The sequence below is a fragment of the Tyto alba genome, unplaced genomic scaffold (genome assembly GCF_018691265.1).
Source record: "Tyto alba isolate M040663 unplaced genomic scaffold, T.alba_DEE_v4.0 Super-Scaffold_27, whole genome shotgun sequence".
Lineage (NCBI taxonomy): Eukaryota > Metazoa > Chordata > Aves > Strigiformes > Tytonidae > Tyto > Tyto alba.
In genome coordinates this window covers 19853150-19924519 of record NW_024881301.1, presented here as the reverse complement: position 1 = coordinate 19924519, position 71370 = coordinate 19853150, and the positions used below count along the sequence as shown (strand labels likewise).

At 40.3% G+C, this 71370-nt stretch overlaps 3 protein-coding genes across 8 annotated transcripts in view; 2 read left to right on the top strand and 1 right to left on the bottom strand.

Annotated features, from left to right (window-relative positions):
* The window catches only part of DIPK1C (divergent protein kinase domain 1C), a 19003-nt gene extending 7843 nt beyond the window's left edge, over positions 1–11160 (top strand). The window contains exons 3-5 of one of the 3 annotated variants that reach the window (XR_006165797.1): positions 2460–2624; positions 3363–3954; positions 7861–11160. Coding sequence is in view for 1 of the 3 variants with exons in the window: in XM_042798141.1 (XP_042654075.1) it covers positions 2460–2624; positions 3363–3578 (381 nt within the window). In the remaining 2 variants the exon portion in view is untranslated. Of the gene's footprint in view, positions 1–2459; positions 2625–3362 lie in introns of all 3 variants that reach the window. The other 2 variants (XR_006165796.1, XM_042798141.1) reach the window with 2 other exon arrangements.
* A 20266-nt stretch (positions 11161–31426) lies between these two features.
* Positions 31427–53582, bottom strand: CUNH18orf63 (chromosome unknown C18orf63 homolog). 2 transcript variants are annotated; one of them, XM_042798139.1, is made up of 15 exons: positions 53289–53582; positions 50290–50459; positions 49548–49626; positions 48056–48112; positions 46565–46676; positions 45336–45377; positions 44283–44359; positions 42775–42884; positions 42007–42103; positions 41817–41902; positions 41091–41268; positions 38887–39960; positions 37782–37898; positions 35309–35392; positions 31427–32666 (listed from the first exon to the last, which is right to left on the bottom strand). In XM_042798139.1, exons 2-14 carry the CDS (start codon positions 50421–50423, stop codon positions 35336–35338), a joined length of 2220 nt encoding a protein of 739 aa, XP_042654073.1. In that variant the 5' UTR covers positions 50424–50459; positions 53289–53582; the 3' UTR covers positions 31427–32666; positions 35309–35335. The 2 variants fall into 2 exon arrangements, with proteins under 2 accessions (XP_042654073.1, XP_042654074.1); XM_042798140.1 differs by having other exon boundaries at positions 39676–39960.
* Positions 53583–53959: 377 nt separating this feature from the next.
* LOC104357891 (cytochrome b5) lies at positions 53960–68143 on the top strand. Of its 3 annotated transcripts, none has more exons than XM_042798138.1 (6): positions 60185–60222; positions 61322–61376; positions 61906–62034; positions 63720–63749; positions 66159–66193; positions 67050–68143. In XM_042798138.1, the coding sequence occupies exons 1-6, from the start codon at positions 60200–60202 to the stop codon at positions 67126–67128; spliced, it is 351 nt and encodes a 116-aa protein (XP_042654072.1). In that variant the 5' UTR covers positions 60185–60199; the 3' UTR covers positions 67129–68143. The 3 variants fall into 3 exon arrangements, with proteins under 3 accessions (XP_032866542.2, XP_042654072.1, XP_042654071.1); XM_042798137.1 differs by lacking the exon at positions 60185–60222 and adding an exon at positions 60529–60593; XM_033010651.2 differs by lacking the exons at positions 60185–60222; positions 61322–61376 and adding an exon at positions 53960–54153.
* The last annotated feature ends 3227 nt before the right edge of the window (positions 68144–71370 follow it).

Below are 71370 nucleotides of genomic sequence, written 5' to 3'. Positions count from 1 at the left end.
TGCCACTCACACGTGACTCTCCCAGTTGTACATTACCTACTGCTCATTAGTATCTCCTGTTGGAATCCCACCCCACTGGGCTGGGAGACGGGAGATAACACAGTCAGAAATCTGTGGAGCAGGGCGGGGGGCGGGACAGAGCGAGCTGATGGGTGAAGAAGGAAGGAGAGGCAGAAACTCTAGCTGGTTTTACCAGCCAGTTCCAGAACAGGGACACAGCAAGGCAGCCTCTTTTTTTGCCCCTCATGTTTGTTTTAAGCAAGTTTTTCACTTGCTTCTTTCTTGTGCTCTGTATAGGATGATAATAAACACCCATAACAGTGCCACTGTTCTTCATCCCAGTAATGAGACTTCTAATGCCCAAAGAAATGTGCCTGGAGTGCAATAGTTTTACTTTGAGGGTTAATTTCAAATGGTGGGGATAAGCCTCCAGCCCTTACTCCAACCTTCACATGCTGTTCCTGCAGCACAGAGAGGGGAGATCACTGCCTGGTAGATCATCCAGGGGAATTTTAAGCTGCCATGAAGCTGCATAAGGGGCAGAGTTGGAAGCAGGTCTGGGTGAATATACAGTGCCCTAGGGGAGCTTCCTATTTTACCAGCACATCTGAGAGAAATAGGAAGATTACAGCACCTTAAACATGACTTTAAATCAGGTCACGAGCCAAGCTGGGTCCTTTCTGCATTTCCTTAGATACCCTCATCATCAATTACAATCATAACAAACCCCACCAAAATGTAGCTGTTTATAGGTAGAGTGTCACCTAGATCTATCTTCAGAGCGTCTGGCCGGATGCCCTCACATTTTTGCAACAGATTAACTTGAGTGAAACCGCTGAGCCCTTTGGCAGCCGCACGTTTGGGAAGCAGGGCTGTTTTTCCTAGCAGATCAATTGATCAGGTTGTCAAAGGTGCTCAGGGCTGGCAGAGACCCCACCTGGGAGCCGATGCAACGACCCTAGGACTGGGGAAACCCTGCACTGCTTTTACCGTCTCTTCTCCAAAGAAGTGAACAGCAAAACTGCAGAAATCTTAAAGAAGTAAAGAAGAAAAAAAAAAACATTGCATGTCCAAACATGTGAAGTTCCTTCGGCTACGTCATCATTATCAAGCTCTCCAAAAAGCTTAAAAATACTTGAGTTTTTAAGCTATGCCTCATCTCTTTATGATTTTTTCTTGGGGGAAAAAGGAGTAGAATAAAATGAAGATTAGACCGTATTCTTTCTTTTGCCTGTGGAAGGTTTATTTGGCCTTCTACCAGACCAGACATCTTTAGTTCCTGGGGTTGATCCAGCTGCTGCTCCAGCCACACAGTTCAGCCTCCCCTGTTATTTCGGAGGCCGAATCTTAAAAATGAGACTATCGTTTGAGCCCAAGTAACTCCGCTTTGCCCAGATCCCAGACGTTTCCCCCCATGAAAACCTGTGTCAGCTGCTGTGAGGGTGAGTCTCTGCCCCTGACTGCCAGGTGTTAAGTGCTGATTGCTGCATCCACGGTGTGGAAGTCAGGCTGCGTTTGCCGTGGTCACCCACAGCTTGTCTCACGTCAAGCAGCTGCCATCCCATTCCTGGCTTCCTTTCCTTTCGCTCTTTATTGCTGTGGTTTTTTTAAGTGAGGTATTCATGGGTGGAGTGACACTGTCAGAAGCTGAGACTTCCCTTCAGTCCCAGAATGGCCTCAAACTTAGCACGGGCAGCAGCTCTGCAGATCCCTTTGTGCTGCATATTCACTATTTTGCAAGCTTTGTGTCAGGGCAAGAAAATTGATTGATCCCCTCAGTCCTTGCTTTTTCTGCTGAGACCTACCGCTGGCTGGACTCTGTTATAGCCCATATTTCTGGACAAGCAGAACGAGAACCATGCACAATAAATGAGTCAAACCATAGCAAACAGGAGCAGGCAAAGCCAGTCCCAACTTTCAACAGCCTCGGGGATCTCTTCCTACAGCTGAACAGATGCAAACCCACTGATTGCAATGGCAGCTTTGCAGGCGCTGCACCAGGTGCAGGTACTTCTCCACGATGCTAAAGTCAGGGGTTTAGTCTGAATGGTGAATTTGAAATGGTACCGTCTGGCCTGTGGATAATTTTGCACAGTCATATAATTAAAAGGTGGAGGTGCCATCTGTGTAGGCTGCAACAACAAGTAGATCAGTCTTCAAGTTGGATAATCCCAGTTTAAGGTAAATTCGTCCAGCTGACACCAGGGATGCATATTGTCCACAATTAATTTTCCCTTTCCTGGTGCTGTAAGCACTGTCTGTTTTTGTTTAAAAAGTGGTATTTGTAAGACTCCTGCAGCTCAGTTAAGCGAAATAAAGCCCTTTCATTGTGATCCCAGTTCCCCACTGGCAGATGCTCTCAGGAGAGCATTTCCAACAGCAAGCAGCAAAGAACGCTTGCCCAGCCCTGTCCCGCAGGCTGTGCTGTGCCAGTTCTGATGGGTTGTTTTGATCCACAGGTGGTGGCCATTGATGTGGATATGGCCTTTTTTGAACCCAAAATGAGGGACATCCTTGAACAGAACTGCACAGGAGACGAAGACTGTAATTTTTTTGATTGCTTTTCAAAATGCAATCTGAAAATCAGAAAATGTGGAGCGGAGCGAGCCAATAACAACTTGCAAGTGAGTAGACACAGCTGCTTTATACATCCATTTCTTTTAAAATCACATTGACTAGAATATGTGTGGTATGTGCTAGAAGACTGTGAGATGAAGACAGTCAGGTTTTAAAATGTGGCCATATAAGTGCCAGTCTTGCTCAGAAATCCCATCTTGGGGCATGCAAGCAGATCTTTATATTCACTAGTGTATATTTGCCGTGTTTTTGTGTAGCTGTTAGCCCAATGCCTCGGGTAGGAGAGTGAAGGAAGTAGGGGCAGGGGATGAGCATTTCTGTCCCTGCTAATGGCGAAGTCGGGGCTGTCCACGTGTAAGCCGTGGCAGGGCTGTGGCTGTGATTCTCCACTCTGCAGACACAGTATACGGCTGTGGTGGAAGGCAGAGTCCCTGGGGCTCTTGGCCCTGGGGTGAGGGGTCTTACAGCTCACCCAGCTCGTGCTAGTGGGGGGCACTAGTGCAGCAGAGAGGCTGGGGGAGCGTAGGTCGGCAGCCTTTTGCCTGCCTCTCCCACCCCCTCACCCTCACCACTTGTTAAGCAGAAGTGCAAGAGCAGTTTGAGAAGAAGGGGGTTTCCTCAGCCAGAGCGTAGCCTTTGTGGATGCTCCTTTTCTACACCTTCCTCTTTGAATGGCTGGAGGCACTTTGGATTCAGATGACATTTTGCTACAGCCCTAGAGAAGCAGCAGGGCATTTAACTCCAGCTCCCGAAAGACAACAATCTGCTCTTTTTCCTTTCCCCAGGTAATTTGTGACAAAATATTCCGTCGCTGGTTCTCCCCAAATCTCAGAGGACCGTTGGTTTCCCTCCCCCTGCAGCTGCAGCTGCAGAAGGCTGTGCAGGAGTGTGCCCAGCCAGGGCACGGGGATGCTACTGGGCACCAGAGGACTCTGAAATCTCTGTCCGAGTTGTACCGCCTGCTTCGGGTCACTCAGCGAGAGCTGCAAAGGGCAGGGTAGTCACAAAAGGCAGAACTGCAAAGGCCACATCTCAGCCACTGCTAGGGGACGGGACGCTGTCTGTGAGGCAGTCTGTGTCTTCTTTCTCTGTCTCCAACCCCTCCTACCCATTGTGTTACATTTACAGCAGAGAGATTGTTTTTCTACTGTGCAAATGAAATTAATGGCTGCAGGTGCAGCACATCCTGTTAATAGCCTTTCAAGTGCAAAATTGTTTTACATTACCTGGACTTCTGCTCTTGCTTATTTTCCTAAGCTAGCGCTAGTCCTCTCCATCAGCATTCAGCACGTCGTTTGCTTACCAAGACCTGCTCAGATAGCACCTGTCTGAGTGCAGTGCTCAGAGTGAGGATGCATTTACAGAAGAAAAATGCAAGTAAGTGCAGCGAAACTAATATCAGTAAATAAAATAGTGGGTAGGTGGGTGGGGATAAGTACATGCACGGTGTTCCTTTGAATTTCTCTGTAGAATGAGCTTTTTCTAAGGTAGGGACAGAGTGCTCTGTGTGAAAAAGCAATCTCAAATAGGGAAGAGTATTGTCACATGAGTGAGGAGCGTTTTTTGCATAGAGCCGTATTTTCTGATGTCCCCAGATGCATTTTCTCTGGTATGTTGCATTACCGGTGCCATAGCTAACTTTCTGGGGAGAAATTATATGAAGGTACTTAGGACTTTTCTAGAGCAAAATAATTATACCCTTGTTGAGTTCCCATGTGGGCACGTATATTCTGCTGTATGAATAACGCCACTGAATTTTCCCATGTGAACAAGCCCTCCAGCACTTGTACATCAGAGCACTTGATAAGAAGCACTCCTTTGCCAGAGAGCAGAATTACCCCTGAATACCAACAAACAATCTGTCCTTTGCACTGAACAAAACAGTATCCAGACCCAAAGTTTTCTTACACAGTGTTTTTTTAATGAATAAAAGGAAATTTTTCATAAGAATTCATTATCTTACAGTCATTTACATAAAGATCCCTAGATTAACTTAAAATCATTAACTTTGCCTTTCAAATGTGTGTAGCTGTGGCTGGAGAATCTAACACACAGGTTCGGAAGACGCTGAATGTGTTTAGGCCCAATACTGAACAATATACCTGTGGGCTGGTTTTGTCATGAAGACATTAAAAACCCCACAAACAGAAAAGCAAACAGCCTATGACAGACCTCAGCGCAGAAGGAGTCTTCAATATTAAGACTGACAATACTGGTTTGTAGATGTGAGACATATAACAACAGCTAATCTTCTTTGTCTTTGTATCCATCAGCCTTATGACAGCCCTGAAGCCTGTGAGCTCTAATTATACATAAACTTTAAATTTCTGGAGTAGTTCTTTGAAATGAGGTTAAAGTGCCCAGGACCAGAAAACTGTGAGCTGCTTGGGAAACCTTAACACTTACCCAAAGCTAGCTCAAATTTTCAGACTTATGCTAGGTTTTTTATATTTCTTGACATAAACTACCATTATTTTAAAAATCTTACAAGCTCTCACGAAGCTCTTGAGGACAAGATCGGCTGCCTTGCTTGGGGCTGTGCTGAAGACAAGCTGCTGCTAAGCTGGAGCTACAGTTTAGGAGCTACTGACTGGTGAAGTTGTGCTCAGCCCCTGCTTCTTCTCTAACAAGGGAGACGGACAATGTTTCGATACTTTATGATCATCCTTCACAAAAGCAGAAAAGCAAAGCAGAATAAGAAGAAACCCAAATTCCAGAACATGCCCAGTTACAAAGTTGTGAAACTGGTAGAGGAGAAAATAATTAAGGGTGGAATCAGATTATGGTATAGGTTTGGAGACAGATAAAGTATCAGGTAGAGAGAAGATGGGGAAAAAGAGCCTAAAAAGAAAGAGGAAAAATGAAGTAAAAAATATGGCTCGCTTTGTGAAAACATGATTTATGATGTAAGATTGAATAAATTGGCATTTAATCTGAGGAAGAAGAAACTGAAGAGAAGCACTGTAGCACTCCTCAGAAACAGAAAGAGACTGATAAAAAGGAGTGAACTGCCCCGTCCAGCTTTCCTTGATGGATGTGCCACGCAGTGAGCTCAAATTGTTAGCAAGGAAAATTCAGGCTAGACACTTGTTACAGGCTTTGTAATAGTAAGGAACAGTGGAGTTATGACACAGATCATTTGGGAAAACGTCAGTCTTTGTAAGTTGTGATTTTTAACTACAGGCAAGAGTGAGTGCCTGTCAGGAATGATGTACATACAGTTACGTTAATGATCCTGCCTTGAGGTAGCCTTTTATCTCCAAGTTCTGTGATTCTGTTATTAACAGCTTGCGTTTGTGTTCTTGTGACTCCCTCATAACAAAATCCACCCTTCTGAGACACAGGGATAGGCAGTTCTCCTTTACCTTAATAGATGCAAATCCGTGGGGTCCCCTGGGAAGGGAAGGCACCGAGATCTCCAACTGTGCAAATGGTGCTACAGAGGCTGGTGGTGTGATTGGGGTTTGTGTGTTCCCCACATGACCTCCCTGCTGAAGGTCCTGATCCTTGCTAGGTCAGGAGAGACTCAGTATATACCCCAAATGCTGCTGAGGAACCTGAAGATCTTGTACGCTACTGCCCTCCTGTTTCCCTGGTTCCATTAATTCTTTCCTCCCTCCCAAGCCCGGAGGGTACCATCAGGGAAAAGCAAGCATCATGCAGACACTCGGCGCTTTGCCGCAGTGTTACACTCCACCACGGCAGGGCTTCCCTTCCCATTTTCAGGTTTGCATTTCAGACAGGCTAAATTTCCGTTGGATTTGATGTTTCAGTTTTAAAACTGGTGGAAAAAACATAGCGAAATGAAACCCGGTAGCAGCAAAGGCTGGTGGAATGTCACTCTGCTCAGAAGGTCCTTCTCCTTGTCAGGATTTAGGAAGGGAAGCTGCCTTTAACAGATTTCTCCAACCCCCTCAGGGCCTGGCTGCAGCCACCTCCACCTGGCAGGGGCCTGCTTCCCCCACACCACACGCTTTCCCAGGTCATTAGGTTTCACTTCTTCTTTTCACAGCACAGAGAATAATCCTCAGAAACCTCTCAGGAGTGACACAAATGCGTTATTTGTACTTGGCTGGGCTGTGAGACTGCGTTTCACTGATTCAGCCGGCTCCGGCTGGCCTTGGTGCACCTTCACTGGTGGGCGGCAGGACAAGGAAAATCTGACAGGCTGTGTGAACACAGGGCTCGATCCTTCACTGCCCCCCGGGCGCCTTGTAAAGTCACTCAGACCTGGGAAACGGGAGAGAAAAATACCACCAGTGAAGCAAGTAAATATTTCAATTTGTTCAGCACAGGTACCAATGACCAAAACAGGATTAAAATAGTAGTTGTGCCTTGATCTCCCTGGGACAGAAAGAAAAGAAAATGAAGATACTGGTTTAGCCTTAAGGAGGCAGGTGCAAACTGCAGTCATTTGAGCCTGTGCTATTTTACACCCGCAATTTTGATGGAAATACCTATACAGGTGCTTGACAAGGAGAGCCAGGCTCACGTGGCCTGGTGCTCCCTCCCTACAAAGCCCTTTTCATACCGCCTTGGCAGCGCTGCCCACCAAAAATAGCCCTGGCATAAAGAGATACCCAGCTGGCAGGGGCTTCGGGGGGCACAGCCAGGTCAGGCGGGTGTTGAATGAGAGTCCTGTGTGCTGTTGGACCCGGGCTGTTGGCACTGTTTGTTGCCATACAACAGCCAGCAGTGATAGTGGGGAAACTGCAGTGAAGCGTTCCTGGGCTCCGGTTGGAAAATTAAAAGTCATCCAAAATGATATCATGCACTACAAGAGGTTTGGGGTTGTTTCTTTGTTTGTTTGGTTTGGTTTTTTGTTTTGTTTGTTTGTTTTTTAACACCAAACCTCTCAATTTAAAATGCTTTTAAGTCAATTTTGAAAATGTCTAACATACTCAGTTTTGACAGTTGCTATCTGGAAAAATTTGCAAGTTATTTTCTCACTTTTAGTTTGTTCATACTGAAAAGGTTTGCAAAGCCAAAAAACAAAGACTGAAATGCATCATAATTTAAAAACCAGTGGTTTTGTCTGGTCTACACAGTGAAGCTTGTTAGTACCTTCAGCATTTTCTGATGTTTGCTTTTCATCCAGATTCAAATGAGAAATTTTATGAAAACTCAAAATCTTTTGCAGACGCTTTTTCACTGAGCCCCAGTCATCAGATGCAGAAAAGAGGAGATCCACATACAGTCTTTGAAGTCACCTTTGCTTCCTACTTAATTTTTGCTTTGTGCTGTTAACTTGGGCTGCAATGGTTTCTGCTTGGTTTCTCTCAGGTATCTCCAAAGCAACTTCCTCCTGGCACCTGTGTTTAATGTCAAGTTCACCACAGCTTTGTGAAATCAGAGACTGCATAAGATTCTTCATGCTCTCCATCCCCTCTGTATAAAAGATGACTCCTCTTATATAGGTTCACTAATAGCAGTTGGCTGCACTGGGAATGGCCACTTAATCCAGGAAGGCTGTTCCCTTGATCAATTAATCTCAGTCCCATCTCTTTGCTCGGTCAGTCTATACCTGAATCCTTTTTGCCCTATAAAACTGGCACTACCCCTTGATTCATTTCTACTACTTGCTGCATTAGTGCCTTACTCAGCAACTTTCTCCCTGTATTTATGGCTCTCTGTGAAACAGGAATGGCATTAAGTCATTGTTTATTCCTTCTTTGCATCTCGGTTAGCAGCATGTGCTTCAACTCTGCAATAATCTAAATACACTGTCTATTCCCACATTTTACAAGAGGTGAGTCCAGTTGGAGGTCTACTTCATAATCTTTAGGAAAGACAAATTCAACCTTTTGCTCAAGATTTTCACAAAACAACTACTTAAATGCAGATTTTTCTCCAATTGTCATTGTATGCTCTGCAAAAACATCCACAAGCAACAGTCCCACACTAGGGTGGTGTGAAACAGAGCAAAACTCCTTGCCCCAAGGGATTTACATGGTCTCCTTTGTGTTTTGAGGCTGACTTCATGGTGACTATCCCAGAACAGCAGGTCATTGTATAGCCACGGTTTTTCACATAGAAACTAGTACTCCCTAGTGAGAATCCACAGTCCCCACCTCCACTGAGAGCATTCAGATATATTGCTGGAGGAAGCACTAGAGATAACAACAGATATTTGGGACTGGAGGAAAAGAGAGGGAAGGGTGTGTTTTCTTATTAGAAATATTGACTCAGTAAAACACTTCCTACAGGTGAAAGATGGGATCATGAACTTGAAAGAGTTAGAGACTCCTCACTGACTTATTTTTTCTTCATTAAAAAAGTGTAAACCCAAGCTGCCCTTTTTAATTTCATATGTAGTTTTCAGAAAAAAAAAAAATAAAGGAGCCACATACCATGTTGCCTGTCTTTCAGCAGATCATATTGTTCTATGTAATAGGCAGGAAGGTGATAAATTGCAGCTTTTAATGAGTATCAGGCTGTAACATCAGAGCCTTGTGGTTGTAATATCAGTTCACACATCTAGACAACCAACTGTAAAAAACTCCATAACCAGGACCAGTGGAAACATACAATCAGATCAGCATCTAGGCAGATGCTCTCGGAAGCCTTGTACACATGAATGATGAAATCCCTCTGTCGGGGTTGACTTGCAGTGAGTCCAAGCAACAAGCAGAGTCACTCTGCAGGAGCCTCAGTTGCTGCCACTTTCTTGGATCCTCAGTGAAATCAGGAGAAAGGCTACTAGGCTTTCAGTAGCAGAAAAAGGCAGTTACACGTAGGGAGGGAAAGAATGAGTTGCTTGGAAGAATGAAAATCCAGGACGACTGAACTCAGAACTGAAGCTATTAAGAGACCCCTTACTGAAAAATCAGAGAACATCAGTAAATTGATTGGAAAAAAAACCACAAATACTTCTTTTATAGCTATTGCAAATACAAAAAAAAAAAAAAAAGAATAGCAGCACTGGGGATATAGTGCAGGCATCTCCAAAGCCATTTGTTGTATGCATCTAAGGATCTGTCAGGTAGACTGCAGAGCTGTGTAATGATGTCTGCAGCCTAAAGGCTAGACAGAATAAAATAATTTAGCAAAATCTTTTAGAACTAATATTTACATAAATGCAGAAAACTGCTCTAATTAGTAACAGCCTATGTCAGTCAAAAAAGGAGAAAAGAGTGCTTTTCTCCATAGAAGTGCTATTATGTCTATAAGTAATGGCAAAGTGTTGAACCATAATCCCTTGGATTTTTAAAGGTTTGATTCTGCAGGCTTGGGCCCCTAAACAGCAGAGTGATTGCTGAGCTCCTTTAAACTCTATGATTATTGGTGCCTTCTGCAATATACTTTGAGCTCCTTTTTTCTGTAAACTGGAGGGGCTTTTTCCTACACTACATATGTGCCTAAGTGGTGACGGCAGCCAGAAGGATGTGCATATGATCCAGTGCATAATCACTTCCACAAGCATCTGCTGCTAGTGCTTTCAAGATACATGTAATCCAAGCTGGAGACTGTTGTGAATACTTCTTATTTTCCCTTGCTGGTTCCTTAGTGGTTTGCTTGTAGCTAGTTAGAAACAGAATCCCCCCCTCCTGCTTAAATTGGTTATAATCTCTCCAAGATTCACGCTACAGCAGGAAAAGACCAAACTGCATTGAGTTCAGGATGGGTTCATTCTCTTAAAGGCACGATATGCAAAGCTGCAGGAAAGAACAGAGGTTAATTTTTATTTCTAAAGAAGAGGTTCTCTAGCTAAATGTAAGTAGCTGAAAAAATAGATGTTTCAACCAATATCCTGTGTACATTTATGAATTAACGTTCGTCTGTATTTGCATAATCTAAAGCCCGCTGCTCCTTTCCCATTCAAAAGAAAATTTAAAAAATCAGAACTTATTTTCTACTCCAAATTTCACAGGTATGCCAATTACTTCTTTCCCATTTCTATGTCAGACATTTCAGATTGTATCTTTGTCCTTAGGAGATTGATTTTTTCCATTATGCCAAGAAAGGGGTTATCTGGAAAAGTACAGTTTCCAAAAATTAATTGTTTCTCTTGTTCAAGGGTTATTAAGTACCATTCTAATCTTGCAGAGAGTTATCAGTGGCTAAATATTTATTACATGAAACCGGGGCTTGATTAATGGACTCAGTGTCTAACAATAACTAAATAAATTTCCATGTAATTACTCCAGTGTTCAGAATTTCGCTTTTAATGGAACAATACCAGTATTATCCTATCTGATTCTAGATTACATATCTACAAGTAAGTGCTTTGCCAAACTTATGTTCAGATCTGCTTTCGCATGGGCTAAGACTACAACTGACTCTTGGCAAAACTGTGTGCTGGGACCAGAGCACAGAGGAACAAAAATAAGTCTTACAAACTTATATCCATGGTCTTTCTTTTAGACATCATATTTGACTGTTTGTGGAGTAAAAGCAGTGTGTGTGCACACAGATACTCAGGCATCTGTTTGTTGGACTGTAAATTCATGTAACAACTGCTCAGCGAATAGCTCACAAATGTCTGGCATATTTGTTTTTCCTAGTATATTTGCTATAAATTGGGAGAATGCAAGAGTAATTAGCAACATGAATGAGCGTCACACAGTGTAGAGAAATAATGAATAATTAATGGAACGCTTAATCAAATTCTGCATTTTTACCCATTGATTACACCAAGTTTTCTTAAGCGATTAAAGAGTTAAATTTGTTGGATCACATTCTAGTCTTCAACTCTTAGAAAAGAGCAGATGAAGAGTATTATATTAGCCAAAGCAATATCGCTGAAGAGGCATTAGTTAATGCAAGTGTACTGCGTGAATTTCCATTGCCATTTCAGTAGGTACCTCTCAAAAGAGAAGAAATGAAGCCCAGAGCCAGACAGGACGGTGATAAGCACCACTGAAATGCCTGCAAATGGATTCTACATTAAATAGCAGGGACAGATCTTCAGTCCCACCTCATTATTTTTGCGTTGGTTTTCCCTTCCATATGCACTTACGTGAATTCACATGTGATATTAGCACGTTTTAGGGCTCAGGTCAGATTTACACCAGCATAACTTGCTGGCGTTTTGGTGTGTGCTCTTGATTCACGTCAGCAGGAGAGCAGGAGCTCCTTGCGTTTTAAATGGACACAGGTAGGAGTAATATGAGCAATAAGCTCATCTAATAATGTGAGAATACAGAAGTTTAAGCGCAGCCCGCAGCTTTTTTCCTTTCCCCAGCAGAAATCTCTGCGGAAAGGGTGATGCGCGGCGGCGCTGCCTCGGAAGGAATCCAGGGCTGCCCACAGGGACGGGGGCACTGCCCACCGCTGCGGCTCCACGCGGGCTGGGGCCTGGCCCTGGGGCTGCACCTTGCCACCTCCTCTCGGCTCGAGGGCCCGCCAGGGAGCTCGGGGGCACCGGTTCTGCTTCTCTCCTGCACCACGAGCAGATAGATCAGGCTGAGCTGCTGGTTGAAGGCCGTAGCTCAGCCCCTCTCCTCTGACAGCACCGACTATTAGGCAATGAGTTACGGGCGTTCACTCTCCCAGTCCCCGAGTGCAAGCTTGCTGGGAAATAAAAGCTGCTTCTCTCATGGATCCGCACAGGATGCTGGCAGGCGAGCCTCTAGCAGCGCTCCCAGCGCTGAGGTGTCTCCCCCAGGAAAATCTCTCTTATAACCAGGGTCCTTCCCAGACCCGGCACAATGGTGGGGCGCTGCGTGGGGAGCTCACCCCACCGCTCACCCTCCTGCCCCTCTGGCATGGGCTGCCAGCCCCTTTCCCATGCCGAGACCGGTGCCGCCGGGGCACGCCACATTCATGTCAAGAAGCGCGGTGAAAGAAAACAAAACAAACGCGGCACCATGGAAGTTCCTTGTCTATTGTTTTCACCCTGTTCCCACAGCTCCAGGATCTTGACAGCTTCACACAAACTTTGCTGAGAAAGACATACCCTCATAATGTAGCCTGCTGCAAAAAGATTGTCAGAGTGAATTTAATACTATCTGCTTTTCCATGTGGGAAACAGATAAGAATTGTCTGAATAATCCCTACAAAATAAGGCAGTTTTTCTGGAAGGGATAAAGGAAGAGAAAGAATTTGTTGGGCTCTATCCTTTCCTATAATAGACAGCAAAGCACAGCAAGGCTGTGTCTAGTTTGTAGTCCTGGAGTTCACAAAGCTGTCAGCCAGATCAGACGCCGTCTCTGGAAGCAGCAGGGATTTCAGTGCAGGCACACAGACCTGCTACGGCATTTGAATAAAAGTCTGGTACCTGGAGCGTGCAACTACACAGCTATAAATGTTTAAACTGGCTGCTCCGAGTGCGTGTTCTCAAGCTGCAATGGTGCTGGAGTGCAGAGCAGAGCTGGAGCAATGCCAAATCAATAGGTATGGGCTTTTAAAGAGTGCTTGTATGTACCTCTGTGGACAATTCTGGTGCTGTGAAGCGCTATGAAAAGCAGAAGATAATGGTGTCTCTTCATGAGAAATAGAAAGCCATACCAAAAAAATACAGCCTTTCTCTTGCATAGGAATAGGGAAGATTATTATGAAAAGAGGCTGAGGGAACTGGGTTTGTTTAGCCTTAAGTGACTGCTGTGTACAGCTAGCTGGAGCGTGTAAAGCAGGTGGAGCCAAACTCTTCTCAGAAGGGCACGGTGGCAGGACAAGAGGCAACAGGCACAAGCTGGAACATAGGAAATTCTAACTCAGTATTATGAAAAAGTTTTATACTGTGAAGAGGGTCAAGCACTGGAACAGGGTCCCAGAGAGATTTCAGAGTCTCCATCCTTGGAGATATTCAAGCTTGACAGGAGAAGACTCTGAGAAATCTGTTCTAACTGGGCCTCCTTTGAGCAGGAGGTTGGACTAGGTGACCAGCATGCAGCCTTTCAAAAATGTCAACCAGAGTTTAAAAATAAGAGAAACATAATGGTCCTTCTTAACCATTATTAATCAAAATACCCAAATGTTTCTTGTAACTGTCTCTATTCTTTATGTGAAGGAGCCAGAAGCACATATTTGGTCTCTATCAAACAAGTGCCCTATCCAGTTGTTTGTGGGCATCTTCTACTCTAAACTGAAGCACAGATTTCACACTCTGGCCTAGCCAAAGCCAACGCAGGCTCTGAGGAAGCCGAGGAATGAGAAGAACAAGAGTTTCATGAATGCCAAGGAACTGCAGAGTTGCACTGCCAACGGGAAGAATCCTCTGCAAAATTCTTGAATCCTAAAACTTAATCTCCATCTGAACTTCTAGGACAATATGATCATGGTTTAAACATTTTGTTGTCTCTATTAGGCTAAGTGAATAGGGGCCTCATTGTGCCAGGTGCTGGACGGGACCAGAGTAATGACCAATGCCTGAGTTTGCATGCACGTTTGGACCGCTCTGGCCTGCTCTGTAAGAGACTCTCAGGGGCAAAAGCGGATATCAGTATAATCTATGTCCACTGCAAGTCCTCAACATGAGAAAAAATCCGAATCAAGCCCAATAATTTGGTGCCCCTGGGTGTGGCTTCCTCCCAGGCAGAACCTCAGTGCTGAGAAAACCCCACTGCTCCTCCTTTATCTTAGGCACAAAGGATTAAGGACAAAAAGAGACCAGCCAAGCACTGGAAGTACAAAGATTTTTAAAAGTAGCTGTCATGGAGCTAGCAGAGAATTATAAAATCAATTCTGCAGAAATACAAAAATAAATACCTTTTAGTTGTTCAGATGAATAAGACAGAGCAAGAGTCTAAGTAATATATCACTGTTGTTAGGAGCTTGAATATTATTGTTTTTTCTCCCCAAAGAAGTAGTATATGTGGCAGATAAAAAAGGGTTGCTGTTTTCTGTTTAGTTTTGGTGTTTTTTTTAAAGCATTATGCCAAGTTGCTGTTTTCAAACACATGTCGATGCTGGGAAGAAATGGGCATGTATCCATCTTGCCTTCAGGCCAAACCATTTAACCAGAACTGGGAATACTGACAAACTTTCTCAACCTCTCTCTCTCTCCAGTGCAATTGGATAAAGCAACCCTTTGCAGATCTCTCTGTGAAAATTACCAGTAAAAATATCATGCTGCGTGCTTCTGTTTATCAAGTGGAAAATTATTTTTAATGTACTCCTGAAACAAGGTAACAGGTAAGAGGCAAACATTCTCATGGTCATTATAAAGGGGTATGTGTCAGTCTGTAAATCAATAGCTGGCTCGATGCCATTCTCTTCTGAATGGAAACCGACTCTTTCTGCAGAGTTCTGATCACACCAGCTGAGCATCAATGCTAAGCAGTGTGTAGCTATTAGGGAAAAACTGAGCACAACAACACAAATCATGGAGCCCCTGACGAACATCTCTGCGCATGGCTGCTTCTTCTAATCACCAGTAGAATTTAATGAGACACCTGCACTTCATAGACACTCTTGTTCCAACATAAATTGCCTTGAGAGCACAAAGTCTTCTTCTAATAAACTAAACCATAAACCACAAGGAGTTCATTGTCACGAATAACATACTCCTTATTAATTTATAATTGTATGAAAACACATTCTCCCATACATGACCTACAACAGATTTGAAGATTAAGTCAAAGGCTGTTAATATCTCCTAATTAGCCCAGTTCTAAAACATTTTAGTTTTCATTAATAAAACAGTGTTGGACACCTTGAAATTAACCCCTTGCAATGCTGCAAAAATCGTAATTCTTCATAAACCTGACCTGTATCAGGTGAAGGAGAGGACTGAGTGAATCCCATGGGTCCCTAGGTAGGAACAAGCTCAGGCAGGTGGGGATTCCTCCAGCTGACTGCAGCCATGGATGCTCCTGTCTCACCTTCCACTTCTATTGCAGTGAGGGGGCAGCTTGGACTGCCAAAAAACACAGAGGTGGTTCATTAGTGTGCCAGAAAGGATAAAGGTAATGTATACCTTGTCATACCTTATCACATTTGCAGAGAGGAGGCAATAAAACCCTTTATTTTCCAATCAGCAATGTGTCCTTTGCTTCATGGCAGAAGAAACAGAGAATGGTATCTCCTGAAAAAAAAAAAAAAAAAAAAAACAAAAAAACAACAAAACTTGTTCCTCTGAATCAGCGAGCTTAAAGAGGGAGAAAAGGCTTGTTGCTGAGAATTAGGGATATTGACATTCAGCAGGTAAACAGATAGAAATCACTGGCATAAATTGTTACATCTGTGTTGTGCCCCGGAGCTTGGACCAGAACGTAGTGTGGCCACAGCAAAGAAGCTTATCAAACTCTCTTCAGTAGGTGCACAGGCTGCCCAGGCATTTGGCTACGAGTGCTTTGTTACCACTGACAACAACATTTTGACTTTTTAACATCTGGATACCAGAGGATCTTTGGTCTAATTCTGTTGCAACCTTCAAATATCTGAGAGTTTCCTTAGAAGGGTCCTCAGAAATTGTTAGCACATTATAAATTGTGATCAGTGCTAACACAAGCCTGCTGCTTTTAGGAGGAAAAGGGTTTGCGGCATTAGTTAGTGGAAGAGCATTTAATAGCAGCACTGAAAAAAGTAATGGAGCTTTCATTCTGCTCCTCTTTTGTTATCAAATATAATCCCTTTGTCAGTGGCTGCCTCTCTGACGGTTCATATCCTCTTCCCTCCATGGACAATAGCTGCATTTCACACTATGCCAGCTGGTGTAAATACACCTCCAGTGAAGTTAATGGAGACAGAGGTTTTTACACAGTCTAAGGATCTAGTGCTGAACAGTCTCATCGTTTATCAAACAGGACATGTCAGAGAGCCACTTTGAGTTTGATAAAATAGTTGTCTAACAGACCTGCTACCAGGAAAGCCACAACTGCTCTCACAAAAACAGTTCTGGTGGAGCTAGTATCTTTTACAATATATGCCTTGTGGAAAACAAAAAAAAAAAAGGCAGCACATTTTCATTCCTCTCACATTATTCAGAGATTTTCTTGTCATCAGAACAAGAAAACGTCAGAATAACTGTATTTAAAAAATTATTTTTTAATAAAGTAAATGTAACCTTTTGAGCTAATGGTAATGAAAAAGAATAATGTTAATGGAATTTTCATTAAAGAAAACTTCTTTTCAAAATAGTACACGTAATTGGGAGAGGTAAATTAGCAGTCAGATCCTCACTGGCTGCAATCTGGCATCGTTCTAGTGACAGACTAACATCTTGTCTAGTGTTGCAAGTGAAATTACAGTCAAGTTGTGCTCTGACATACGCATTTGTTATGCACTACCTCATATTTGTTACTTGTTACCTCAGAGTAGGGAAGTAAATTTATTTTTAATAACGACAAATAAGCAGGTGACATCTAACAGCAGACTTCTTGAGAGTTTGGCCTTCCTTAAAAACAAAAACAAAATAGCCTACAAAAAATACACATTTCAGGCTTTAATCATGCCTCAGTGGTTCAAAACCTCAACCCTATGGCCTAGGGGAGTTTTAACATACTTAGTTCCTACTAAGCACAGGGTCATTTCTGCATTACCTACACCCCCGGGGCCAACCCCGTGGATCCCCTCTACCACCGCAGTTGAGTCTATAGCTGTAACAAAGGGTTAGCTGTGTTATAGGCTGGGCTATCCTGATAGATAAGTTGATAGTCAACTTCTAAAAGATGCAACAAACAACCTACCTCCAAATTACATGAAGGTAACCTATTGATTTGGACTTTTTTTCATGTTTCAATATTTTCCCATGCTTGAATTGCCTCTGACAGTGTTACAGCCCCCAGGACACAGAGGCTGAGAACCCCACAAACATTAATGCATTTACCCTTGAGGAACACCCCTACAAAGCAGAGCTAATTTTTCCACGTATTTCAAATAGCTCTCATTTATAACAATTTTTAGAGACAGGAAGGAGTAGTTAGTTACACTGTTATCTGGACTGTTAACAGTCATGGGGAGTAGGTACACTGCAGGTGGATGCTCCAGCTAAGTACTTACCTGCATCTCCTGGCACAAGTATCTTTTAAGCCCAGCCTGAACTGGCATGCTGAAGGACACGAGATGACTGGAGGAAAGCTGAGAGTAAACCCCCGGCCTTTGGGCTAGGATGTTCAGCCTGAAGCCTTCAGCCCCCACGCACGCCTTGCGTTACCAGCCTGGCCTGGCCTCCTGCCTGCCTGGCAGAGCACCCTGAAGCCCAGGCTAGAGCTGGGGCTGGCGGCTCTAAAGCACCAAGCGCCTCTGTGGTCTGCAGCACTGCAAAAAGAATCAGGCAGTGGGATCTCCGTGGAGATCTGTGTGCCTCTCTCCTTCAGCCCCTTCAGAAGGGAGGAGAGGAGCTGCAGCTGTGCCTCCACTACAGCTGCAGGCTGGAGGCGAGGTAGATGGGTTAGCCCAGACACCGAGGTCAGCCTCCCTGGGGTCAGGAGCAAGTCTGGCACAAGTTCCTTTACTTTCTGTTGCAGGCTGTGAAGGTGAGGTGGCATTTGGCTGTGTTCCAGAGGAAAGCAGGTGATGAAATGTTGAAACATATATGCAGCGGGCATGAACGGAGAATCAGGTGAATAAACATCAAATATACAGGCCAGGAAACTGAAACCCTTTTTCTTATCAGTTGAATCACAGCCGGGGGACCCAGACTAATTCTGTTAGGACACCCAGAATACCTGAGAGGCACAGGAAAAATCTGAAACTTTAGTGGGAAATCTGTTCACGGTGAAGCCACTGAGTGAGTTGGTGAGAGAAATTACTTGAAGGCGTGGAGCAGAGCCAGGAAAAACAGACAAGGGCCAACCAGGCATTACAGAAGATTCTGGGGATAAATTGCTCTAGAGAAGTGCAGTGCTTCTTAGGCTTAGATTCAAGGGTACTTAAGTATTACTTCTTGTGTAAAGCCTCCACAGCCAGCTGCTTGGGAGTTTTTTTAGCAACTTTTTAAAGACTGAGAATTACCAATTAAACCAAGCAAATGATTTGCAACAAAATTTGTCTGCTTTGAGAAATATCCACAGGAACACAAAAATGGCACTGAACCAGTGTATTTTTTTTTTGCGGAGTGACCTACTAGGCTTACTGTCTAGGATCTGTTGTTCTGTGGCTGCCTGTCGAAAGGAGTGCTCCTGCAGATGCCAAAATTTTCATACCTAGGAGTAGCCCTAATCTGTGAGCTGCCTCAAAGCATATGACCCCACAGTTTCCAGAACCCTTTTGCAAAACCAGCATTGTAGAAGCCCCAGCTCAAACAATGATTTTCAGAGAACAGACTCACCATTTGGGAAACGGAGACTTTGAGCAAAAAGGGTCTTTGAGATACAGAACTCCCCATAACACTTGGGATTCCTCTGTTGCTGTGAATGATGCTCACTAAGCTGCATAAAACAAACACCCAATTTTAGTGTCACTCTTTATAGCATTTACAAATATGGGCATGACCTCCATTAACAGAGAGTTTAATGGCTTTGAAGTATTTTTTAATAAACAAAATCTTCACATTTTTCAGTACTGAGATAAAAGCATAAGTAATTCTTATAAACATTTTATTTCAACCAGCATTAGACACCAATTTGGCATTTGTTGTATCATTTGGCCCATTCTTATGTAAAAGCCTCCTATTCTGTTTTCTATATAATTTTATTTCAATGACTGTAATTTCGGTTGCAACTAATCACACACATTAAAAATCAGCTAGCCTTGAATAAGTCTTTATAAAAAGCTCGACACTCTGTGCTGCTCATTCTTGATAACTGATGCATTAATGCACACCTGATTTAAAATGCATAGTACAGATACAAAGTGCAAATTACAGCGAACTGAACTGCAATCAGGGTTTTCATGGCTCCACAGAGTGTGGTGTGGTATTCAGCAGCTGTAGCCCAGGGGCCAGTAGGCCACATTTAAGCACTCATTTTTTAATTTTTTCCCAGTGACCGGCTTCCCTGGGCGCAGGGCAGAAGGCTTAGTATGTTCACTGGGAGCAAATGGCACTACAAGACTGTGTGAACTCAGAAGGACCCAAATCCTGAGGTCTAGTTCCTCATCCACCTGATTCCCAAACAGCCCCTCATGATGAGTAGATCCTCCTATCCAAAAATTCACCAGGCCATTATATTATTAAATGATATTAGATAATGTTAAGGTTTTCTAAAATTGAGTAACAATTTCTTTACACTTACAATTAGATATGGACTGTATTTGCAGATTCAGAGCCTTTTTATTTCTCTGAGGTGCCTGATCCCCTGTGTACTAGGGAAGCATGCTGCAGGCTTTGAATCAAGCCTGCGATTCCCCATCGCAGCCGGCACAGCTCTGAAAGACTATGTACAGAAGCAATTGCTACATCAGATCCTTAATTTGTACTTGACAGTGTTCACCTCATACGCACAGTAGGTGGGCAGGGGAATTTGATGGCTTTCAGATAGTGTGGGGAAAGGAAAAAAAATAGACTTTGTTCTGTATTTGGTGTGAAAATGATTAATCTTTTTTATATTCTTTTAAGTTACAACATGGATATGGAGCGAGAGAGTCTTAGATTTTAATCTTTTCACTGAAGCAAAATAATTAAAAGGATTTCACAAACTCATTTATTTCCACATGTAATATTCTATTTCAGGCATGTTTGAAAAAATGTTTCAGAAGTTAACGATTTAAAGCAAGCAGTTGCATGATAACAGGGGAAATAGCTCACTGCGGCTTTAGATCACAGGAATCCACTCAGCAAGGGAACCAACTTTTCTTCCTAATTTTGAAAAAAAGGCCCCACTGGTTAGTGTACTCGCCTGAAATTAAAACACATATCTGCTTATTTTGCAAGAGAAATGTTATAAAAATGGGTTGAAAGAGCTGCAGCTCTTTCAATATCTCACAAACAATAATTTACTGTGAAGGGAAGAGCTCCTGAATTCTTCCTCCTCTAATTAATATTCATTTCACATACATATTCATATGAATGGAAGATGTGCCACTGCTCATACGGGTATTTTAAATACTGACTGATTATGAACTCTATGCTTGCTCTCAAAGTTAAAGGGGGCCTACAGAAAAGGTGGGGAGGGACTCTTTTATCAGGGAGTGTTGTGATAGGATGAGGAGTAATGGTTTTAAACTGAAAGCGGGTGGTGAGGCGCTGGCCCAGGGTGCCCAGAGCAGCTGTGGCTGCCCCCTCCCTGGAAGGGTTCAAGGCCAGGTTGAACAGGGCTTTGGGCGATCTGGTCTGGTGGAAGGGGGCCCTACCCGGGGCAGCGGGGTTGGAACTAGGTGATCTTTAATGTCCTTTCCAACCCAAACCATTCTGTGATTCTATGATTACTGTCACAGAAGAGTGCTTACAGTGGATTACATGTGCTCCCAGTGCTCGCTACACCGCACTCTGAGCAGTCCCCAGTGGTGTCTGCTGGTCTCAGACTGGAGACTATCACCACAAACATCTAATGCCATAAATGCTTATAATGATTTTTTTTCCCCATGTAACAGTCTGTTCTTGTACCTTAACCCCTGACAGCTCAGTTTTACCAAATGATAAAATGTTTTATCATATGAGCCAATGCTTAGATAGAAAATGTGTTTTAGGAGAACTGGTGATGACTTACAAGCTGGTTTGCTCAATCCATTTTTCTGTCCTTGGACTTGTGAAGCATGAAGACAATCAAATCCTGGAAGTATTTACCTTTGATGTCCATCTAGAATAACTTACCAGGCCAAAGAATTATCTCAGTCTGACACTTGGGGTCACCGACGTGTTTTCTGGGCCAAAGAGTGCCAGTGACAGGCACACTGTCTCTCAGTCAGGCTTCTTGATGGTCCATCAGGATAAAAACAGCTTCTCTCTGCTGTGAGAAGTTTTCACCTACAGATGTCTCCTGTGACATGTGGGCCCATGATTTTCTTGGCAACCTTTCAAAACTGGAATTTTTCAAAATTATTTCCATATTCACTCAACAGTTGGATGTTTGGAGTTTGGCAGACTTGAAGTAAAAGATCTGCAAGGGAATTCAGGGTTCAGAAAGTCACACTTGTGTTATCAGTATTTTAATTTACCCTGAACTCAGACAAGCCTTAGGCCTAGAAGTAATCATTAAATATTGTAATCTTCTGTAGAACACAGGACCTTGACTTTCATATAGTTACCCTTTGTTGAGGCCCCCAAAATGTTTGATTACTCATTTCTTCCACATGAGAATTGATTGTTGATTTGAAGACATCCAGACATGAAAAGCCCTCCATTTCTCTTCTTAGTTTGTTTCCAATGGTTGATCACTCTCACTTGTTTCTCAGTTAAATCTGTCTGAGGCTGGCTTCCAGCCATCTATTCTTACAATGTCTTTCTCATGAAGTAAGACAGCTTTGGGTAAGTCAGGGTCAGGCACTGGCAAGCTACATCCATTCAAGTAAAATGCTCTGCAAGAATGGTTGTTAGCATTTTTAATTATAAACTCCGTATATATTTATTTAAATGAATTGAAATTTAAAAAACCACAGTGAATTAGTGTTTCACATAGCATATTAAAAGGCATTGAGCATACGGTTTTATTGTAATATTTCTCTACGCAGGTATCATTGAGAATTGGCAAATACAAAAAACTACATATTTGTTCTGCTTTGTATAATGAACATCTGCATTCTTGTCTGTCTCAAGTGCCTGTTTACAAAGCTAGAGAAATCCACTCTCTAAGGAATAGGCCAGAACAACACTGGAAACTCTAAAGAAATACCAGCCAACAGTCTAGCTGACTAAAGAGAATGAAATAAAACTCAAAGCTTCACCTATCTCTAACAAAACTCATAGGGAAAAACCTTAAAGACCCAACTATGGCTTTCAGTAACTGTATTTTCACTAGAAAGATGTTTCTTCCCTGCCAAATCTACCATGAAATCAAGATGGACAGAGAAACTGAGGCCTCAGATGGCCTGAAGAAACAGGTATTACTCAAAAATGTAGAAAACACAGCAGATAGAAGAAGAAAACAATTTGGGTCTGCATCTTTTGAAACCTGTTGAAGTTTTTCTCTCAATGCTAATGCATGTTTTACAGCTTTGAGTGAAATATCTCTTCGACATACTCCCCTCAGATTCAAGATCTGTTACTGTCACTCCCTACGTTAATGTCACTACACTGGGGTGGGTCATTCATCTGCCTTCTGTTTACAGGCTGGGTTTGGAAGGATGGCACCATAAGGACATACTGAAAACTTGAGACAAGAGCAATAATGTTTTGTAGATCCACCAACCTCAAAGCCCACAGAGATGTAAAATCAGGCAGAGAGCCCACAGGCAAGGGCAAGAAATGCAAAAATACTAAAAAACCCTAAAAGCAACCTGCAAAGTACTACTTTAGAAAGTTACTGTCATCTTTCTATGACAAGTTTCAAAGACCCCTACAAAACAAACTAGCCAAGATATATTTTAATTATTGAGACAATGATCTCACTTCTTGTTGTTCTCCACCACGGAAGAACAACACTGCACTTAACTAATGGTTGTGAATGAATCGATTACACAATTACCATTAGTGCAGTTATCTGATTATGCCCTTTCACACAGCTAAAGGAAATCAAACACAATCCACTTACAGTAATGTGCTGCACCTTTTCTGTAGGGTATTCTGGCACCGCATTAAGTGCTATTTCTAGAGACTGCCTGCAGCAGATTTAAATTCTGCTTGGGTTGAATAAAGGAAAGATAATGTTACTTCAGTCTCTTCAAGTCATCTGGGTTTTGTTTTGATCATATTTCACGAATATTCACATGCTTCTCATACATACTGTAAGAGTATTTTTGTAACATAAAGTTCTCCTTTCTGGGGTCATTTATTTTAGTTTCAACACAGCCATGCTGATAAATAGGAGATGAAGGGGCATGTGAACTTACTTCCCCATTTAATCACAAACTCTAAGCAATAAAATGTACTCCCCAGGTACTAAGAATAGTTTTGGGCCAAATCTTACATATGGAAACTCCCATGACTTTTAATTAGCAGAGTCAAGAACTACAGGATTCATCTCTGAGGCCACCTCTATACCCTGCTATTAGGTTAATCCTGAGGGTAGCCAAAGCTGAAGCATGCCTGTGTGCATACTGCAGCCCTTTAGGAGACCCTGGCAGACCCTGAGGGTCTACTCCCAAGTCCTTGCAGCTCTCTCCCAGCTAGTTTACATTACACACATCTAGGGACCTAACTATCCGGCCCCTCATAAATGGCTCGGCTTACATTACTATTTGCCACTGCCACCTAACACAAAAATAGAAGGGGTGGGGAAACCCAATCCTGAGCTTCCTACTCTAGCCACCGGCAGCCAGAAGCTGGTGCTGAATGGATCAGTCAGCATTTGCACCCTCAGGCTTCCCTGAGCACCTGCACAGACGTAGACTTTATCCCATTGTGAAGGACAAAGTCAACTGGTATTGACACAGTTAAAAACACCTTTGCTTACCTCATCCCCAGTGCTTTGCTCAAGACCTATGCAACAGGGCTGCAAAGAAGTGCAGTCTCATGGCCTCAATGCCTGAAAATCTCAGTCTAGTGTGGGATGTCCTGGAAGCCACCATGGAGCTAGGTCCACCATGAAGGCTGTGTAAGAATTGCTATGGCAGGAGAAGGACAAACAAGGCTATCCGCTTTTCTAAAAAAGAAGAAGAAACCATGCTGAGCCCAGGGAAACCCACTGCAGAGCATTTTGTGATCAGGGGTGTCACTAAAAGTCTGAAGGATGGCCCCTTTAAGAAGGCAAGGAGGTGAGGAGTAAAAGATTGAAAACAGAAATTAGCTGCTTGTAGAACTGTGCAGGGCTACTGATCAGTGTCAGTCATGGATCCATCTTCTCTGTGTTTTCGTAGCCTTCATGTCCTCCATACACCTACTCATTGTGTAGGTCTGGCAGTGCCTAATGGGAACCAAGCTGTGCAGTAGGCACAGCCAGTACGAACTTTCTTGTTAGATGGCTTCTGTGTCAACACAGCTCTGGCAGGGATGGGGTGGCTTTGCCGGTATATCTGTCAGCCTGTCTTGGGATGCTACAGGACCACTTTCCAGACATCCATATACACAACTGGAGGAATATACTTCTTGGCAGTGATCACTAATCATTGGGCTAGAAGGATGTAGGAACTAGAAGAAAGATGGTGGGGCAGTCAGAGGAAAAGCATCATCTGTCCGAAATCAGCAGCACAATTCCTCACCCTCACACCCTGGAAAAGCCACTGTTCTAAAGGACAAGTCTCAAGGTCCCTCTCTCAAAGGTCCCTTCAAGGAAAATCTTGGAAGAGTAGACAACTGGCAAACTTCTTGGTCCTTCCTGGGTCTTTCTTGGGCTGATGTAAGTGTGGAAGCCAAGGCAGGGGTTAAGAAAACACTGATTAGTGACAGAGATTTCTGTCTGGGAAACTAGGAAAACATCAGACGGAGGTAAGACTGTGGGAGAGAGCGAGCCTTGTGGGAGAGGCTGACGCTGTCTGACTTTCTGGGGCACTCCAGGCTGTTCAGAAATAGATTTCTGGCTTGTACTGACGGGCAGAATTAGCTGGTGCCTGACCCAGGAGGGAATCAGCTCCACGAGACACACAGAGCACCGTCAACCAACCTGGATAAACACTGCAAGCCTGGGAGGGGGAAACGGAGGGGTGGGTGTCAGGGCATCAGGGGAGGCAGACAGCTGGCCAGGGCCCAGGTACCGAGCAGGATCAGCACCTTAGAGCAAATAGTTGGCATTCAAATACCATTCCTGTTGAGATCTTTTCTGGCCTTGTATAAAGTGGCCATGGGAAGCACTGGCTTGCTCAAAACTGTCACAGGGGCTGAGGCTGAGGATGGGAGCACAGTGGGCGCCTTCTGCAGCTGCAGGAGCACTGGGCACTCACCAGCCGCATCGCCCTGCCACCCGCTCCTCCTCCTGCTGCTGCTGACAGGGGAGATCGGGGTGCAGCGGCCGCCTGACCACCAGCGTAGGAACGGGGAACCGCATTCGAGTGCGAGGGGGGAGGCTGAGGGACAGCAGACAGAGTCCCGCTGCCCAACTGGGGCTGCAGCCGTATCGCCCTGCCTGGGAGCCCTGCCGCCACGGGGATGCCAGTCCTGGCACTGCCCTCCTGGCCAGGGAGATGCTGGCAGGGACAGGGACACCCCGGGGAAGGGACACCCCAAGGGACTGCGGCCGTGGGTGATCTGCTTGGGAAAGGAGCGGGAGGAAAGGCAGTAAGTGGCAAAAAACAGCAAGACGTCGTCATGAATGAGAGCGTGTAGCTTTGTGAGACAACACATTGTAAGCACGAACAAAAAGCAATGCAAGCTGATGAAGAAAGGACAAGGATAAAAAAGACATGAGCAAATATATGAGCAGAATACCTATGTTCACAGTTTTAAGTCAAAATATTTTTTCCCTGAAGAATGAAAGTTAGAAGGAAAATGTAAGACATCTAACGTGTATGGCTATGAATGAAATACCTCAATCTCAAAAAAAGCCAAAATGGGAAAAATAAAGCTTACTGTAATTCTCATTAGATTCTCTTTTCAAAGGACACGTGACTCTGAATGCATTTAATCACATCTCTCCTATTAAACAGGACTGAATGACCTAAACTGTATGAAAATTGCTGCTGGCCCAAATATGACTAGCTAGGAATGCAAGCCAGCTCCATTAATTACTTTCTATAGAGCATTTCCAGAAGTGCATTATTCACACTGAAGTTCTAAGCATATTTGTAGTTCATGAGGCAGAGGTGGGAAGACCCTCATTCGGATGCAGGCAGTGAGCTACGCCTTTGGACTGAGCACGCTTAAACTTGTGGAGAGGGGAGTAACAAAAATGACATGGAATTCAATAAGACTGATTAATTAGCTTTAACAGAAGTGCCGCCATTATCATAGGGGCAGACAGGATTAAATGTACAAAGAACTCGATGGGAATCGGGTGACCTAGAATCAGTTATAAATGTTGATACTTACCAGCTCCCTGTTCCTATCTGCAGCCTGTGCCTCCAGCTGTGTGTCTCTCCTGTCTGTTCGAGTCTAAGCCCCTCAGAACAGCAAGTGTCATAGCCAGTGATGCTATGTGACTTCCAAATTTTTACAGACCTCCTGAGTTTACATGACTGTTATATCTAAAAGTGATAATAAAACGTATTATATCTTAAGGAAATACTGAGTTACTGCAGAAATATTTTATCCTACGTTCACAAAAATATAAAAAACCACTTGGTGCATTTTAGGCTAACCCTCTTTTTGTAATGTACATGTTAAAAGGCTTCTGTGTTATTATTCTGAATTATTCTGAAAATACTCGCCTTGATTATGCAGCAGTAGGCATGTGCAGTTGATTTGAGGGAGCTATGCTTTGCATCAAATTTCCCCTGGGTACTGTGTGAAACTGCACAATAAATGAGTGTTGCTGTAACTTAAACAGATACCGACTCTTCCGAGGCATGAAAATAAAAATGTTGTGGTGTTAAAATGTAGCACTGGCAGGTCTATTACGCTTTTCACAAAGTCTAATAGTTTTCTTCTAACAGTAGCTGTCTTAAAAATTAATGATGCATACTTTCAGTGTTACCTCATTACTGATGCACAACTCAGTAGGTTCAGATGAGATTCCAGCTGGATGGGTATGCCCTCGGTGTATAGGGGGGTGGGCACCATTCACCAAAACTCTTTCCTTCTGTGTATCTTTATTTTTCTACTTAATCTACAGACGCTTTCTAAGGAACTTCTACTCTGTGTTCTCCTTTCCAATTACCAATAAGACTGATTTAGCTCTCTATTTTGGGTTACAAATTCCATACAATAGCATAAAAATAGGGGTTTTTTACTGAAGTTTGGAAAAAAACCCAAATATTTTAAGTTGCAAAGCAGGAAAAAAACTTCTTCTACAGCACATTTTAATCTTTCCAGTAATATCTGAAAAGATCCAAGTAGATGAGGATTTTCCTCCATAAAGATGTACACAGCATTCAGAGTATTGAAACTCCCAGTACAGTTATGATAAATTCCCACTGGCTTATTATCACTGAATAACAATGCAGAAAGTAAGTACCTTTTAGACTTTTAATTTGGACTTATTTAAAATTAATTAATCTCTGTAGTCATATGTCAAACAAGCAAACCAGTTTTCTAAAGGAGTGTCTCTGTGATTTAACTCAACTTCTTGCCCACTCCCACCCTGTCAATCCCCTCCAGCCCATAAAACGCCCGGGGAAGTAGGTAAAATCGGCATTCTGACCCAAAGGCAGCAGCCTTGGCTCTGCCAGGGGAGTGCAGGACGTGAGGGAGCACAGGTCAGCATCCCTCACCCAGCCGGGGCCCCAGATCTAGGTCGATGCATGCATGCCAATAGCCAATGGATGTACACACATCCAGAATTCGCAGCAGGGGGAAATCCTGAAACTGATGTTTTTTCCTTTATATCTGAATGGTGGTTCACACTACTTGAGCTTATGCTGCTAACATCGATCAATTCATCTCTAAATGAGAATTAATGAAGATGTATGCTTAATACCAAGCTGGGCTGGCCAGGTGCCCAGGTATTGGGAACTGTGTGTTCACTGGAATGCATTTACTCTCACCGATGTGCAGAATTCGGATTTTAACGTTACTGTTTTTAAATTAAAAAAAAAAAAAAAAAAAACAAAACAGAAACAAAAAAACCCCACAGAGCAGAATATCCAATTAGTACTGTAAGACTGAAAAATAATAATCTGAGTTTGGACAATAGGACAAAGTGCTCACTTTGTCTGGGTGGCATTTTAGTGAAAGCATTCCTAAAGAAGCTGTGGGATCTGATATAAAATGAAATGCTTTCATCAGCCTTCAAAGCATCTGAATTCCCAGAAAATAAAACCTTATGGAACTGAGTGTTACTTAAGTCTCTCTTTCAATAGAAAGAGCACTACAGAAATTTCCTGGCTAACAAATATTTGAATTTATGCAAATTTCAGTTCTTTACAATGCTGGTCACATATGTTAAAAGATGCACAGTAAGCTGCAGAATGCTATCTGCTCTACAGAGGGTCTGTTTTAATTCTTTCCATATTATTTTCCATTATATGAATGGTGGAAAAAGAAATTAAGTTAATTTTCTGATAAATATTTCATCTGAATACTGAAAACTACATGTTATCATTTTGAATTATAATTTACCATCGTTTTTTCCATCTTCAGCAGAGGTTTAATTTTGCTTCATTTACCTCATCTGCTTTGAAATATCTCAGAGCCACGCAGCTCCAGTTGCAGTAAAAATATTTCTACTGCATAATATAATAAAAAAGGTAACATAAAAAGTTAAATAGTTCTCTGCATCTATTTTGGATGGGTAGGCATAGGTACCTTTTGCTAGCACCTCTCAGTGGAATGACCCTTCTTATTTTTATTCTGGAAAGCACTTTGGCACTGAGCAGCCTGAGCTGGTTTCCCTGGTACTATTCACTGGCTGAGCCGAGACAGGTGGCCAGCCGCTGTGTAAGACGAATGTTTACTCTTGCTAAAATCTGTGCTGCAGTATCATGCATAATTAAGGGGAATGCATTTCACTGGACTGGGGAAGTTGAAAAGCACACAACCACATGCTATACATTTATTTATGTTAAGATTCAACTGCAGATCATCTGCCCAGGTGACCACTTCAAATCCCAGGCACGCCGGCAGACCGGTGCGTCGGAACAGGGAGGTCCTGGCACGTAGAAAAGAGTGAAAGTTTTACCTTCACTACTAAGTTGGCATCACCCAAGATTTCATACCATAGCCATGCTGCAAGCTGCAACTATCAGCACACTTAGCTAACTGTTGATTTATTTAAATAGTAGTTGATGGTTTAATGGTATTTAGTTAAGCCCATGCCGATAGAGACAGCACAGGAAAAACCAGGTAAGCTTTGGCAGCCTGTGCCCGCTGATGTACATGGAGTTTTGTGTCGTGACAAGGGGATCAGGGTGACGAAGTGAAAATGTTCCCTTGCACATCACCCCCTGGTACCTGGCAACAGGGAATGACCAAATGCTGCTGCCCAATCTGAACTGTCTGCACTAGAACAACGTTTTTCACATGACAGATACTTTGCATATTTTTGAAACATCTGTAATGAAGCAGCTACCTGTATGAATATGTGTATACACGCATACATGCTTTAACACATACACATATGTGTATATGTGTATATATTTACGCACATATTGGACAGCTCTTGCACTGAAACAAAACTGTGCCTCTTCCCAAAAGTGGTTATTTGATCCCAGACAAGGAGCTTCATCCTGCGAGAAGATCAGATATATTAGTTTCCACTACTTTTGAACTTGCTGGAGCAAGCTTAAATCCCTTTTACAAATTGGGTTTAATAAGAAAGTTGTTGTCACTGTTTTGAACAATAAAACAATCATTGCAAGAAGCTATGTGCATTCCTGGTGGAATTGCAAACTCTTTGGGAACAATTTTCACATATTTTCCAGCAAAGTTAGACTGCTTTGTCCCAGATTCTAATGCTACCCTGGGGGGATTAAGCTGTTCAGAGGTTGCATCAAGTCCTGCACGGATCCCAGGGAAAACATACTTGCTCATCCTGGCTGCAAATTTTTAGGTGAGAGGTTGAGCCGCTGTTCTGTGCTGTCCATGGGCCAGCAGAACTACACAGTTCTGTGAAGAGACAGGACACTATCGTTTTCAGGGCTGGGATGAATGGTTTTCCTGATCTAGTACAAGAGATGACACAGAATTCTTCAATTCATGGTTCTCCATGAAACTAGGATGAGCATGTGGATGCCAATCAGCATGCAGCCCAAAGTCCTTAAATTGCTGTAGTTACTAAATCACTTGGTGATATAGTGACATAATCCTTTAAGAAGTCTTAATCTGATTGGTTTTAAAGCAACTATTAACCACAACCCAGTATGAAATTGGCACCAAAAGAACTAAATAGTAAGCTTCCTTGATGTTATAAGCACCTATAAAATAATTTTTAGACTTCTAAGTTCAGATTTGACAGAGCGCTTGAGCATATGCCAATTTAAAGCATGTAAGAAATCCCTGTGGCTTACATCTGTGAAGAGTAGGGAGGGAAAGAACACTGTCGACTTATGAAAATATGTGAGAAAAGATCACTCTCTGGAAATGCATATTTACTAAATAATATGAACTCATCATGAATACTCCAGCTGAAGCTTTCTGAATGCTCTAATATGGTGGCCAGAGAGAGCTTTTGCAAATGTAAATCTGAATCAATTTAGACATACAATCGGATAATTTGAAAACTGATGAAAAAGCAATAAAACACCATAAAACCCAGAAGGAGTCAAAGGGCAGGTGATATCTTCTGCCAGTTGACCTCTTACCAGCTTCTCACACCAGGGGATTGTTTCAACCTGTTAAATTTCCACTTGTTCCTGATGTACATTTGTGTATTTGGGGGCAAGTGGAGGGGTCTGTTCCTTTAATCTTGAGAAATCAAGCCTGCAGGCGTCACACATGGAGGCTCCAGGTGATCCTAGACGTGGAGGGCTCATGTGCTTTGACGTACCTGCTTTGTGTACCTGCCAGAAGCGGGGGTATTCTGCCCAGATAGTAAGAACTGATTAAAAGTTGAAACTGAGATGGGCTCTTACAGCCCCTCCATATAAACAACGAAGGGTAAGGCAGCAGCAGAGTTCTCTTCAGCATCGCCAAATCCTCCAAAGGCAGCCACAGTGCTAACCCTTCCCCCCCACTAGTGGCATTTCCACCACCACTCCTGCACCCAGCAAGTTTCCACTCACCGTCAACACCTTACTATACATTTACAAGGAGTGGGTGGGTGGGGTACAATAACAGGGTCCTCCCCTACAGCATAGACTAGGAAGTATTCCATAATTTAGCATGAATGAATAATTCAGTGGTTTATTTTAAATGGAAAAAATTTGATCTGCAATAATTTAATTTTCTGTATTTTAAGCATTATAATAGATAACACAAAATGATGTAAACATTTGAAAATGAAAGAATAATGCAAAATGACTTCTGTTATAATACAAGGAAAAAGTTGGCAACCGGCAACATTTAAAAAGCAACAATAGGAAATAGATCAGACGAAGCACTAATTTATATAGCACAGTAGAAATGCAACTGCTCCACAGGCTTTTTCACATTGTAAGACAAGAAAAAGATCAATTACATATAGTCAAACCTATGAAAGAATAACTAATCCACAGCATTTGAAAAGCAGCTTTGTATACCAATTTCTAGACAAAATGTAAATATAATTTGATCTCTTTCTGATTATACTGCTCTGATTTTTGTAATTTGTGTTTTGTACTTTGTGTATTACGTATGAGAAAATTACATGTTGTTGAAGTGCCACTTCCTTTTAAGCACTGGCACCATTAAATTAGAGCTATGTTAACAGTCACCATTTGAGAAGAAAACAGAACAAAAGATATCATTGTAGTAGGGCAAAATCCTCCTTTGAAAAATGAGGTAAATAAAAATACAGATATAGCAATATAAACCTGAAAAGGTTTTCACAAAGCATGTAAAGTTCCATTGTACCAATTCCTTTAGGAAAAAAAGTATTAACATTATAAACAGCAATTATGGGGCAACAATCATGTATGCATATATATTTGCAACTATACCTTCAGGCAGGTCATTGAAGATATATTTATGCTGATAAAGTTACTCAAAGGGAAACTACACACATTCTGCATGAACTGCTGAAGAATGGCATTATCAATTAGACTTTAAAAAAAAAATCTTTTACAGAGCAGTTTAATTTCTGAAAATGGCAATTCATTAAAAATTCTAACAAGAATTAAAGAAGCTTGAATCAAATCCAGCCTTCATATTATTCCTCTAGGAAAAAATGTACCTTTTATTTTCTAACCATTTGACTTGACAAGGAAAAGTTATTTAGGAATGTTTTACTGATGAAACAAAGAGGCCCACACATTGTAGCAAAGAATGAAATATATCATAAAAAGACAGACTTGAAACTTCAAAATAACTTGGAAAAATGATTAAGTGTGTAAGCAAGTACTAGGACAGACAGAGTGTGATTCAAACACTAAGAAAGTAGCTAAATTTTCAAATTAATTAGAGGTTTATTAACCTGAACTGTCTGGAGAAGTTCTTGATACATGGATTCCCTTGACTGTATGTAACCCTCAGTTTTTCACCCAGGAACAGGTACCAATGATGTGAAATAAACAAAGTAAAATTCACAAAGCTCAGAGGTCCTCAAGTAAGTTAACGCCCTCTTGGGAACCTGCATGGAAGAAAACATAGAAAAAGTTTAGATTGCAAAAGAAACCAAAAGAACTGTAAGGATAATAAAAAAAAAAAAAAAAAAGTTGCTGTATTTCCACATTTGTATTTGCATTCTGTTTACAGTGTTTGGATTTAGGGCATTCAAGTTAAACATTCGCATTTTTATATCGAACAAGAAAGAATTCTCTTCTTGATAAATCTATGTTACTATGCACAGCTTTATGCTTCCTTTTAGGTCTGGTGTTTTAAATTTAAAGCCCTCAAAATATTGCAGTCAGTTGCAGTGCTATTTATTCGCTATTTGGTGTTATTTAAACTGAATAACTATTCAAGTCTGACTCGTGGGATGGTTTTGAGGTCCAGATTTAGATCACCTACATTTAACCGTCTACATAAGTATTAGATATCAAAACTCATATTAAGTTCAATGGAAATCCAGTAGATATATGCAACAGACTCTACAGAGATCACTCAGCAGCAGATACCCTGCCTCACCCCATGGGCTGCGTACCTCAGCAGCCTTGGAAGTTCCACTGGCCCAATCGGCACAGCCTTGAAAAAGAACAATGTATGCAGCATAGTCCAGACCCCTAAATATGGGGGCAGGAGGTGGGTATCTCAAACTCATGGTTAATATATAGCTCCTCTTTTTATGTCAAAGAAAAGCCTGAGTCCTTCCCCAAAGAATGGGGATTGTCTACATATGGGCAAAACCAAAATGAATGAGAATGATTTAATATTAGAGTCAAATGTTCAGCTTCTTAAAATGTTAAATACTTCTGTCATGCTGCTTTATTAACATACCCACTATTTTCACCAGTAAAACAAAGAAAATTAGGATTATGCTCTGATTTCCTGAACAAGTTGAGTCTGTGCAACTTGGCACATTAGTCATTAAAAACTGACCCTTTTTGCAAGAAAATTGTAAAAAAATGTTTTTATTGTCATGAATTATAGATCCAAGTCCTTCCTGTTGACTACATCACTGAATTCCATTATAAGACCTTCTCACCCATAAATCTTGCTACACAGCGAATTTGAAAACTTACAAGTTAATTCTCAAGTGTTCAAATGAAAACATGCACTCTGAATGCACGTGTAGTAATACATAATGAAATTCAGAGCAAAGCTTTTCAGAATCAAAATTATAGGCACCGGTCCAATAGCGTAAGTTATTTTAGCTCCAGTTTTCTTTTTAAATCAACACCAGTGAAGAACCCATACCAACGGGATTCTTAGAAATCATAGCTTAAACACTTTATGGAAGACACTGTTTCCTCTCCAGGGTTTAAGCATTGCCTACCATGATCAATTTGATCTTGTGGCATTTAACTCATAAATAAGAAAAAAAAAATAAAGTAAATTATTAAAAATAAATACAGTAAAAGAGTAAAGTTCTGACCATGCTCAGAGACACCATTTCTGTTCATCAGTCCTCCATGAAAGTCACAGACTTTGGACCTACAGATATTTATGCTCAGTCGCTAAAACAGTTCACCCCTGAAGAAGGACCATGCCTGAACTTCCTGGCTCGAAGCAGGAGAGATGAACTGCTACAGCCAGGAACAGGATATGCTGAATACTGAAGTATGAAGGCCCTATAGGGAAAGCCTCCATCCATACAGTGGACCTTCTTTAGGGAAAGCAGACAACTGGTATATATGTTCACTGAAGGAAATTTATCCGTGCAATGAAAGGAAGGACATAAAGTGCATCTCTGAGACAAAATTCACATTTGGTAACCTGTTATCACTTACACGGAGGCCAAAAGTCAGGTTAAAAGATTCACAGTTTATATTTTGCTTCTTTATTACTATGTTTTTCTATTTGTTTGTATAATATACATTTTTGTGCTTCTGTGTCTGTGTGACCATCTTGCTTGCATCGATATTTTCTTTTGAAAAAAATATACTTGTATTTATCTCTGAAACAGTTAACCATATAGGCTACTCCTTCCTGCATGTTTTACTACTGATAACTTGTGATAGACATCAGGTGAATAAAACTGATGGGTTTCATATGCTATAGATATCCTTAATATTCAAAGGAATATTCAAAGGAAAAGCTTGCTCTATCCTGCAAAACTATTATCAACAACCATCCATGATGTGGGCTGAAATATCTGGCCACAAAACTAAATTTATACATTTTGCATGACAGACCATTTTGTCCTCAGATTAGATTTTAGCACCACAAAAGCATTTAGCCACCCTATTTCATGTAACGATATTAAACAATATATATAGCTTCACTTTAATGGTTTATGGTTTTAACTTCAGCTCAGATTCAAATGAAACTCAGCAGCACAAAAACCAGGTTTATTTTATTCTGAAAGAAAATCAGCCAATCAAAATACAAATTTAAGCCAAATTCTAAGTTCTACTAAGTACAACGTGCCTTTGTATTTAATGTTGCTTGTTTCACCAAAAAACCACAAAGCTTTATTTGCTAGTGTCCAATAAACCCAAGAATTTTAGCTTCTGTTACCTCATTATTTTGCTTTAGAAGCTGTTTGTTGAGTAAAGTGATTCCTTTGGAGATAGATGATATCATTATCATGATTCAAAAGGGCGGGAACTATTATAGACATGTGATATTACTTTAATAAAGAAAAGTATTTAAAATTTGTAATGAGCATACCCAGAGCTTTCAGTACTCCAGAACATCCTAAACAGAAGGCTTACTTCTTTTGGCTTTCTTTAACTTTAAGTAACCTTCTTCTTTCTGTTAACAAAAAAATAAACAAACAAAAAAGGCAAAAAACAGTGAAGCAAAGAAAGCAATAATACTAGGCTAACAGCTCAAGAGAAAAGTTGTTTCTGAGTGAAATGTTTAGTTGAATGATACAAGAATTAATAAAGTTTCTATTTTTCAATGTAAATGCAATTTAAAATATTTTTACATGTACGGTGGGTAAATAATTAAAACCAGAGCCATTTTGAAAATACCATTTACATGCTGGTAGCCAAGACTTTTTAAGCCAATTGATCTTTTCTAGTGTCCAAACTTGAGATAATGGCAAAGGTTTACTCTTCAGAGAAGTGTTTAGCAGCGTCCCCAGTCAGCACTACCATATTTTAATCTGGAGAGAGGAGGAATCACACTAATGAGCATTAGAGAGGCCACCCCTATGCCAGTCAATAGGTAAATCCCTCTCCTGTTCCTGAGACTCCAGCTGAAGCTTCCCTAGAGCTGTGCATCCACCTCACTTGGCTCCAGCAGTGGCAATGCTGCACTGGCAGTGTCTCAGGCAAAGAGAGAGAACTTGCTGGCTCCTGATGCTTCCCAAAAGTAGCTTGCAGGGCTCAGCCTGGTACCTGTGCTACTCACAGCCTGCCTGGGGAAGGAGGGATGGTATGGGGCACTTGTGACTCATGACTAGGACAGGACAGTGCCCCTTCCCCATCCCAGCAGTGCTGCAGACCAACTACAAGCTCTGCTTGTCCAGTTTGCCCAAGCCGTAGAGACAGCTCTGTGCTCACAAGCCCCAGTGTGGCTGGGCCATTCCCAGCAGCAGGCAAAGGACTTCAGTGCCCATTATGTATTATGGTGGAAGTCTCCCTTCAGTACTTGGACCCCTGGGGTTGTTATTCTTATAACCACAGTTATTTTTAGTTGCAGTTCTTCTTTCCTTCTTTGTGAGACTGACTCCTGACCCTACTGCTGTAGCATTGCAGTGCTGGGCCTGTAGCTAGAGACTCGGTCGTGGCCCCGTGGAAGGGCCTTTCCCAGCTGCAGTTGGATGGGGCCAGCTCAGAGCAGCTGGGCTGGCGGTTCCCACACCAACTCCCCTCTTCCCTGCTGCAGGCTGAGCTCTAGGGCATGAGCGTGTTCCTGCAGCAGCCCCCAGGCTGCTCTACTGGCTCTTTTTGAACTGTACAGACAGCACAGACTCTTCTAATTACCATTAAAAGTTACAGAATTATCTTGTATTTGGCTTCAAAAGCTTAACAAAACAAAAAGATGACAGATAAAATGTACTGTTAACAAATGCAAATTAAGTGGAAGAATCTGAATTACAGATGCATACTCTTAAGTTCTTAATCAACAGTTAATAAGTACGCTGACAAGGTAAATTTATGTGTTGCAATATGTGACTAGGCAAAGGCACTTGAGATCAACCATGGGTAATGAGACCTCAGATAGTCATGTGTGAAATGAAATATAAAAGGCAAGGGAACCTGGGTGAAAAGGGTGTTAAGTGTTGTGTTACATGCATGCAACTTTCCCTCCTGGCTTATTCTGTAGAGTTATGGTACAGTATTTTCAGCTCGCTATTAGATGAAATAATATAGATATATCTATGTAATCTATGTATCTATGCATACAATTGTACTAAGCATTGGAGAGTTGGGACTCACTACTTCTAATGGGTCTAATTTCTGGGTAGTAAAAACATAGAAAGAGTGGTTGGAAGGAGAAGGAGATGGAAGATACAACTGAGTTTTAAATAACTGATATTTAAAAAGAGAAGTGTAGCCCAGTGGTAGGTAAAAGCAACATTTAAGAATCATGAAAGAATATTTTGAAGAAGAATTTAAAAGTACACACTACTATCATTAGAGAAGCACCCAGAGGAAAAAGTATTAAAAAAAAATCATATTAGGAACTTATCAAAATGCTGCTGCTGACCCCATCTAGGAATATAACAACTTAAATATATTAAATAATTATGAGAATATAACTTTTAAATACTCAGAATGAATTACAAATAGCCTTTTGGAACTCATTTCTACAGAATGTTGCTGAATTCAAGCACTTGCAATGAGACACTTACAGAGCCATTGAGAATGCCCATAGTTATACTGGGCAGCATAAAACTGTTTTCTGTAGAATCAGAAAATCTGCCTCAGAAACATATTTACATTAAGTAACACCATTAAACTTTTTAATTTCAATAGTATCTTTTGCAGTAGACAAACATTTTAAATGCGTGTTTGAAGTAACCAATGGTTAAGGTTAATCTGATCCAGAGCGGGCTCAACAGGATTTCTTGGTTTCCCTGTTTTAACTGGAACATGCTAACATGAAAAAATGTAAAAATTGCTTTTTATTTCCTAATTCATGTCTTTTTTGACAGGATTAAGGGGGTGTATGTGTGTGGTTTTTTTACCTGTCTTCTTCTGGCACAGCCTATCTTTACAGATGCTTCCATGTTGCTCTCCTTGCTTGAGAAAGCTGGTTTTGAGGTCAGTGTTTCACATGTCAGATATTCGTTCCCTGTAATCATCTTAAAGCAAAGAAGTTTATACCTTCATTAGCAAAAAAGACGCAGCATTTTTCTACTTGTTAAAATGACCTACTTTTTCAAAAGGTGCCCTCATAACACAAAATTGAACTAACCTACCAGATTACATTTTATAGGTGAAAAAAGTGATAAGCACAACACATTTCATCTATGACCCCAATCTGTGGGACATCATCCTCATAAAAATTGTACTGAAATCAGCTCAGCTGTTTATTTTATTGAAATATAGACAGAATCATAGAAAATTTAGGCCGTAAAGTACCTCTAGAGATCATCTAATCATAACTTTTACTCAAAACAGAGCTAACTTCATAGTTAGATCACATTGCTTTGGGGCCCGTCGAGTCAAGTTTTGGGAATCTGAAAGGATAACAACTCTACAACCTCCCTGTGCAACTTGTTCCAGTACTTAACCACTCTCACTCTGAAGATTTTTTCCCCTTATGCCCAGTAAGAATTTTTCCTGTTGCAACCTGTGCTTTTAGTGAAATTGTAATTAAACTTGTATTGCAAAACTTGCATGTTTGTCTAACAGTGCAGTGCCTTACACACACTGCAGTCAGCACTACACAACTGAGGAAGTTCGGGATTTGGGATTCCTTCCAGGAGCTGTTCATTAATGTGGTTTCATATGAAGACAGGCAGAACACTGAAAACTTCACCATGTTAACCTCACACAAATCTTGACAAACTGGCAAACTGTCTTAAAGAAGGTAAAGCTAATTATCCCATCTTAAAAGTCCCAAATTAAAAAAAGTGTGTATCTGAGACATCACAGTAGATCATCTTCCCTTTCATGAAAAAAGCAGCAGTGGCTGACAACATAAACTTATGTGATAGAAATTTTAGAAAACTATATTGAGGATGATGGTAGAACATGATGAAAGTCATGCTCTTTATTGCTTAGCGCTGTTTAGAATATAGTGAATTTGTGAGAACCAGTGAAAATGAGCCCTGTTATCTACTGTACCTGTTCAAAGTTAGATTTGGAACGACAACTGGCTGTCTTAGCAATAGAGTCCTTAGAATGGCATGCTGCTTTGTTTTCTTCATTTTTGGTGATGCATATTGTATCACTTAAGACAGATTCATGAATATTTAACCCTGTTCCTTCATTTGATCTCTTTGTTTGTTGCTGTGATAAACCGAAATTTGTCATTTCATTGTCTAATTTACAAATCTGCAAAGGTACTTTTTTTGACTGGTGTTGTTTCTCAAGCATTTGCTTGGGATTTTGACTTGCAAACTTTTTTCCTCTTCTTGCACTGAAAGTAGGAGATGGACATGTATTCAGACTCAGATCAATGCTTGATTTCTGAAGCACTGATCCAACACTCTTAAAGGAAGGAGAATTTGCCTTTCTGTGATTGACTTCACTTGAATTCCCACCTGAAGCTGAGTTATCAGAAAAATCAGAAGGAGCCATTTGTCCACCAGACTCTCTTTTCCATCGAAATACTGGTACACCATGTTCTGTGTATGTTTTCACATTCATTACCTGAAGTACACTGCTATGAGGAGAATTTTCGACTGACGTATTTTGAACAGGTTTGTAAACCTGACTTATGCTGGCCTTGCACACAGTCAGCATAGAAGATGAAACACCCATAATTTTTCTCGGTGAATGTCTTCCAGCATGTTCTCTTTTCTTCCCATCCATTTGATTTGTGATCTTTCCATTCATTTGCATCAACTTTCCTTTGAAAATTGGTATAATTTTGCTGACTTTTGCAGGGGGGAGCTCAAAGGCTGAACTTACAGGCATTCCTAAAGAAGTCATAACTGGTAACGCTGGTAGTCCTGGTATTTGCCTATTATTCATCGATTTTTCCGTTGCTTGAATGCTAGCCTTTTCTGTATCCTTACAGCTACTCGAAAAAGTGCGTGCTTCTGGCTCTTTGACCAAATGCTCCATCCAGTGGCCGTTTTTCATACTGCATGGTGAAGAAATTCTAGGCAAGGTCTGTTTCCTTGGGGGAGCCTGCGTTAGAGATACTACACAAACCATCTCACCAGCTAGTTTCATATGCTTGGATTTTATTTCCTGCAATACAAGAAGAGTTGCTAAATTGAATGAAATGGATTTAAAAATCTGATAGTGCCACCTAATGCATCACTATAGGGTATCAACCTAATATACATCACAATATATAACCATTCGTTTCCCTGTTTTGAATTAGAATGAATTATACTTTAAAACAATATTTTGTTGTCACTATAAATGAAGACTTGTTTTCTCCTCCCCTCAATTCTTTGTTTATAAACTATGCTGGACTATCGTGTTTCTCAAATTACAGTAATTATCTTGGTTTAATGCTTTCCAGCTGGGTAATGCCTACCCCTTCTGAGGGGGTCTGCAGAGACTTTGACTAACAGGGCTCATCATCTCTTAAGACTTCTAAGGGCATCTGTATTCTGAACAGAAAACAGTTTGGATGTCTGTAAAAACTGCAGATGACAAAGAGAATCCATTCTAGCTTTGATCACTGAAGAGACATAAACAGGAACTACTTTCTGAAAGAGGATTATAGTATTTTAGAACTTCTGCAATTCCTGTCACTATTCTTTGTTCAGAATTACTTAATTTCTTCTTTCACACACTACTACCAAAGAAACTGGAGTCTCAGCCCTTGTCACAACCCCAAATATAAGGAGTTTTGATTGCTTGACTCCTTTCCATCACCAGCCATGGAGTAAATCTTACAGCTTGAGCGTTTTTAAATGTGCAAGTCCACAGAAGTTTATATTTTTCTTGTGTTTTTTTTTTTTTTTTTAAAAAAAACAAATAGTAGTAGTAGTAATAATAATAATAACAAAAACAATAATAATAATAATAACTGTTCTTATTGTTACTATTATTATGGAAGAGGTGTGAGAAAGTTCTGGATATCCAACTGTAAAACAAGGCCTATAGAATTGCAAATATTGATATCAACTAATTAAGACTAAGTTCAATTTTTAAATGTATTTGTGATGTGAACAACAACATAACAATGGCAAATAGCAATATAATATTTAATTACACATTTAATTAGAAGTTACATCGTTGATAGTTGTTTTTTGTGAGAAGCACAGTTTTACACTCTTACTGTGTTATGAATATGATAAAAACCAGTTCATACCATGAACAAAGTACATGCCATTAATACATTTATAAAACAACCTTACACGTACCGGAGCCCTGGAGAGTTCCTGTGTAGCATAAAGAGCTTTACTTGTCATCTTCACTGGAAATCCACATAGATGTGAAAGATTATGCTTCATGTCAGAAAGAAAAGACTTCAACACACTTTCTGAATCTGTTCTAGGGAAATACTGCACTGGCTGACTTCGAATGCAGCTTAAAGGGTACCTGAATAAGTGTTCAGGGATACATAACAAGTTTCTTTACATTTCTATAATTATGAATCATCTTCCTTGAGAAGAAAGCATGAACATGTCTAAAGCTTTTTCCAAAAGGTGAACAAGCGCTTACTTTCTTAAGGATCTGCAGCTTACAAAGTTACAGGACTTCAACATGATTATACCATGCTGACCTACCATAGTAAAGATTACTCAAGATAAGTAATCCTTAGTCTAGACTTTCCTAGCACAAAAATTCTCTTTGTTGGTCATATTTTTACAGTAATTTAACTCCACCTTTTACATCACCATTTAGAGTGGCATTATCACGTTTATAGAAGCTGTGAAGCAAACTATTCTATTTGACTTACTGTTATTCAATACTAGGACAAAGAGACTTGACTAAGTATTTTGTTCCAATCTGTCTAGTGAAACAATTCTCCACTGACTTCTATGAAATTATGGAATGAGAAAATATTGCACATTCAAAGATGAAAATTTAGATCATTGCTACAAGTGCAGTAGAGGAAATGCAACAGAAATGTTCTGAAAGGATATGTAAAGAACCTCTCCCCTATTGGCTTGAAGTAAACACTGAAGTATATTTTTGTCTCTTCAAGATCCTCTGGAAGAATATATCCATACTTAAAAAAAAAAAACAAACCAACACAAAAATGTATTACAAATACAAACTCAATAGGTACAAAAAAGGGAGGGGAAAATGAAAGCATTGTATATTGTTTCTTACCAGATTCTTCCAGTGCAACTGAAATTCTTCATATGAACGGAAAGGAGATTCTGGAGGAATTATGTGGCTGATGTTTATGATCTGACCCATTTTCATGCTGTGCATAGGTAAAGAAAGGGTGCTTAGAAAGGGTGTCAGGAACCAGCTAAAAATATACTAGACTTTCGAGGGAAAAAAGTAAATCTTATTTTTGGCATTGAAAGTATTTATGGATTATTTTTATGTTTTGAGGGCTAATATCTCATAAGTTTATGACAGAAAAATAGCAGTATTTCCTGAAATATGGAAAAGAACTTGGCACCTACAAGTCTGGTTTCTCTTGTCTGTAATACTTACTACCAGTGAATGCAAAACAAAAGTAAATGTATCATTACTTCTCATATTTTTATAATATCATTACTTCTCATATTTTTATGATGAAAATCATAGGTGAAAATAGAAATAGTTTGTGGCAAATGTGGAAATACGATTTTTCTTTAAATTGGTACTTTATGCTATATTTGAGAAAAAATAATGCTCTTGCATATCACAGAAATAGCAGAGAGATTACTAATATTGAAGTAATATTTAAATGTGTAATTTATGATTTACTGATTAATTTTTCTCATTTTCCATACCACTGAAACCAAAAAGGTAAAAAAGAAATATGCCTGAATGTAAAACAGACTGTAAACAGAAATGTTCTTATCACTAGTACCAAATTCAAAATTCGTATGGCAAACATTCCAGGAAATACTTATTTCTGCTGAAATGTTAACAGACTCCTACCTTGGCAAAACATAGCACCAGTTACTTAATATGGAATGTTGGTGAATAACTGTATTTTCATTGCTGTCAAACAGCTTTAAGGTATTTGCTGAAATACCAAAATCTCCCATCTTAAAACAGAAAAAAAAAAAAAAGTTATTTGCAAATATTTCTACAGCAGTACAAAATTCAAATTTTCAAAAATAGTTGTGTATTACTATACACTGAAGTTTATACATTATTCTTCTTTTATCAGCTCTCACAGACTGATTATTTCAGATGTTCCCATTATCAAATCGTACACTGTCTTATGCTAGTGCCTACACTTCCAAAATTTATGCAAATATAAGGTTTAAAGTTAATTTAAATTGGTGAGATTTAAACTTTATTTGAAGTGTTTTAATAAGTAAGAGTACAGAAGGAATTTCTCAAACTAAGAATTGTCTCATTTCCATGCACATTTTTTAAAGTTTAAATCAGAAACCCATGCTTGACAGCCTAGTAACTGTGTACACCACCTTGCCTGATCAAGTGCAAATATCCAAGCAACAGAATTAATGGGACATATAGTTTCACCCTGTGAGAAGTCAAAAAACACCACACATTTTCACAATGTGAAAATATCTGACTGTAGGGATCAATCAAACACTGAGATCTGAGAAACATTTTCTCTCTCTGTGGTCTACCAGGGTTTGCATTTATTCACGGTAAGAAAATCTGGCTACTTCTGTTTTAGTAAAGTATTATGATTAAACTGATAATGAAGCCACATCATGATCACTTCTACCATTGCTTTGTGTCTTTTTGGAATTGGATTCCTATACATAGTTTTAATGTCTATGCTGTTGAACTAGGTCACAGAAGAAATCCTATTCTTCTATTCTTAGAAAGAAGAGTTTGGATCAGAAATACTTATTTTGGAAGAAACCAGCAAGCCTGGCAAATATGCCCCTGTATGTATGGACATGCTGAACAAAGGTGACGTGGTTGCAATTTTTCAACCTCAACCATGATTTCTTAAACAACTTATTAATGATGCTTACAAGCAGCATAGTCCAGGCTTCTCCCATATTTTGACTGCATAGAAAATTAAGCAGATTCCAGAATAGTTATATACAGGGACTTTAAACATAGTGCTGGCAACTTACCTGTAGCTTCACTTTTAAGATGTTACTCAAAACTGTCTATGAATTACAGTGAGACATGAGTGCCATCTAGAAAACACTGATAGTAGGAACTCTAGAATCATAAAGACACTTCACTACTATATTCTGTTAGCATTTTTTGAAAGGTCTCTTCACCAGTCTAGACCCTCAATTTTACAATGCTTGCTAGAATGCATCAATATAGTTATAATATGGATGCTATGCACTTATAACAGATGCAGATAGTCAATGAATATGATTACTGTCATAATGCAATCAGAAATAAGTTCTTCTGTCCCCATCATGCTAATTGCAAGTCACCTAACAGAAAAGAAGATAAAGATTAAGACAAATACAGTCATAGAAAATGTAACTGTTTTATACCTCAGGGGGTGGCAACCGAATTGAGCAAGCCTCCACACTGATACAAAGCTGCCTCTCTGATACATAGAAGTCTATAACTAAAACAAAAATAGAGCACAAAGCTCTGTTTTGATATACAGTTCAACTGTTAGACAGAAAGCTAAACCAAATGTTTATTTAAAATAGTTGTTAGTCAAAATGCTGTGTTCGAAAATCAAAAGGCTAGACTTCTTTGGCATGGAAATCAAAATTAAGTGTATTTTAATTATGAAAAATTAAAATAATAATGAATTATCATCCATACAGTACACCTCCCTAGGAACTGATGGCTGCCTATGCAACTGGATGCTTGATATTCATGTCCTTGATACACAAACATCCATTTTCAAAGCAAATGTTGTTCTTATAACCATTGGCTGTACTGAGTCATCTAGCCCAGTATTACGAATCCAGAAGTGGTCAACTGGAAAGACTATCTGAGCAAGGCAAGCATTTATTGATACATGTCCAGAACATTCACCCAGCTCTGAGCAAGCTATAGCACATAGATTGAATGCATTATGTTCCTCAACACATGTCCCTGTTACAAATTTTGGCTCCAATACCCCTAAATGTAACCTTTAACTTTTATACTGGAACAAAAGTATTTGTAATTTTTGCAATAGCTAAGAAGCATGCTTTGTGACTCAACTTTTGTGCACAGAAAATATAGTATATACAGGACAGTCACTTTAGCTCGTTTTCCTAACTGTTACTATGGAACTTTCACATCACTTGCAAGACTCATGATCTGAGGCAAGTGCATCATAATTTTTAAATGGTAAATTTCAACCTATGGCTGCAGATTAATAGGAGAAAAATTACCTTTTTTGTGGGTAATTTTTCAAAGGTGCAGCTGAGCTGGCAACTACTATATACAAAGCATCATCTGCATCAAGTGTATGTTGACAGAGGTTATTTCAGAATGAAAAATGACAAGACATCGTGTTGGTAACACCAAGATCATATCAGTATGAAAACACATAACTACACCTTGCTCTCACAAGTTTACCATTAACAGAATATTGTACTTACCAACAGCATTTTGCCTTCCTGAATGAGACAAAAAATCTTTTCCTTAATAAATAAAATAGATAGACATTATTTTTCTAATCCATATGCCTAATGTCTTCATGCAAAATAAAAGGGAGAAATCACAGTTTCATTTGTGTGTGTCATGAACGCTGAAAGGGTTGTTCCTTTTAAGGACAGAAAAATCCCTCTACCAACTAACTTTTCACCAATTCATTAACATGTATAAAAAAGAAAGATATATGAAGGTATATTAGTGGTCAGCAATTTATACATTGTTTCTTCCTCCCAGTAAGAAATTTATACATAGAACTATTTCTAGTTGACCAAAAGTTCATAAATTTCTCAGCTTCAAAAGCAAATCTCTATAGTATTACTACATATTTTACCATATATCAGCAGTTTTGCCCAGCTTTAGCAGCATATATGATTAGACAAGCTGCATGTACCAGAGTCACATTGCTGTTAGTCAATGTCTTTCACTGAAATCAGTTTTATATCAGCTATCATCTAGCCCACTACTTCTAGCTGCTATTCCTGAATAAGTTTTCATTCAGCGAGCTATATATTTTGAAGATGCTGAAAACAAAATACTATTACTAATATGTCTGGAAATAAAACATTTACAGATATACTTTTCTCAATGTATATTTGGAATAATCTATACAATTGCTCTACTTGATAAGAGCACACCACAGTATCTGAAACACATCTGGTTTTCCATACTTTGGTAATTCAGATATCCCACACAGGCGTTAGCAGAGATGTGTCAAACGAACTATCATCTAGAAAGACAGAACTTGGTAGAAGGAGGTGGTCTGACAGAAAAACACTTCTGTATTAGACAAGCATGCAAACCATGTGCACAAGTACCACTGATGAAAGCATGAATCTGAAAAACAGGCCAAATTTTTAGATGTTTACTGTCCAACAACATTTGATTTGGAAACTATTAGTATGTTACATTCAGTTGAAATAATGATTTGATCTATTACAAAAATGAGGAGGAAGATGAAAAAGTGAATGATATGTCCATTCACATTGTTAATTTGAATCACTGAACCTGGACAAAGGAACAACAAAAATGCAATCAAATAAAAAAAGTCATAGGATAAATGAATGAAATAATAATGGAAATTAAATAATGATGGAAATTAAATTAAGGAAAATAAAAGCAACAATAAAGAACTGAAAACTAAATGCTTGATCTCTGACCCAGGTGAGTCAAATACCTTGCACCAAGAGATGACCAGCCTTGTTCCATCTGGGTGCAAGTCTGGCTGTAAGTGTGTAGGAGAGACAGGTTTGGAGAATGGCTGGGGTTACTGTTTGTGGTGCTTCCAGCTAATAATATAATTGAGAAAAGAAAAACACATCATTAATAATTTAACAGATTTTTTTAAAGGCTTCACTCAAAATTTAATCAAAGATACTGCTACTGCATCTTGGAGGCAAATGCTAGCATACATTACACATCTTTACTTTTTGTCTACTTAGCTACAAGAGGAAGTTAGCACAATATTTGATATAGAGATTTAGATTTCATGTGTCATCAAAGTAAGATGCACTACAATTAACTTAATGTTTTCACAGAGCTGGTAATAGACTTGGGTAAAAACATTAACTGAACTATATGGAGTACTTTACTAGATATGCATCTGTTTCCAGACAATAGGCACAACATCCAAAATGTACATATATTAACACCGCTTTCAAACTCAAGACCAGAGACATTTTTGAGCATCACAAGAACAACACATAGACCAGCAGTACTACTTGCCTGTCCTGCATAATTTTCTGTTGACAGTTAGCATCAGTCAAGAAAAATAAACTAATTACAATGGGTTAAAAGGAGTTAACTAACACAGCTCCAGGAGGATATTCCTGCTGAGATCCTGCGCTCACGGTTATTAAATATACTTAGTACTACTAGTCTGCTGGTGTTGGAAAATCTAACAATGACAGGTCAGTTACACATATCAACATAAAGCAGTTTTGTAAGGCAAGCATGTTTGAACAGTATATGTCTTACAATCCAGATATGAATTTAGACTTCTTGGAACAAAGGAAAATATACCCAGCTGGCTCTGCAAATGAATCATGAGAGCTACTGGCTTTGATTACAGTCAGTCTTTTGACTCAGAAATTTTAGTGTGTCCATACACACATTCAGAAAACCCACAAATACTGCATATTAGAAGATAGTAAAGCATACGCATAACAGCCTAAAAATATATCAGATGTTAAGCTCATCTCTATGTTTTTGTTTTCTTTCTCTGAGACTGTCCTACACAGGCTGGGTAAATCCAAAATGAGAATGGGGAGACAGTTCAGCTGTCTGAACACCTCCACCAGTGGAACCTGCAGGGTACATGCAGCTGGGGTGACACCAGCAGGAAAGCTGCAGGTCTTTGGCCTGAAGAGCAGGTCTGTTGTTGCCTCGAGGTCGAACCCCAATGCCCCTGAGCAGGATCAGGATCCCACTGCAGCAGAGAAATCTAGTGAAATTGCTCAGGAATTTCTTAAAACTTTTGACTCTGACAAAATATACTTACTATACCCAGACTCATATGACACATTTTATCTATGGGACAGACTTTTTACCCTGAATCTTGGCTTTTGTAGTGCAAATTGTACACCCTAGAAAAAATACTCATCTCTGTCAACAGCAGTTCCAGACAAGTGTCACAGTCTTAAGGACTGTGACATTTTTCAGCACTTACGATAGCTCCTTGTTTCTCTATGTAGGCTTGACATATTCCCGATTTGTAAAATGGTATCTAAAAATTAAAAAAAAAAAAAAAAAAAAAAAAAAAAATCAAGTGTCTGAAATTAAGGGGTGATTTAGCAAATCATAAAGTATATTCTGGTCCATCAGTGACTTTGCCTAAGAAAACCATGATAAGGAATAGTTAAAGCAAACACCATATCCTGTATTTTAAAGGAGAGTGGTAACTAAAATTAGTTCAGGCATTTGTCAAAGTGTAATCTTGCTTCCAGCTAAAGATACATTAACAAGCAAGCAAAAGACCGACCAAAATAAAAGTGCAGAACTCTGCCCCTGCTGCTCTCAGTTTGAACTGGGTGGGATCTTACCAACTGAGTCCAACCCAATCCACAAAAGGTTCACCATCTGAAAAGGCCATTTCATCAAAAGAACAGAAGACATAAGCTGTCAACTACATTACTAACGCACAAAAATAGAAGTTTGCTTTAAATGACATAATTTTACTTATCCTTCATCCTCAAACAAAACAATTCTTAGAGAAACATGCATGTATGTGTGACGAATACAATTGACTCCTAGCCATACTTTGGTTCAGGCTGGCCAAGAAGCAACAGGCCTCATGTCCTTGGGGTGAACTTGCAAGCTGGAAAGCCCCTGGCTCATGTGCAAGGGAGTGAAGGTGTCTTGAAAACTAATTCAAAATGTGGTTTCGAAACCCGAAAGTACATGATAAACAAAGTATAGAACAAGATATCAGAGCTGAACTGAAGACATCTGTCTTGTCTATACCATTGACTAGCAGCCAACTACTTCACCCTATAACTATTAAAATCAGGATGAGCCCAACCGGAGCTCTCCCTGAATAGCAGCTGGCCTGCATGCCAGGCAACTTTCCCCTTGAGCAGGGACACCTCTGAAGGTTAGAGATTCCTTATCTGAGACTAGAGAGCCTGACTTACCCAAGGCAGATAGATCCCTTACCCTTGACTGATCCTCAGTAAGTGACTGATAGCATGCTGAATTAAAGCTATGAAGCATTACTAATCCATGTAGCTACTTAAGATATTTTAAACATTGTATGGATAATTCCATTAGACATGAACCACTGACCAAATCTGAGACTAAGATTGGATCCAGCCACACCTAGGATCCAAAAAGGAGTTTAGAAAGCAAGGGGATCCACTCTGAATCTCATGACTCAGCAGAAGAGTCCTTTACTCAGCGCCTCCGGTCTCTGTATGAGTCATTGTAACCTAATTTTCCTTTGCATGCTTTTTTGCATGCAGTAATTAATAAGGTGAACCTTACTGAACCTTTCAAATTCACTGTTAAAGTTTTGTTAAATTACATCGAACTTACTTAACTCTGTCAAATCATTATTTTACCTCAATAAAACATATTGCTATTTCTCTCTTTTGAGCAAGGTGCATTCTGTTCATCTGCAACACTATGTAACTACATATGCTTATTTACACAGTGATACTGACCGCCATTACAACTGAAATTTGATTTAGTGTTCCAATAACAGGTGCAGAAAGGATGTCTTCATGCAGGAATAATAACTGCCTATTAAAAAAAAGTTAGAAAAAAATTTTAATATTATTTTATGTACTTAATTTTCTCAGATTAAATTTATTTTCCTCATCTTCTGCAAACTTAATACATCCTATTTCTAATTGGTTTCCAATGGCTCAGTATAATATACTGGACTACTCCAAGTTACTTGCTCTTAACTAACAAAGACTACAGGCCTTTGGCATGTTTGGAACTCTTCAAAAGTGTTCCTTTTGGCAGAATTTCTCACTTCTCCCCTTTCCTATTAAAGGGAATGGCATACTGCTTGGTGAACCCTAAGGAGCATACATACGCTTTCCAAATATTCTTTTCACTCAGTCTCAACCAATATAAAACATTCCAACTTTGCACGTGAACACAGATTAATTTTTTACTAGTTATTAATTTGAAGTAGGTGGGCTTGTCAGTTTTAGCTAATGACATTGAAAACATATATGTGATTTTTCTTCCTCAGTAGCCAGCAAGTCTCCCACAAAAAAAAAAAAAAAAAAAACAAAAAACCAAAAACCCCACCCTATTTTGAACAATTTTATATTGTTTGCTGCTGATAATAATTTTGCTGATTTTATTACAGTTAATTCTAGTACTGCTAATGAAATCTTTGAACAACCACCACCAAGAGGTTCTGAAATAATAACCCTCAGAATTCTCTACCTGCAAATCTTTATCTGTGTACTCCTTGTCTCAGTTTCCGGTATCTGAGAACTCAGTGTTACTGTAGTGGCGCAGAGTTTTTGTAGTTCTGGCAGACTGACAAAGAACAGAGACTGGTGCCTGGTGTCATTCATCTTATATTGTTGATTGCCCCAAAGTGGTGTCTGGGTCTTAAAAGAAACATTGAAATTAATTTTTATAAGGCAGATATTTGTTTACAGAACTTTAGAAGTATATGGTATGAGGGAAATGAATAATCAATTATCTTCTGATTAAGATTAGGTAGGCAATATAACATAATTTGGTCAACTACAACAGACAGCTCAAATTTCTATAAATAATACATTATACTTGAAAAAATAATTATTTGCAAGTGTCAAAATATTCAGAGTAAAGACAAGGACAAAAGCATCCTTTCCATCTTCTTCTCAGTCTTCAATGGGGCTGAAATCTATCTGGGATCCAAGAGCTGAGGAGTCCGTCTGTGATGTCACTCCCCTCCCGTCTGGCAAGAAAGTTGAGTTCCCAGGAGCTCAACACCACAGAAATATGGAGGCACAATGGAAATGTTTTCCTTTTTCCCCACAGCAGGCTCCCTTCCTAGTGGAACAGAGAACTTGTGTGCTCCCTGCTTAAATCCACCTCTTTTCTCAAGCGACAGGTAAACACCATATTCTAACCTGTGCAGAACTGAATACAATCCTACACCAGACTGAAAGCTGTAGTAATCCAGAATTGCATTTGGCTATGCGATTAATAATGAACACAGACAACTTGTTCTCCCATTCTTGCTCTCAAAGGAGAAATGTATGATGAACAGCATTTTGTCTTGGTGAGAATTTTTAATAAGAACACTCTTACGTACTTAGCAAAAGATGAAGAAAACATAGCTGGTATTTGGAGTGCAATGTGATTAGATATACAGCGGTTCTACCAAAGCTGTCTCTCACATCCTAAGCTTTGCCTTATATTAGAAATGATATTTTGTGTTCAAGAGTATGAGGCAGTTTGGGGCTCAGGCCACAAGTGTAATCTTGAAGTGTGCATGACCTGATATTTCATGAGAATTTAGAATAGACAGTACACGTATGTGCACTGCCATACCACTAAGCAGATATGCTGCAAAGCTATCATTTTCGGAACTTCCTAAAAAGCACCGAAAAGAACAACCAAAAGAACCAGAATTTCAGACTGAGAATATGATCCTTTGATGCAGTAGTAACAAATGTCATGTCAGTGGGAGTAATATGAAGTTATGGCTGTTACATGGCCTGTTGTATGCTCCTATGTATTGCAGCACAGGACAGATTCAGTGTAAAGAAACTATTAGATTTGTGACAAAAAAGAACATCTAAAATTTCATTATTTAAAGAAAATACACCTTTTAACTATAGCACCGTTCCCAGTCAAAGTGTTTCAAAGAAAAGCAGGTAGGTAGAAAGTCTGCTTATGAAAATCCAGGAACAAACACTGCACACCAGGGAAAGCTGGTTTAATAGTTCTTCCCCCTCCAAACCTAAGACCCTTTTGGGAAATGGTCTTACCAGTGCAGTGAAGATAGCAATAAATATTTTGTTTCCAAATTTTATGAAGTCATCAGGTATTTATCTGAAAAGCAATTTCGCGAATTGTGATCAAAAAATGATGAACTGGAAACATTTTTTGAGGAACAATGTCAAAGATAACTTTGCTGTTCTGATTTTGCTTTGCCTTGTTGCAGTGTAACACATTAAAATGATCAACCTCAGTCATATTCTAGAAAAATCACAAGGTCATTGTTTTATAACTGTAATTTAAAAGAAAATAGCATGTTTTCTTGTTTCTTACCCTTAAAGGAAAACACATTTAAAGTTTTTTCTAGCAATCATAAGAAGTAGATTTTTTAAAAATGCCAGCCAAGACTATCACTTCATCAGAGAATTCCAAAAGCTACAGCTTAATGGAAAGGACAATTTCAAACAAATGAGAAAAAAATCTTGTCCATCTGCAAGCACGGAAAAGAAAGGCTGGGTCCTCAGCTTTCATAATGTTTAAAAGAATCCTAAATGGCCAGCTGGGGATTTTTGTGTCAAAGATGTTGTAAAACACATGCTGCAATGCTCCAGTGATCTGCTTGCTGTTTGAGGCCAAGTCCCCTGTGGGAACCACTCGCTGTATCCAGCAAGTTAAATCTTCCCAGTCATCTTAAAAGCTAATGCAACGGAGCGCTTGCAAATGGCTTCTCCCTTCAGGGGAGATGACAGAGTACCAGTTAATATAGAACTACCAGTTAAGACAGAACTACCAGTTATAAAACATAGGAAATAAACCCAACTGCCTACTGTACAAGTAGGAGAACTTCAGCTTTGGTGAAAGAAATTACATCTTTAAATGCCAATAATCACAACACGTGAACTTGAAACCACCACAGAGTTCCTGCTAAGATGAACAGGACATCAGACGGAGAAGGGCTATCACTGGTTTCCTGTCAGGACAGATAAATCACAGAGCTTGGTGGTGGTATTTGTTATTTTCAGTAGTGACCTGGAAGATGGAAGAAGAGTCTCTTTATTAAAGCCAAGAATGCCACCAATCTGTGAGGGACAGGAGCTGCCCTTCCTGTTAGGCTGACTAATGAACTAGAGACCGGATCTGGAGACTGGTGGCATTCAGCAAAGTACAAAGCTGTCCTGCACACAGATAACCAACAGCACCCACTCAGGGAACAAAACTACCTAAGCACCAGTGTTGAGGGAAGGTGCCTCGATGGGTCGCGCTGGGTAAATTTTACATCACTGAAGTTATGCTGTAAACAAACCCCACAAAAAAGCCCTGGCCTATAATGGTGCTGGAGGGTGTACATGGGGTGACTGCTGTTGAGGCACCAAAGTAGCCTCCGGGCATGGCCCAGCACGGGGTGCTGCGGGGACAGGGACAGCCGTTCTGGCCCAACAAGCCAACAAAGACACCAAACACACCCGAGGCCAGAGCCAAGCAACCAGGTTTTAACTTTAACAAACCTGAAGGAAAACAGGGTGGCGGGCGGGTGAAAGGCCGTCACCAAGAGAAGGGGAAGGCGCTGCTCCCTGTGCCCTCAGCCCACGCGGCAGCGAGGCCTGGGGGCGGGCAGGGGGGGGCTGTCCCCAGGCCCGCGGGACAGATCTCCCCAGGCAGGGCGAGGGGCTCCTGGGCAGCCGGGAGGGTTCGAGGGGCGGTAAGGTCGTACCTCCGCCAGCGGCGCTCCCCCCGCCACCCCGCCGGGTTCCCTCAGGGGCTACGCGGGGTGCCCCCTCGGGCGCGCGCCTCCCGCCTTCGGCGCGAGCACCCGCCGGGCGCGCGGAGGGGGAGGGCAGGCAGGGCGGGCAGCGGGCGCGCCGGCGGCCCGCGGAACCCGCGCGGCACGTGATCGGCGGGCCCGTCACGTGGCGGGAGCGGCTCCCGCCCGCGGCGGGGCGAGGGGGTGGGGCAAGGGGCCGCCGGCCCGCCCTGCATGTCCCGCCCCCGCGGCCGACCCAACCACGGGCCGGCGGCCGAACGCCTTCTTTGAAAGGCATTTTGCCCCTCCAATGAGAAACCGGTGTGTGGGGGGGGGGGGAAGGAGGGGACGGCGGCGGGTGGTGATAGGCTGGCGGCGAGGCTGCGGCCGGCGCGCGCGCGTGGGAGCGGGGCTATAAACGTGTGGTCGCGGGGGGCGCGGGGGCTTGTGGCTGTGTCTGTGGGCAGCGCCGCGGCGCCGGGGAGATGGTGGGCTCTGGCGAGGTGGGGGGCGAGGCGTGGCGAGGCCGGTACTACCGGCTGGAGGAGGTGCAGAAGCACAACAGCAGCCAGAGCACCTGGATCATCCTGCACCACCGCATCTACGACGTCACCAAGTTCCTGGACGAGGTGGGTGCCCCCCCCGGGGGTTGTGGGGGGGGGGGGAGGAGAGGCGGGGCGCAGCGGCGACCAGCGGCCTCCCCGAGCGCCGTGGGGCTGTGGGAGCTCGCCGGCTGGCCGCCGTGGGTGCGGCCGGCCGTCACCGCGCCCCTCGGAAACGGGCGTGGGGCGGCCGTGGGGTTCGGGGGGAGGTGGGGCGACCCGGCGGGGCGGCGGCCGTCCCTCGGCCTGCGCTCGGGCAGGGAGAACCCGCGTGTGCCGAGCACGCCGCCCCCCTCTCGCGTGTAACGCTGCTCGGAGCTGCCGTCCCCCCTCCTCCGCCTTTAAACTTTTTGCCTGGGTAGAACTGAAGTTCCACGCGGGCTTTGTGCGCTCGCCGCTGTCCCGGCGTGGGCACCCCACGCGGCACTGCCGAGCGGCGAAAGGTCGGGCTCTTCCGTGGTCAGGTTGAAAGCTTTTGGCTGTTGTGGGGTTTTTTTGTTTTTTTGTTTTTTTTTTTTTTTTTATTCGCTAGTTAACGATTGATGGGTTTGAGTGCTTGGTGGTGACAAACAATCGCTGTAATCATTGATAGTCATGGTTAATAAAGAAACGTTTTAGTTATTGCACTTAAAACACTCTTTGGTGGAGACGCTGAAATGCAACTACTGAGCAATTTTTTTTTCAGTATTAAATGTGTCTAGGACTTATTAGTGATATTTTGAGGGTTTTTTTCCCCTCACTCGCGTTATTGCCCGTCTGCAAAGGTCCTCAATTAAAAAGTGCTGTGGTAGGCTTACATTACTTTATTTGAGAATACGGTTCAGATTGCTTAGAGACATGCCAATATTCAGGCCTCGGTAGTTCTGTAGCCCCATCTTGATTTTTGTGGTTGTAAACACTTAAAATTCAGAGTATTATTTGAGTGTTTTGCAGATAAGAGGTCAACATACAATTGTTCAAAGGCAGTTTTGAGACCGGTAGTGTTCCATTCTTAAGCTGTGTGCTAAGCACAAATTGTCTGGGTTTTTTCAGTGAGGTGAATTGTGAAACTGATCTACTGACCCTTTCTTGATTGTTTTTCATCTAGCTCTGTCCCTGATCTGCTTCACCCTTTAGTTATGGAAACGTTTGGTTATGCAGGCAAGGCCAATTTAATTACAGAAGCCCTGGAAGAGAATGCAGTTTTTCATGCAGCTTGAGAAATTGAAGTATCTGTGCTTGGAAACTTGATCAGTTTTGGTCGATGCATAATTGTATAAGCACTTCCAGACTGTTGGGGAGGGGAGGGGGGGAACCCCACCGAAAAAAAACAACATTAAGTCCCCCCAAAAAGACACACATGATAAAAAAAAAATCCAGGGTCTAATGAGCTTTTAGATTTTAGTTGTGCAAGCAAGCTGATAGCCTCTTCCTTCAGCACATGTGATGAAATTGGTAAATATTAAGAGGCACTAACTTGTGCAGATTTCTCCAAGAAAGTCTTCATTTCAGCCTTCAGGACAATGTTGCTAATCCAGCAGCATATTAAAATAATTCAGTTGGTAAGCAGTTAAAAAGGTGTTTCTTGAACAACTCTGGGATGTCTGATCCACTCTAGTACACATGGGTCAAATTTCAGCCTCAAGTTAAACAGCTTTCAATAGAATATAGCTGGTGTTGGAGCTGAAATTTCTGGGTTGTATTCCGAGGTAATAAATGAGATTGGATAACTTTTTTCAACAAAGTATCTAAATGAAGCTGCACTCCTAAGGAAAGTTCTTGGATATTGTGATGTTCATTGTGTTGATGATTTTGGGGATGGAACCAGTGGATTAAAGTATTTCGTAGGACACTTTTTAACCTTTTTTTGAATGCTTTTAATACCCGGTTAATTTCATTTTCTGTACCCAGTTACTCAAGTAATGTGCCAATTCTTTTGACACTGTCAGACATCCCAAGGTATTTACATGCAACAGATGAGGAGAAATTGGAATTAGCCTCTTGCTGGTGCATTCTGGAGTACAGTAAACACTTCTTGGTTAAATGGGGATTATGTCAGCTATTTCAATAGCACTAGTGGTCAAACTCAGTTTTACTTCTTGCACTTCCTTACAGGAGTAGGAAAGTTTAAAATTTGAAGAATTAAGTGTAGGCTACTAAAACAGCTCCTGTAGTACTAAAGAGGATGCACTGCTAAAGCATCACCCCATTCCTGCTCTTCCCAAATAGTAAATAAGTGTCAGTTTACTGGGGAGTGAAGAACTGGGAAGCTGACTTCACCAGTCCCATTTCTTAATTCAACGCTTTCCAGCCACTGCATTAACCTGTGGAAATATTTTCTTACTGATTATGAAGTTGAAAACTCTACAGTGCCTCAGTGCTAATGACACAGTGGACACTCTCGTGCCTAGTAAGTGGAAGTATGCTGCTGCCTTTCACTCCGTCACAGTACTTAAAGGGTGTCTTTTTGCTGTTCAGCTGTTGTCCCTTCATAAAGGTTGTAGATGCTTAGTGAAACTTGTTTGGTTTTGCAGAACCATCAGCTGCTGTGAACACTTGATTGTGAAGTTAGGTGGTAAGTGGACCAGGGTGGTGATGTATATGTGATGGGGGTGGTGAGGCTGAAAAGGAGTGGAGGCATCGCATAGTGTGACCATTTTAGTTTGGTTTCCTAAGGACAAGGCTTAAAAAAGATCACATGAAATACGGTGAAGTACTGGAGGAGAAGAGGATTGTCTACTTTGACACCTTATCCCGGTGAAAATTCCAGCAACTGCTTTTATATATTTTTTTTATTATTATTATTTTTTAAATGGCAGACCTCAGGGAAACTTTATAACTTGAATATACATCTCTGACTTTTTTCTTTAATTATCAAAGTATATTCTCTACAAGAGGAAATCCAAAGACCTCAGCCGTTGGAGTGCAATATCTGAAAGCTCTTGTCATGGAAGACTATACTTGAGACCAGAAAATTGTGTATCACCTTTTCACTCAATGGCTGTTGGATCTGTATTACAGAAAATTTGGGAAACCTTTTCATAGTTTCAGGTCCTACATCATTTAAGGGAAAATAGCTACTAGGAATACATGTGTACTCACACCGTGATCCAAAGGCTATACCTGTATTACAGGTAATTACAGATGTGAATAATATTAAATGTCAATTAATGGGTTAAGTATGTTGGTAATGCTTGATAGTATTTCTGCATAGTTTAATAAAGCAATCCCACTAGTCAGGCATTGATGTCAATCTAATGACCTAAATAAGAGTAGCTGGGCTTACAAAAATAAGAATGAAATTATCAGTGTCTTGATCTCCTTCCCACTGTGGTGAAAGTCCTTCCTATAGCTTTTGTGGGAACTTGGTTGGGTTCCTTAAACTAGTCAGAAGCTAATAAAGTAGGAAAATCTCTACCTGTGAGAAGTTCCTTGTTCTGGAAACTATGGTATGTATTTAATATTAATCTAATACAGACTTTGTTTAGGTTAATTCAATAGTTAGTGGTCTCAAAATTTATCAAAAATACTAATGGCCAATGAAAATGGGTTTTCTGTAAGGTGTGAGTTTGTACTTTCATAGCACTGTTTCTAAACAGAACAGACCGCTCCCATGAAATGTGTTTTGGAATGCTGATCAAATAAAGGGCAGAAAAACAAATATTTTACTCTGTCAGAATGAAAATTATTTGCTCTGCTATGTGGTGATAAATTATTTTCATCCAGCATCATAATATTGTGCAGTAGTGTAATAGCTTCCATGTTTATGGTAGTGAATAGCTTGCATTGAAAGGTTCTGGTACTAGTGTATCTTGAAGTCTGTCAATGTACTGTCTGAATTTTTAATGCAGAACCTTACAGTCTAAGGATTAAAACCAGTGTTATCACTTCTTTAAGCTCTGATGAAGCTTGCCAGGAGGATTTGAAAATGCTTAGCATTCTTTTATGCAAGACACTGCAAGCTGTAATTGTTTTGTAAGTGGGGAAATTGATACCCAGCTACTGGGTGTTTCTTTTGCAGTTCATCTAAAACCCTAACAGTGGTTCTCAAAAACACACTCTTATAAAGACATCTATTCTCTTAGGCTCCTAAAATGAGTACAGAATTTCTGTCCTGTAACTTCAATAGGTGATGGAAATAACGTGGAGGACTCTTCAGACTACATGCAAGTGCCCTTAAAACAAAAAAAGCATTGGTCTGTCTTGCACAATAAAGCTGAGGTTCTCTGGGTCTCTGGCTTGGTCACTACCCCTTTCTGCTTCTCATTCTGTTGTGCAGAAATCAAAACTTGAATTTATAAGGCTGTCACTAGTGAAGACTTTTGCTGATCTCGCTGAAAGTTAAGTTGGACCCTAGATTTGATTTCGCCCAGTATGGGAAGGGAGGGGGCAGGAATTGTAAATTAAGGTAGTTATAGTTTAATAGAGTCTTGAACTATGACACTGAGAAAGTTGCATGACTGTAGCAAGGGGGAGAAGAGGAGATAGGCATTCAGGATGAAGTAATCACAGACTTCTGACCCAGATGAGAGCAGTGAGTTTAACTGCTTATTTGCTTTATTTACAACTTGCTAAATGTACTGCTGTTGGGAATTAGTCTATGTATATACTAGTTCTGGCTCTATACAGACATCTGTTAGGTGTGTAACTTAAATATCTTGGTTATTACGTGGGAGTGTCCTAGGAATGGGCTAGACTATTTTAATTTATCAGCAAAAGCTTTTTCATTCCCTTGAACCACAGTTTCACCTGCAAAAATGCTTCACTTATTTCTATCAGCAGGATTTTGATTTAGGAGTCACTATCTGTATGATCTTTTGAGCTTTCCAGTTCCAGGGTCTATCCAGAGACTCTTCATTAAAGTAGAAAATCTGGTAGCAAGCTTTGTTTACCAGGCAGAAGTGTGAACAAAGGCCCTATATAAACAGAGAAACTCATTGAACCATGGAAAATGCTGATCTTTTAATAAAAAAGTCACTACTTGCCCTTTCTGAGACATTAGTTGCTCCCTTTCATTAGGGGGAGATGAGGTCTTAATTAATTGCATGTATCATGTGCTAGTTGTTTGCAGAAAGTTTGTAAGTTTGCATCTTTAAGCAGAGGTGTCATCTCAAATAAAAATGTTTCGTTTCAAAGTACTTCTATGTATGTCTAACAGGTTACTAGTAACATCACAAGCTAGATGGCATGAGTTGTGAACTCTGTGTGTGATTCTCTCTATCTTAGTCTTGCTGATGTGAGGAAAAACTACTGCCAGCTTTCCAGCTGCGGTGGCAGAGGTCAGGGTGAGTTTGTCCCCTTCAGCTGATGTGTGATAGCCACTGAGAGGGTTGGTCGCACTCACTGTGTTGACATTGATATTGTGGTTTTGTAGACAGAGGGATCAGTTATTAATTAGACCAGAGAAAAGCTGGAGTGCCTCAGTGAAGCTGACCATATAGCTACATGATTGCTTTGTAGTGGCACAAGGGAGGGATTTGGGAACAAAATAGTGTATGATCATTCTGCAGGTAGTTTGTTGAAGTAGTCCATGAAATTGTTTTAATGTAGATGCAGTTATACTGATAGCTACCCAGTTGTTAGTTTGGTTGGTGAATTTTTGGGGGGAATTAGTGTAAACCATATGATCTTGGCAACTTGCTGGAATAACTAGTGTTTTTTCTACTTGTACAGGTGGGGTTTGGTTTCATTGCAATGCATAAGTATGAGTCTACATACTACTTGTGCTACTAGTGCTTTATGGGTAGTTTAATGTCTTCTGTTACTTGTTGATGTTTTGTTTAAGTATGTTTTCCAAGGAGTTTTGCCTTTTCTGCTAAAGATGGTACATACATTTTTGTATTCTGGAGAGTGCAATTCTTTAGCATGGTATTAAAAAAAACAACAAAAAAACCCAAACAAACAAACAAAAAAACCCACCAAAACCTGAAACCCCACATTGCAGAAGGACTTCTTTGAAAACTGACTTGTGGCATTATCTGGGAGAGCCTGTTAGACCCAAGTTCAGCTTCATAAATGTGCTGTACATTTCAAGGTGCTGAACTGGAGTCATCCCTCAACTTTTGTGTAGTCCTTTCCCTGAATACTTATCAGAATGGATTCAAGGGCAGGATTTTGGTCAGCATGCCATATTAGCACGTCTGCTTGCATAATCTTTACTCTGCATGCACTCTTTTAACCTTTTTTGGCTCAGCTGCTGTGTCTAATCTCTTTATCAGTTGCTTAATCTTGCTTTTGCTTAGTCATGGTAGGGATCCCTTACCCTTCTAGCTGTGCTATCTTGGCTCTTTAAAAAAAGTATTGGGTTTTGGGGGGTGTGGTTTGTGGTTTTTTTTTTTTAAAGGAACTTTCTTAAGATAAAAGTCAGCCTTTAATGAAAAGATTCGAGTTCTGGTACGGCTGAAAACTGGTAGTAATAGCGTCATCCTGATCTGTATGAACAAGTCTTATTTTCACTGGAAGAGAAGGATTGATGGGAGATTAATATGGTGGATTTGAAGTAAATGCTAACCAGAATTGCCTAGACTAGCAGAAATATTTATGCCATTTCTTCAGTCTACTGCCTAAGCATAGCCTTTCTGTTCAGCTATTCTCAAGGCAAGATGACTTAAATAGTTGAAATTTTGCCTATTTTCATCATTTTACATCCTGTAGTCAGAAGCATTAAAAATGGAAAAGAGGCTCCAAAGCCTTATTTCCTTTGTCACTGGGCATGTTAAGAGTTTTTCATGGTCACCAAAGCAGTAGTAAAGTGCTTTAAACTTGCTTACCTAATAATAATTCCTGGTGTTTATGTAGCAGTTTTCTACTTGAGTGGTGAATTTTTATGGTATGTTACTTATCTGTTATATGAATGAGTAACTTGAAGCTGAGAAAATTCAATGAACTAGAAAATGTGATGCATCTTGCAGTATGTACAGACAGTTGGAAGTATGGAACTGCATGCAATCCCAAAAGTGCATCCTGGGAAAGAATATAAGTCAATGAAGAACAGGCATTTAGGTTAAGGGAATGGTCATGGTTTGAGTTATTAGGAGAAACTGTGAGACAGCTTCTCTGCATCTCAAGGGTTTTATCAGCAATGTGGTTTTGGGATTCCAAAGTCTGCTAAAAGCAAATTGCTATTCTGGCGTCTTGTATGAGCTTTCAGTTGTGCTAAAACATCTCCAAAACAGCTGGTTTACTAGATAATAATACAATAATTTCTTTTGGAGAGGGTGCTTGAAGGTTATCTGGTCCAATTCCCAGCTCAAACTAGTATTAACTTGAAAGTCAGTTTCCTTACTGCCTTGTGTAGGCAACCTCAAAGGATGGAGATTGTGTACTCCTTTGCCAACTTATTTCAGTGCTTGCGTGCTCTTCTTGTGAATAGCTTTGTTACATCTACCTGGAACGTTCGTGATGCAATTTACACCTTTTTAGTTTTTAACCTTTTGCTGTATAAAGCGTTGTTTGGATAAAAATACATATTTCCTGCAGAAGTGAGAACACAGAATGCAACTTTAGATAATAGTTGGACTGTTAGACTGACTGATTCTCATAATCTAAATGCATTAGTTGCTGGGGTAATGCTGGTTACTGCTCTGTCACTGATGGAGTAGAGATTTGTCTTCCTTGGTTTTGGCTTCAGAGAGTACATAAACCTCTCTAAATAACTAGAGAGGCTTATGCTTACTCTGAGAAATCTAGAAGCTTATTTTGTGAGGACTTTTATTTTTAGAAATGTAGAAATGAAGCATTTCCATTTTTAGAATGTGCAATGGTTTTCAGTAACAAATTCAATCTCATTAAAAACTGCAGCACCCAGGTGGTGAAGAGGTCCTCAGGGAGCAAGCTGGGGGAGATGCTACTGAGAACTTCGAAGATGTTGGCCATTCCACAGATGCAAGGACACTGTCAGAAACTTTTATTGTTGGGGAACTTCATCCGGTGAGTATGTGAGAGCACCAGTACTTGCTGTTTACTATAGTGTTTTTGTGTCTAGCTCTTTCTCTTGTAACTTCCTTCAAAATAAAGGAGAGCTACCAGTTTAGTTGGATGCCAGCCCTGCAGATGTTTGTAGGTGGACCTGGACTGCAGATAGGTTCCCCCAATGTGAAGGGATTTGATTAGTATAGCATAAGGATGGTCACATACAAAAGTTTTCTGCTTCAAAATATTTTACAGCTTAGTTCTTGACTAAACTGAGTATGGAACAGTGCTGTTTCTGGTGTACCCTGTGAGCTTTATAATGAGACTTTATAACCACTGAAGGTAATGTGTCAGAATGTCTAGACCTTTTCTTACGACAACATGCAGAGTGATTACTAACAGCCACTTTCATCACTGTAAATATACATGCCAGGCTTTCATCTGGATCTAAAATTACAATCCTGGTTCTTCATATGTATGTTTAGAAAACAGCTGTTGTAAGCATCGTACTTCTAGTTGGATGCTCTGTCTTTCCCCTCTCTGGTTCCCCCTGTTTGAGCTGTATCAGTGTTCCCTACTTGTAGTTGTCAGGATTGTTTCTGACCAGTTCCCACTGAACCATTTGTCATTTTCCTCTTTTCTATACTTTACCATTTCCTGTACTTTTTAACAAGCACCTTTCTGCTGCCTCGAGTTTTGAAGGATTTATTTCTAGCTACAGAGCTGCTGCCTTAGCTTCCTTCAGATAGATGCAGGAGAGCTTAAAAAAGGCCTTATTCATTGAAAAACACTTGTTAGAGGTTCAGGCTGCCAGTGTGTCCCTCTGTTCTGCTTTACTACCCATCCCTGACTCCTTCACTCTTAGTGTTGTGTATGTTTTGTCTTGCATTCAGGGTAAATATCTCTGTCCTGAGTATTTTATTTCATACTAAGATTTGTGATCTTGTAGCGGTTTTGGGCCTGCTTAATAAATGTGAATAGTGTAGTTTCTCCTAATAATTCAGCTCTGATGCATACTTGTAACTTTGTAGGCTTGCTACCTATTTCAGATGGCATTTGATTCCAGTAAGTTTAGTTAAGCCAGTGTTAACCTGGCTACCAGTCCAGTTCTTCCTTGTTTGACAAGTGCCTGTTTTCATTTGGTATGATACAAACAGCTTGATAGCTTAATACACAAATAGAGCACTGCTATGATACACTGTTAGGCTTTTTTTGTAATGAATGTGGCTATTTCAAGTAAAACTTCATGAGTTTATGAAAAGTCCATAGAATTTGGGACCTTTGCTCTGGATGTTGGACCAAAACTAGTTAAATGACTTTGCCCAATAGTACAACTAGACTAGGTAGAAGTAAACTAATGTGATTGCAATCAGTGTATAAGCTAAGGTTATGTGTACTGTTTAGAGACAAAGGAAATGCAAACACATGGGCACAAGAAATAATGAAATATGTTGGAGACTCAGTTTTCACTTCTTTATAGTGTACTGGGGAGTATTATTTAAGCAAGTGATCTTGTTCATGGTAGCTCAAAATTATACACTGATGTCTGCTCATTTGCAAGCCTGTTTCCTGGGTAAGAATAAGTATACCTTAACAATACCTAAACAGAATAAATTGCAAACTGATTTTAGTGATAAATGGTTTTTCCTTTTTTGAGTGCTTTGGGTTTTTGTCTAAATGTTTCTTGCTTGTTTTTTCTGCAGGATGATAGAGGGAAGCTTCAGAAACCAACAGTAAGTGTGTTTTGTTTAAATGCCACATTGTTTCATCTGGGCGTTGGGAACAGCATCTGTCCATAACTGGTATACCCCCAGAGGCAAACACAATTCAGCTGGATTTAAGTGTTGTGTTTCAGGTCATGAATCTCTTAAACCTGTCGATCTGGCTTCAAATTATTCTGCCTGTTAGCTGTTCTTTTCTTTAATTTGTGTGGTTTTGAACCAAGAGGTTAAGTGTGATGGCATTACACTGCAGCAAAAAGGTGAGACTAGAATCAGTCAATGGTTTTCTAGTATTCAGTTTAAGAAAAAAATCAGTTTATAGACAGAATAGATTAAATTAATAAGTGTTTGTGAGGGGAAAAAAAGATGCTTAACAATATATGGGTAACACTAGTAGATAGAGAATATACAGGCACTTGCTGTATTTATAGATCAGTTAATTTGCGACTGCGAACCCTTTTCAAGGTGAATATACTGTTCGCTTCCTGACTGGTTTGGAAGATTTTGAGTACTGCACTTATTTTTTTAAGGGTTTTTTTTAATCCTTATTAGAATAAAGTTGTGTTGGCACTCAACTATCAAATTTATAAAGTTTAGATGTCCCTTAAAGGAGCAAGTGCATCAGGGATTAGTTTGTACAGTTGCTGCTGCTGTGTGTAAAGAGGATATTTGCTCAGGGCTGGCTTAACAGAATAGCAATGTGCTTAGGAAATAGATGAAGATTATTTTTAAATGAAGTGTAGTGAGAATAGTAATTTACTCTTATTTGAGAGATTACTTTTAAGAAACAATCACTTTTGTAAGATCTTCCAAAAATACTAATAAGTTAAAAGAAAGGAAGTGTAAAAAAAAAAAAAAGCTGAAATATTTGCTATAGCAATTACTGACTTTAAGGACTGGAACTAGTATACTAATAAAAATAAGAAATGGAGTGATGGCTGGAATTAAGAGCTTCTTTCCACCAAGAATAACATCGCTATTCAGATTTCTTTTGAAATTCAGGGCAGTTTAACTTAAACTGTAAGAGCAACAAACGTGCAAGTTTTAGTATACAATCCCTTGATTAAGCTCACAGAAACTTACTAAATTGAAGTACTTGGTATGTTAGTTTGGCCAAAGTGTGGTCAGTTGGGAGTTAAGATGTATCCAAATTACTTTTTACTACACTCTTGTTTGGCTTACTCCCTTCTTTTAGTGCTGGTCACAGTTACTGACACTACATGTGTGTGTTCCATCATTCCAGAAGGAAGCTGGAGTGCTTTCCTCCAGGAGGACATGTGGGTGTAGCTGATAAGACAGTTTTGCTTTGCACTGCACTCGGTGGGTGGTGTGACAAGTTAGGCCCTGGCCCTCAAGGAGCTGTCAGAAGGCCTTGTGCTCTCAAATGTCCTTCTCATCCTTGCACTGTATATAAAGTACCATCAGTGTACATGTCCAGTGTTGTCGTGTTTAAAAGCAGGTTTTGACCAGCTGGGCCATATTTCTCATACTGTCTTGGTGTGAGGGGAACCATCCCCTGGCCCTGGATGTGGCAAGACTGTTGTAGAAGGTGTTAGTCTTGATAGTGTGGGCACAAGCTGCTTCATGCTGTTTGGCTTTGGGATTAGTTTTTGATGGGTATGTTCACAAAACCAGTATAGATGGGTCTTATTCTTTTAAACATGATATTTGTCACATGTAAAGCTATGATGATTTGAGTGCTTGCAGAAGTAGCCTGTTTCAACCTATGAGAGGATGTTGCGAATCTTGCTCTTTAAATGAATTGCAAATACTCTGATACTGAAACAATTAATTTTTCAGTGATGGATCTTGTACCACTAATTTTAAGTACAGTTTTAATGCTTGGATATTTTAAATGCACTTAGGGTCATCTGCCAACTGGTATTTGATCTTGTAGTACTTCTTTTTCTATGGCAACTGAACAAGTCCAATACCAGAAACAACTGTAATTTGACTGATTCTTAAGCCATCTGAAATGCCACACTAAAAAGCTTGAGTTCAGTAAGCCTTGTAGATGTGAATTAGTAGCTTTCTTCATGTAAGTTTGAGATAAGAAATATTTGTGTATTAATACAGAGTATTTTCAATTAAATTTTAGCCACCTAACACAAACATCACTTACTTGCCTAAAACTTTTCAAATGTAATTTAAGGTTGAAGTTAGCTTCATGGAAAACTTGTAGCAAAATTCATTGTGATATTTTTTTAATAACTTGATACAATGTTGACTACAGATAATGCTGCTAGCTAGCTTCTAATACAACAGTCTGTTACAGGAATTCTGAGAAAATACTTTTCAAATGCAATGCACTGAGTTGTTTTTAAATTAGTCCCACTTAATGAGTTTAGAAATTGAGGGGCTAGTTAAGATGGAGAGGGGTGTCTGCCTGATGTAAATATCTTCTTATGCTTTGCTTTCCAGGAAACTCTTATTACCACTGCTCAGTCTAATTCCAGGTATAGTATGACACCTGATGTTAAACTTGAAGTTCCTCATGATTATGTTTCTTAAGCCTAGAAAGCTTAATAGCTTTTGTCTGCTGGAAGCTTAGATGTCAGTTGATGGAGCATGAAAATTTCTGTTCTATGTCAAGTCCATGTTGGCATCTGTGTACCATTTTACAAGCATGTTAGCTTAGTAGCTAGATTTTTTTTTTTGCATTGCTGTATCAGTATCTACCAAATAGTTTGTTGCACAAGCCTTCATTTCTGGAGGCTCTCAGGTGAATAGAAGACACTTGGTGCCATTGCCAACTTTTTTTTTACTGACATGGATGCTTCATTTCTAAAATTTGATACAACTGTTGCATCTATGGGAAATAAGAGGATTGTGTGTCTAAGAAGGAACATCTGTTAGAATTGGAGGGGGCGGGGTTGGAAGAACCACTTTGGAACACCATTGAATCAAACTGTATAAAGTTTGATCCTGTTGACAGTTGCCTACTGATGAAGCCTCAGAGCACTGTTCCATGCCTCTCAGTGAGGAATTTGGGTGCTTCAGAGTGTTATGTGATGCTGCTACTTAAGTGGCTTTTGAATGAATGATATTCTGGGCAGCATGCCATGACTTTAAACATGTCTAGAGTCTTACTTTTCTCTAGTAAGCAGACTTCTTGTAAGCTCTAGTACAAAGCCTTAACATTACAGGCTTTTTTACTTGGCTCCTGTATGACTGGCCAGCTCAGGTGTTCTGTTGCTCTTTGAAGTATTTGTTGGAGTGGAGGAAGGACCTCTTTAAACAATGACTTTTTAAGAAAAAAATAACTTGCTGGTTGTCACTTCCTAAACTACTGTTTCAAAAACTTCCTTCTAGTTCATGGTCCAACTGGGTGATTCCACTGATAGCAGCAATTATCGCGGCCCTGATGTATCATTCCTACATGTCAGAGTAAGCGCCTTACTGAGAACTAATGCAAGAAGAGAGTGATCTGGGAGAGAATATAAGCAATCCTAACCCACTATGTTTCAGGACAAAAGTCTGATGTCTGAAGAGAAATTCAACTTTTTCAGAAAACTGAAAAATTCTTTTCTGCTGTGCACTTTTCTTAAATGTTGCCGCCTTATTTGCTGTTCTGAAATGATAAAAAGGCAGCATTTCTCTTTGTATAACAATTTTATTCTCTAATTAATTATTTGATAACTGTATTGGTTTCTGTGTTAGAATACTGTTTTGTATGTAACACTGATTCTGGTTATTTCTCTTTAATCTGTAATGGGGTCCATAGGACTCTCTTTACATATAAATTTTACAGCTTTAAAGGACTACCAAAACTGTGTACATGTATTTGTCCATGTACACAACTTAACTTAAAAAATTATGTTGTCTTCTGAAATGTAGTATGTTTGAATGAAATGCTAATTAAATGTAATGAAAAAAGCTGAGTGGAGTAGTCTGTATAGGTGCCTGTAAGTGGTTGGGCCCTACCAATCGGGCTATAATGAGGTGATTTTATTTTTATTTTTTCCTTTCCTCTTGACATCTGCTCTTTATAGTTGTAGGTACTCCTACCAGCAAACTGTTCTGTTTGACTCCCACTGAAAAATTCAGGTGAAATATGAAACCTAATGTTTGGCCCAATTAATGTCCGTCTCAGTTTTGTGGAAGGTAGCTCTTATTTGCAAAAAAGGCAGAAAAAAAGTAACTGCTACTAAATAACTGTTCCTGCCAAGCACTCAGGTGACTCCAGAATTTATTCTGGAACTTTTAGACTTTTATAAAATCTTCAGCTTTGTCATGTATATGGAATCTGTTTCTGACTGTTCTGTGATATGTTCCTTGGTGCTTTACTATGAAGAGATGACTATTTTCACTGCTAAAAACAAGATAACTGAAAGCTTCCATTTTGTGGTGAACATTTTTAGTCATATGTAAATGATCATGAATAAAAGTTTAATTGCTTATTCTCACTGGCTCTCATAGATTAATTTCAAACTTTTTTGAAGGCCTGGAAAGAGATGGTCTTGCATATTGGGACACTTCTCAGGGGTACCTGTTTGATATATGTTGAAAGTCAAGATATGTCCCTTATGCGGAGAAGTTGCATGGAAAGTGAGAAAGTATATTATGGAGCAGTTAGCTTAGATGTATGTTTTTATCTGAATGACCTCGACACCAACTAGTGCCTCAGTGGTTTGTCCCTGCAAGCTCTGCCTCCCTGACATTCAGCAGGGCTTGAAACACCATTCCAAGGTCTGACTCTTGGCAGCACCAGGGAAGGTGCGTGCAATTTAAGTCCTGTGTCAAATCAAATCAAAAGATAGTACACTGTAAACATGAGCTTTATATAAAAAAAAAAAAAATAATTAGGTAAGGGAAAGTGCTGTGACTTCAGGAATTTGCTTTATGCATATGTAGGACTATGTCAGTACATGACTCCTTGAAGAATTCCTTATTGTGGGATTCCTTTGTGGGAATTCCTTTACTGTTACAGCAAATAAGGGTATCTCATATAGCTTCAGCTGTGAAAGTGTTCAGTATCTATTTCATTTGTATTCATGTGTTCTGTCAGACTTGGTTTACAGATACAGCCATATATGCACATATAGTAGATCCCATCAACTTCTTTACCTTAGCAATTTTAACGTGCAGTATAAATGGCAATGTTTGGGATTGTGCTTAGCACTAACTAACTTTGGTCCTGTTTTTGTCCTAGCTTTTCCTCTGAATGTGGTAAAGAAGAGTTTAAAAATTCAGGCTTCATTGACTTTTTTTCACAAGTAGCCTTTAAAAAGGTTATATTAACTCTGAGTTGGTATCTAGACTCAAATCAACTTTCAACTACTAAATTTTCTGTTAGTTTGTAAAATAACATTTAAGTCCACATGTCTAAGTGAGGCAAAAAAAAAAAATCAAACCCAGCAACTTTAGAAAACCCTTCTTCCCCCCCCCAAGAATTTTAGATTGGGATAATTATGTCCACATCAGCAGACAGGGTAGTGCAATCAAAGTGGATTCATAAAGCAAATGACTTGCTGTGAAAGGTCTTTTTTCCATGCTGTGTGTGTTTTGGGAGTTTTAGTATAGTATAGCTCTGGGTCCCATATACTGTGTGTCTGTTGATGCAGTCCCCTGGAGTACCTATGTACTCAGTCTCACCTGAAAGCAGTTGAGCTGACAGGTGTGGGGAATTTCCACAAAGTGAACCAAAAGTGCAGCAAATGGAGATGTGTAGGCAATGCTTTAAAAACTGATACAAGTTAAAATGTTAATGTAGACATATACAGCTTGTTCCCTGTAGTTGGTTTGTTCATGTTCCCTTCCACAGGTGCGGGTGTAAGTTGTTCCTCAGAGATGGACATGATTGTTTCAGGTTTTTAAATGTAAACTGATTAACATAAAAAAAATGATCAGGCTTATAATTTACCTTTTTAATACCCTAAGGTTAGAGCTGCTTTCAATAGGGGGGTCATACAGGAGTCTTTGTGACTTTAGCTTTTGATTAAGAATATGAGAGGAAGAAAAAAGGTATATGGGTGTGGTGAGGAATGAATGACAATGTTATTGAAAAGTTAGTCAAGTGAATTAAGGGTAGTGAATGTTTTTAGAGTCTGACAGCAAAAAGAAAAGAATGGACAGTCTGCTTTTCAGAGCAAAATCCTTCGTCCATATCTGATCTGAAGGTACTTGCTCTAATTGTCTGGCAATTTAATGCAAATTTTTGTTTGGAGAGGCTTGTTTTGGTGGTTGACGCTTTAAATCAGATGTCATGTTGTCTACTTGTACAATCTCACAGTGTTTATACTGCCTTAAATTATTTGAGAATTGCATTTTTGGCCTTCATTTGCCTATCTTGTTGTTCACAGGAATGCACAGTGGCCAAGAGTTCCCTTAAATGGAGACAGCCTTGGCTTCTTCTTGGTGTCTGTGGAGTAAAGCCAGCACAACTTGTTCACTTGCTCTCTTCCCTATGACGAGGAAAAAATAGTATGCTGTCCCCTTCCCTAGCTCTCTTGCTTCAGCACACTGATCCAATGCCTTTCTCTAGTTCTGAATGCTGTTCTGCAGTCAGGATTTTGCAGAATGCTAGAGAGAAACTGGCAAGGCTGTAAAAGCTAGGCAAATGGAAACTGATCACAAATTTTATTCAGAAGCAAAAAAAATGGGAAGGTGTTGCTGTTATTTTCCAAATGTTTGGCTTCTGTGGGTAAATTAATGTTTATAAATTCTTGGCCACTTTGAGCAAAACTGTTCTCCTGTTTTCTGCAAGGCTAGCAATGAATATTATTAGCCAAAACTCAGTGAGGATGAATGAGCTGTATCAAAGTGTCATACAAAACATGTAGAACATTAGTAGTATTACAGCATTTTTTTCTGGATAGAGGAAAAGATTTCAGAAATGGTATAGAAGGAACAAAGAGCAGAAGGAAGTTCATGATCTTGTGTGCTTAGCTCCAATACTTGACCAGATCTGAGGTGAAGCTAGTAACTAATGGATTATATATTTGAATTTTTCTTCCCTTTCATACTACGTTACATTCCATCTCATGATTAATTCATTATGTGTTGAAATATTTAGAGTTTTGAATGGCCTGCTTATAAGTAGGTGGGCAGACAAGCACATGAATTAATGAGAAATGTTGGAACATTGGCTCTCAGCTGGTGATTAATGCTGGATTTTCTGTTCTTTCTGAAAACTAGTTAGACTTGTTTTTAATCTTCTTACATGTAAGAATGTGCATAAAACAGTCCTTGGCATTTCCTTTTCCAGCTTTCTAAAATCAGGAGCATGCAATGTGACTACTGGTCTATATTGATAGCTGCTAAAGCAAAGCTCAGAATGGACTTGATCGCACTGCAGAGCCTCATGTATAAGGAACAGATTTTGACTTTTATCCTGTGTACCACCATTTCTGTGCCTGTGTCTTACAGTTTGCTGCACTGAGGCAGACAGCATACTGCCAAGAGCTGTCAGTTCTGTTCACTGAGAGGCAAGTAGCATTGTCAGGCAAGAAGAGTTACGCACAGGAAAATCTTGGGAAAGGTTTTTGTTATCTCCAGACAGGACATCGCAGAACTCATGCAGACCCCCAGAGTCCAGGAACTGTAGCCAGTAGCACCGTTACCACAGAAATCTTGCCTTTTTCCATAGACCCCGATTTATGGATAAAGCTGATTGATCCTTTTGGAGGGTGAA

Excerpts from the sequence above, each read along its gene's own strand:
- CUNH18orf63 (XM_042798139.1), bottom strand. The coding sequence starts at position 50,423 with ATGAATGACACCAGGCACCAGTCTCTGTTCTTTGTCAGTCTGCCAGAA. Across the intron at positions 45,378-46,564 it reads TGGTCATCTCTTGGTGCAAG|GAAAAGATTTTTTGTCTCAT; the intron begins GTATTTGACTCA and ends TTATTTATTAAG. Across the intron at positions 41,269-41,816 it reads ATAGGGGAGAGGTTCTTTAC|GTACCCTTTAAGCTGCATTC; the intron begins ATATCCTTTCAG and ends ACACTTATTCAG.
- LOC104357891 (XM_033010651.2), top strand. The coding sequence starts at position 54,010 with ATGGTGGGCTCTGGCGAGGTGGGGGGCGAGGCGTGGCGAGGCCGGTAC. Across the intron at positions 62,035-63,719 it reads TTGTTGGGGAACTTCATCCG|GATGATAGAGGGAAGCTTCA; the intron begins GTGAGTATGTGA and ends TTTTTTCTGCAG. Across the intron at positions 63,750-66,158 it reads GGAAGCTTCAGAAACCAACA|GAAACTCTTATTACCACTGC; the intron begins GTAAGTGTGTTT and ends TTTGCTTTCCAG.